Source organism: Rana temporaria, chromosome 10 (assembly GCF_905171775.1).
Source record: "Rana temporaria chromosome 10, aRanTem1.1, whole genome shotgun sequence".
Lineage (NCBI taxonomy): Eukaryota > Metazoa > Chordata > Amphibia > Anura > Ranidae > Rana > Rana temporaria.
In genome coordinates, this window is record NC_053498.1 from 29,367,533 (window position 1) to 29,439,621 (window position 72,089).

Consider the following 72,089-nt stretch of genomic DNA (forward strand, 5'->3'; position numbering starts at 1 on the left):
CGTCCCACGATCTTCTGCCACAAGATCGTGTAACCACTCCCACACTTTGTATAGTTCCAATAAAGTACGCAACTCACGTGCCAAGAATCTTTCAGCCAGACCGGCAACACAGTGAGGTAAATTTGCCAGGAAACGTCCTTCAATTGAATCCCACTGGTTCAGCTTCCTCCCGTAGGTAAGATAGCAAAGGGCGATCCCTGGATCAGTAGGCCCCAGAAACTCCTGGGCCTACTCTCAGTTGCGAGGCCTCGGAGCAGCCAGCCCCGAAGCTACGAAACTGCTCACACATCCCTTAGGCCAGGAGGGCCATCAGGTCAGGATCGGAAGACCCCGCCAAAACGGTGTCTGTCCCTTAAGTACCCCTCCCCAGAATGCACAGCGGGTTGACCACGCCGCCTGAGATGCTTCTGGGAAAGAGATACCCAATGCATCCAGCCTGCTGCCTTTCCAACCTTGACCAGTGGTAACAGCGACACCCACTGTCAAGGGGAAAATTGTGCATCCCAGCCGAACTGAAACAGAACCAACAATTTAGCATAATCCTTCTGAGCTAAACTACAGCTCAGACAACTAAAATTTAACACATAGCGCCTACTCAATGGGAGCATGACGCTATACTGAGTTTTACAGAGGGAGAAACAAAGAGAGAGAAGAGTCACTGTTTTGACTATAACTTGTATGTAAATTTCAGGTTGAGCTATTAAGCTCTTTAACCAACAATAGTCACATGCAATATTTTATATGAAAAATATGTATAAAATAAAAAATTATATATATATATATATATATATATATATATATATATATATATATATATAGTGTTTCATTCCTGATCGTAATACTTCATAATACTGATAAACATAAACAGCCAGCAAGAGAAATCTCTCCTTTCACAGGATGGAAGTCTTCACATGTACATTTGTGAATATCAAAGATACCTTTTCTCATTGAGCTGACCCATTTTGTGAAGATATCAATAAGTACCGTAGTTCATGCCCTAAAGAGCCAAAATGAAACCCACTTTACTGTTTACTATTTGTTGCTTTGGATATGGCATTCCCAGCCATGTACGTAAGTTTCTGAGGTTTATACCATAATAGAGATTCAGGTCATCCACAGTGTTTCCCAAATCAATACATGCAACTATGCCGTAAAATTGCAGGCAATGAAGATAAAGTAAAGAAGCAACCAGAACACCAGTTAGGGGGTAAATAGAATCTCAAAGTTGCCATTAAAAAAGAAAAATGGCTTAGTTAGCAGGTGTAACCCTTGTCCGATGTGGTATTAGTCAACTGCTTTTGGATATATATTAGATGAAGGGTATCAGTAAAAAGAACAGCTAGTGAGCTTCTACAACAGAATGGAAGATACAGATAGGAAGATAGATCGTACACTGGGCAAGGAATATTCACCATCTCTTAAATGAAAAAATGTAGGAAACCACGAGTAAAAGGCAGTGGGTGGGAGTTAAGTCAGTATATGGGGTATGCAGACTAAAGGAGTGAAACTGGCAGGAACAAGCTTGCTCAGAAGGTCTGAAGGGAGATGGATAATATTAAGTAGGAGAGGTTAGCAGAAGGATGAATCTGATCCGAGTCAGACAACCAAGAGAAAATATGAAGCATATCTCAGTGTGCACTGCTGTATCTCTAGCAAGTCTTCGGAAGAGACAGGTAGATAGTATGCAATACCAGTGAGTGACAATCTTATAACCAGATCTGTTGCTGATGGAGGTCTTTTAGGAGAGAGTTAAGATTGTCTTGGTAGAGTGCAATTTGAGGGTCCCCCATAAGTCAAGGATATGCAGCAAGGTCTGAGAATGTCTCACTGACAAGACTAGCATTCCCATTCATACTTAGTCAGTGCCCATGCCAAAAAGGAAAAAGGAGGTACCGGAGGATAGGGTGGTGACGGCTGCTAGTGCCGTAAACCAAAAATAACTATCACCCGGAAAATAATTTAGTATGGACTTTCTCGCTACTGATGACACAGATAGATACAGTAAAAAAAAAATCATTTATTATAGATAAAAAAAATACAGTTTAAAAACAACTATGACAATCAACCTCACAGTAGTTACAGCAATGGAACATAAACAGAAATCTGTAAGGTATCTAAGGTTGTGAGGTGAAGTCAAAGGGAGACCTTGTGAGTCCATCTAGGTCCACCTGGGTGGGCGTGGGTGTATGTGTCTGTATGTATTTATGTCTCTACCATTCCCCATATCCCTGTATATTGTGTTCATCAAGATGCCCATCTAAAAGTTTTTAAATTGTCAACACTTCCCGCTGACACCACCAATTGTGGATAGAGCTCCATATTCTTACCGCTCTAACTGTAAAGAACCCTTTAAGCAATTTAAGGTTAAACCACTTCTCAGCTAATTTAATTAAATGGCCATTTGGGGGGGCGTGACCGGATGCCGACCTGGACGGACGCTCAGCCTGAGAGCTCTCCACCAGTCCGCAGCTATTAGGCCAATTTCGGGGGAAATCTGAGCTAATCCATGAGCGAATTGTCGGCTAGAGGATCATCCCTGCCGCCTCCGGGTGCTTCATCGTCCTTTCGGGACTGCTTTAAGCTGCCCGACATGCTGCCGGGCAGACACAGCAAGATGGCGCCGGACACCAAGGCCTCCCGCCGTCAAGCCCAAACACCGACAATCCTGCAGGACCCTCACCTGCCACAGTCTCCACAAAATCCGCCAACATCCCTGCCAGAGACATCGGACCCCAATGGGTCCCAGAAAGTGGTGAGTGTCCGTCAACACCCCCTCCACGTCCCGCCCACACCACGCGACGAGAAGGCCACAACACAGCCTCCGTTGCAGTATACACAGTGCACGGAGGCTTTCCCCAAGCTGCTGCGCTCCGCACCGGACCCAGACACGCAGGACACTGGCTGTCCCCCTCTCCCCCGGAAACGCTGATTGATTTTCCGGCCCTGCCGAGCCCCATGCTCCCCCCTGCGATGTCGGGGCCCGACACGAGTGGCGGGCCTTGTCCCCCTGCCGAGTGGGCCCCCGGATCCACCACAGGCCCAGAGGGCCTCACGTGTTTTATGTCTGTGCAATGGCGGGGATTGATTGTGAGGATTCTTCTTTGAATATATTTTTGTCACTTCACAAATTGGACGTCAACACGCTATTATGTTTGGACATTAATAATTTAATTAATTTTGAGTGGTATTGGTTGCTATCCCCGGCGAGGGGTATCAACCCTATATTCATTTACGTCAAGTTTGCACGGACTTATTTTGTGTCTAACTCATATTCACATCTACACTTAATTCAAGTAGTGTGGTTCTTAGCGCTACCTACCCCCTTTGTTTTTGTTTGCATGAGTATCACATGTTTTTTTAGGTGTGCAGCTTTTTTCAAAAAAATTCCAAATTTTCTATTTTTCATTTTTTTTTTGTTCTTAGCGCAGTATTTCCTTGTTTATTTAATCTATACCCCACTGGCTGTCCTGACTGAAATGCATGGAGTCCCTGCTCTGCAGCCACACATGGCAGCAGCAACAGTCAGTAACACACAAAGTGTAAAAATTCTGCTACAGCAAGTGTAATAGATCATTAGGCATACACGCACGCATGTTGTGGTACACCGCCAGGCTGGTTTACTGGGCTTGGGATGAAGGCTAACAGATCTATCACCAGGCAGCACACTGAGCACAGTGGGAGCCAGCGGTGCAAGTAGTCCTGTCCACTGCTCTCTACACCATTGGCTTGAAGTGCCACACACACCTTGGGTTTGGGAGAGGAACTTTGCCTGGGCCCTCGATCGCAGAGTGCTTGTACAGTGCTGTGTAGCCGCTGGCCCCCCACATGGATGAACTGCTGCTGTCCTGGGCAGGTATGTCACTCTTTCTCTTCTGGCCTAGTCTCAGAGAGTGTCCTCAGACTTACCAATGCTCAGACTGCTGTACGGCTGCTAGAATTCTGCTGTTCATACTAGGTAACCTGGAGTCAGTGAAAGACTGTCTGCGATTCTGTGTGGTAACTGACAAAGTTACTGATTGAGGCTGGTTGGGCTACATTTTGCATTGCTTGTGTTACTGACAGTTGAGGGAAGCTAAGCTGAGTTTTCTATTGCTTGTGTTACTTACTGACAGTCCAGCCTGGCACTGGCAAGCTTGTTGTGGTGCTCACCGGCTTATTGATTCAGCAGTTGGCACCACAACATGTCTGCCAAAGTCAGAGCCAGGCTGCTGCCCTCAATGGCATACCTTGGCTCTGTTTTACCCCTGGTTCGTACATATGTGGTGCAGGAAACGCTGCGTTCCCTGTGTGTTTCCCGCACTGCATTGCAATCACACTGTGTTTTTGATCTGCTGCAGGTGTCAATTCAAAGTTAACAACTCCCCAAAAGAAGGTTGCAAACCAAATCGCATGGTTGGTTTTCAAAAAAAAGGTGCCTGCACTTCTTTGGTGAGATGTGGTGCGATTCAGCCCATTCAAAATGAATAGGCTCAAATCACACCACTCAGAATCTCATGAGAATTGCTCAGGAATGCAGTGCAGTTCTTGTACGATTCACATACAAACTACAATGTGAAACCAGGCTTACCGGTGCAGACAAACACTGTGTTTTGCAACCTTGGTTTAGGTTGTGTCGTTAAGACGGCACTGACACCCACTGAGGATTGCAATTTGAATGAGGTGCATGACATGTGTGGATTAAGGGTTTCCCACATTGTAGTGTACCTCCATGAATCTCCTAAGCAGCAGTGTGTTTTTCCTCTGCCAGTTGCTACCGGATAATAGCCAACTTTACTGGGCAGAGTTCATAAAAACTGGAAGAAGGAAAACAATGAAATCAGGTTGATTTAATAGAATTAAAGCGGTTGTATACCCGCTGTCATTTTATTTATTTTTTAAACCTGAAAAGCAAAAGCCATAATCAGCTAGTATGCACCGCATACTAGCTGATTATGAAATACTTACCTTGGAACGAGGTGAGAGTAACTTACCTGGTCCACGCCGAGGGAGATGTCATCTTTCCTCGGCGTGTCTTCCGGGTATCACTGCTCTAGTGCTGTGGTTGGCGATGTCGTCACTCCCGCACATGCGCGCGGGAGATTTCTCTCCGGCAAGGTCCAGTGGCTGCCGGCCCTTCAGCCGAAGATCCCCGCTGCGCGGCGCATTGCGGGGAAAATATCTCCTAAAACTGTACGGTTTAGGAGATATACTATACTACCAATTTAAGGATGCAATTGCTTACTAGGGGCAACACATATCGTTTTTCCTTTTTCCAGTCTTCATCATTTTGGCACAATTTATTTTATTTAAAAATTCTTTTACTTAGTACCTGCTGCTGAACCCCCCCCCCAGAACAAAAAATCATCTACGGCCCTGCTGCTCTGCAATGCTTTTGCACAGAGCAGCCCTGATTCTCCTCTTCTGGGGTCCCCCACTAATGATTCTGGCTCCTCCTGCCTTCAGAGTGCCTCAAAAGCCAGCTGCCAAGTATAGTATAAAGTGCCCCTATAGCAAAGTAAAAAAAAATTCTGCCTTTAGAACCACTCACTTCCTGCCCAGGACTACATGTCCCATGAGGCATTGCTCCTCACACATTCACAAGTTCTCAGACACTTACTGACATGTATGGACATGTATGGACAGAGATAATTTAGTATTCATTTTTGAGTATAATATTTTAATAATGTGGATTGTGTATTGGATTTAATTTTAATGCGTTTTATTTTATATATTTTTCATTCCTCTGGAAGATAGTTGTGGGATGACGACATTAACTTATTATTAGTCCTATGTTAGAATTTCTTATACTTAATTATAATTTTAATTACATTTGTTGACTCTGTGTAGAGTGCTTTTTTAATGTGGGTGCATTCCCCTTTAAATTCCTAGACTTCGGTGTCCTTTTATAATTAAATATAATGTATTGAGTGTTGCTGTTTTCTCTCCCTTACATTTATATACAGTATGCCATCATCGATCTGTTTTTTTATAATTGTTTCCTTATTATCATATATTTATCACTGTCTTAGGGCGATCCGTCTCTCAGTGAGCGGCTCTCCTTGTATTGAATAGATTTCAAAGGAATAGGTTTGTGGTTTGTTTCCGCCCTGTCCTAGAGCGCGATTCGCTGATTGATGGTAGCCATGGCAATATAAATGAGATCGTGGGCCGCCGACGTGTAGCCAACCCCACGCTGAAGTAGTCCCCGCCTATAGGACATAACGCGTACGGGGGGAGGATTCACATTGCACGTCGCCTGCGGCCATCTTCTAGGTTGGAAACAACTGTACAACCGGCACTCGTTTGTGAGTGCAAATTTTGTGAGTAGCTTTTATTTATTTTGATCATTAAATCATACCATACAGAGAGCACTAGTTTGTCCCCTTCCTTTCTTTTTTCCTATGTTGAGTGAGATCTACGGCTTCACCGATTTATGACCATCACCCCAGGAGTGGGTTTAAGGCACAGTAACCTGATTCAAGTCGAATCCATGAGGTGAGAGGCTAGAGTATCTGTGGTAGAGGGACCTCACTCACCTGATATTGTTTTGTCTGCAAGATCACTTAGGGAAGATGTTCTTTATCCATTATATGAAGTGTTAATCTTGGATGATTTTATATGGTCTGTCATTATAAGTGACACTCGTGGATTATTTTATGGACTTTTTAGATAGTTATTTTAGATTAATTATTTGCGCTGCACTATTCTCCCTTTTTCTGTTCTTATGAGGTATTATTTGAATTAACCTAAGTGTCAGCTTGCAATCTTGTGGTTTTATATATGTTTATCAGTTTGCGCTAAATACTGATTATTTTACAATGTATGGACGGTGTACTGAACTGTATGCGTGCTGCACTGTATTTCCTGAAATCTAAACAAATAATGCATTCTGCATGCAGGCCAACTAATTGGCTGGCCGATTAATCGATTATGAAAATAGTTGACAAGTGTTTTCATAATCGTTTAGTTGTCGATTAATCTATTTGTTGTTTCCCCCCCTATAGTGTATGTACAAACACTAAGATATCAATAGGGGGATAGGCAGTTGACTGTATATGGATGATGCTATGGCATGTAACCAGTGACCAGTCTTAATGTGTTTCTAATAACATTTATGGATTTTAGAAAAATACTTTGTGAATTCTCTGATATATATATATATATATATATATATATATATATATATATATATATATATATATATATATATATATATATATATATATATATATATATATATATATATATATATATATATATATATATATATATATATATATATATATATATATATATATATATATATATATATATATATATATATATATATATATATATATATATATATATATATATATATATATATATATATATATATATATATATATATATATATATATATATATATATATATATATATATATATATATATATATATATATATATATATATATATATATATATATATATATATATATGAATTTCAAAAGTCCCTATCACTGTTTCCAACAGTAAAATATTGTGTAGTGTCTTTTGCGCTACTAAATCATGAAAAGATATATCTTCCAAAACAAACAGTGGTTAACTTGCAGCAACAACTAGTAGTGTTTACAAAACAACAAAGTAGAAAATATGTGTAGAATAAGGTTATTGTGCACAGTCTATATAACACTTAAATATATGGTCAAAAAATGGAAATAACAAAATAGTCATACCTAATAGTGGAAAAGGCGTGAATTAAATCCAATATCAAAATAAAATAAATGTAAATGTAAATAAGGTCCATAAGTGAAGTGGCAATCAAAACAAATAGCAAAACAAAAAATAAAGTCCATAAATGAAGTGACATTCAATGGCTGCTAGAAGAGAAGAGATGTCCACCAATCCAAAAGAGGAGGGGGGGAGAATAATAGACAGAAATGTCAATCTGGTCTCCCAGAACTCTCACCTCCAAACTGAATATTATAGGCAGTACAATATACGATGTCTCCACCTGCATAAATAATTCCTTCTACACACTCTCCTGGTGCCTCTCCATCTGGATGGCAAAGCAGCCTGAGTCAGTCTCCTCTATGGGTACCTGTATAATCTCCATATCATGGAAACAAGAGGGACAACACAGGGGCCTCCAATATTGTAGTAGTTTAAAACACTGGGAATATTTATTAAGGTGTATGTACCCTTACATCAAGTAAAAACAATGAGTGCATAAAAGTAAACAGTGGCGTCGTCTGCGCCGTCTCACGTCACTCCGGGTGCACGTCTGTCCACGGCCAATCCCTACGCGTTACGACACCGTCACGTGTCTTCATCTGGGGAACCTGATTGGTCGTGTAGCCTGTATTCTTATATAGTCTAAACCGGAAGTCTGCTGGCTGCCATTTTTGTGAAGTCCATCACCACAGGGATGGCGCGGATTAAATATCCATTATTTAATATTGCTAAATACAGCCCAAGTACTTAAACTGTAGCGGCCATTCAACAATATATATAAAATAGATTGTAAATGTACCTAGCCGTTTGTAAAAAACAGAAATCAGACACAGTGACCTGGTATCGTCACTATCATCTTCTTTCATAGCCAGGTATTAGAATCAGAGTGTTCTGTTCAGCTCATAGAAAAATAAAACTGCAAATATATAAAAAACATGTCCAGCAGATATAACTGGGCTCATGTTGGGCTTAAAATTAAGCTCATATTAGCTACATAGGTATCTAACCCCTAACCCAGGAACACATTGCATAGCAATGGGACAACATATATACAAATGTATATATCCACAGTAGGTGGTATACATAGACCAAAATGTATAGAAATAGGAATAAAAATAAAAATGGTGAAAATAAAATATTAAAATTAAAATATTAATAAATTGCCATGGATTCTTGTGAATCTGGCAATTATAGTATAAATACTTAGACCAAATATATTAAATTAATTGTTCTTATGTGGTGATCGCACACCCGGACTGACGTATAACAATAGCATATTAAAATATGCAAAATACAAAACAGTCTCTGGAAACTCGGTAATAAATCATGGTGACTCAGATCTGATCTAGGTTCATAATCAGTATAATAATGTATATGAATGCCTAGATACATGCCATAAATATATCGAATTCGACATTCATACCACTTGGCACTAGAGTCCTCATGGTATGTATCCATTTCGACTCTTTTTGACTAATCGTCCTAACCTTATGGCTGCCTCTCCATGATTTAGTATATTTTTCAATCCCCCAGAATTGTAATTGGGTAGGGTTCCTATTATGTACTGCATCAAAATGTCGGGAGACACTATGTTTTGGAAAGCCCTTAATTATGTTCTGGACATGCTCCTGAATCCTAACTTTTAGTGCCCTTTTTGTTCTCTCTACGTATTGTAGGTTACAGCTACATTGGAGTACATATACAACACCCTCTGTATGGCATCCTATGAACTCCTTAATCTCATAGGACTCTCCTGTACTGTTAGCTATAAACTTGGATCTTTTTTTCTGTGATTTATGTGACTTCTGGCAGGCAAAGCAACTTTTGCATGGGAAAAAAACTTTTTCTGTAAAGAAAGAATATCCCACTTTCGGGGGTGGTTCTACCACTGATTTCACAATTACATCTTTTAATGTTGGTGCTCTTTTGTATGTGATTCGTGGCATCTCTGGGAGAATGGTATGTAGATCTTTATCATTTCTTAAGATGTGCCAATGTCTCTTTATAATCTTGGCCACATCTTTTTGCTGTGAATTATAATTAAGGATCAAACATGGTGCTTGCTGATGTATGGACTTCATTTCTTTATCTTGTAACATCTTAGTCCTATCCATAGTCCCAACATGTATAATTTGCTCATCGATCCATGATTTTTCATACCCTTTGACCACAAATCTTGATTCAATAATTGTAGCTTGCGATCTATAATCCTCTTCTTTAGTGCAATTGCGCTTCATTCTGACCAACTGTCCTCTCGGGATATTGAAGAGCCATGGTTTAAAATGGCAACTGTCCATGGACAGATAACTGTTCGTATCTACATTTTTAAAAAATGTTTTAGTTACGACCTTACTTCCTTCCAGACTAATGTTTAGGTCCAAAAAATCGACAGCCTTTTCGTCTATTTTCCATACCAGTTGTATGTTCTTATTGTTTTTATTTAATCCTTTGAGGAAGACTTCCAGGTTTTCTCTACTCCCGTTCCATACGATGATCAAGTCATCAATATATCTCTTGTAGAGAGAGAGCTCTGCAGGGGTGTTTTCATAAACTGATGACTCCTCCCATTGAGCCATGAAGGCATTAGCAAAACTAGGGGCAAATTTAGCTCACATTGCTATTCCAATGGCCTGCTTGTAATATGATTGCTCATACCAGAAGTAATTGTACTTTAAACAAGTATAAAGGCACTTGATTAAGTACTTCCTTTGTTTACATATTAAATCACTGTAATTCCTCAAGAGCCATTTTGTTGCAAAGCAAGCATCGTGATGTTTCACTATCGTATATAACGATGTGACGTCTGCTGTTGCAAGCAATGTTCTCCCTTCTAGTACTGGTATTGAGTCTAGGAGTTGTAAAATATGTTTTGTATCTTTTAGGTAGGCTGGTGTCTTTTGGACCGCTGGTTGAATGAAGTAGTCTATGTACTGCCCAAGTCTCGAGGTAAGGGAATCAATCCCGTTGAAAATGGGTCTGCCAGGTGGATTTTCTCTAGATTTGGGAATTTTGGGGATGGTATATATCACTGGAATTCGACATGTCTCGGGTATCAGATATTTTGATTCCTTCTGATTCAAGATTTCCTTCTTCACTCCCAGATTAATTACTAGTTGTAACTCCTTCTTGTATTTGATGGTGGGGTTACCTAGTAATTTGATGTCTGTGTTGTCGTCTTGTAATTGTCTATTGAGTTCTTCCTTATACTGTTCCTTAGACTGTACGACAACATCCCCCCCTTTATCCGCCGGACGGATTACGATATCTTTTCTTTGAGTCAGGGGCCCGGATTCAGAAACAAGATACAACGGCATATCTCCTGATACGCTGTCGTATCTCTGAGAGAGGGCCGTCGTGTCTATGCGCCTGATTCAGAGAATCAGTTATGCATAGATATCCCTAAGATCCGACTGGTGTAAGTGTCTTACACCGTCGTATCTTAGGCTGCATTATCACGTTGGCCGCTAGGTGGCGCTTCCGTATAGTTACGCAAGGATTATGCAAATTAGGTATTTACGCCGCTTCTGAAACGTACGTCCCACCCGCGCAGAGGGTATTGATCGTGTTGATTCCTAATAGGATCAAATCTGTTATACGTAGCTATTGGTGTTCTATCATATCCACCATGTTGTTGATATTGTTGTTGTGGTGTAGGGTATGTATTACTTCCTTTACCTCTCGGTTCGTTCCAAATATAGGATACCGTTGGCTCCTGTATCCTAACTTCTCTCTCTGGTGTTGAGTAGGTTGAGTTAGAAGGTACCTGCTCAGTTTTTTGTTGCCATTTGAAAACCTGATCAGACTTATAATCCGCTACATCTCGTTGGTATTTTTTCATCTTACGTAATTGTACTTCCAGATCCTTAGCTATTAGATCTGTATTCAGTTGTGTAGATAGTTTATTAAAATCAACCGAATCTTTATGGGGATCTCATTTTAATCTCAATTATTCTATTTGTTTTTCTAATACCTAAATTTTCCGCTGTTTCCGTTTCAGCAGAAACTTCAGGTCTTCCACACTCCTATTATTGAAAAATTCAAACCACTCATCGACTGACTCTTTATCTGTAAGGCCGTCATTTGGGGGTAATTCCCAACGTAGTCTGCGGGGGACGATATTTTCTCTTATATACCTATCAAAGGTATTAATGTCCCACCACAGACTAACCTTTTTCTCCATATGGTGACCTAGCTTTCTAACCAAGCTCTGGAGGCCCATTTTAAGTGTCTTGTTCTGCGGGTTAAAAACCTCATCAAGGTTGACATTTCTACTCTCCACAAATGTAAAAACATCCATAGTGGCAGCAAAAGTAAATGTGTAAAAATTGTAAAATATTGTGTAGTGTCTTTTGCGCTACGAAATCGTGAAAAGATATATCTTCCAAAACAAACAGTGGTTAACTTGCAGCATCAACTAGTAATGTTTACAAAACAACAAAGTAGAAAATATATGTAGAATATGGCGGCCAGCAGACTTCCGGTTTAGACTATATAAGAATACAAGTTACACGATCAATCAGGTTCCCCAGATGAAGACACGTGACGGTGTCGTAACGCATAGGGATTGGCCGTGGACCCGGAGTGACGTGAGACGGCGCAGACGACGCCACTGTTTACTTTTATGCACTCATTGTTTTTACTTGATGTAAGGGTACATACACCTTAATAAATATTCCCAGTGTTTTAAACTACTACACTATTGGAGGCCCCTGTTTTGTCCCTCTTGTTTCCATGATACAGAGATTATACAGGTACCCATAGAAGAGACTGACTCAGGCTGCTTTGCCATCTGGGTGGAGAGGCACCAGGAGAGTGTGTAGAAGGAATTATTTATGCAGGTGGAGACATCGTATATTGTACTGCCTATAATATTCAGTTTGGAGGTGAGCGTTCTGGGAGACCAGATTGACATTTCTGTCTATTGTTATTCTCCTCCTCCTCCTTTTTTGCATTGGTGGACATCTCTTCTCTTCTAGCAGCCATTGAATGTCACTTCATTTATGGACTTTATTTTTGTTTTGCTATTTGTTTTGATTGCCACTTAACTTATGGACCTTATTTACATTTACATTTATTTTATTTTGATATTGGATTTAATTCACGCCTTTTCCACTATTAGGTATAACTATTTCGTTATTACCATTTTTTGACCATATATTTAAGTGTTATATAGACTGTGCGCAATAACCTTATTCTACACACTGTTTCCAATAGGCTTTTGACGTAAGCCATCATTTTGATATTTACTTGCGTGGGATGTGGTGTGGGGTTATATATAGATGGGGAATTAGCACCTTTAAACATTTAACTTTACTTCATCAAATATTCTTCAAGTTTATATCTAAAAATATACCCCAAATAAATAAGAACCAAATAAGTTGATGACAAATGTACGTAGCTGTCACTGTTTCCTAGGTAGTAGCCGACATTTCTATGCAGATAATGTGGGAAAGGTCAGGTGTCTGGAGGTGAGTCATGGGAACGGACAATCTGCTGACTCTGCAGACCTTTATAAACCTTGTCCGAAGCCGACAACGGTCCATTTAAAATTTCAGCAACTCAAAGAAGAAGAGTTACCATCAGCTCACTATGCTTTATATCTGGATATGCATGTTCCTGGGGCTTGCAGGTAAAACCCAATCATTGTCACACCTGACTTCATATAATTTCTGTTGCAGCTTAAATTAGAAATAATTTGGTCTTAAAGTAAGTATATCCAAATATTTTTATACAGTTTTGGATAGAATGCAGAAGGATTAGAAAAGTAGAATCACCTTCTCTATTTGTCTAGGCACCAATGTCACCAAGATAGTAAATGTTGGGAAACTCAACATTTTAAAGTTGTCATCAGAACAAAAAAGAAAAGGGGACTTTTTCCACAGGGGACAGCCGCCCCAGGGACCACTGCCCAAGAGGATAACTGCCCTCACTTGGAGAGATTTACATTCACTTTCTGTTGCATTCCTGGGACAAGAAGGGAAGGTAAATTTACAGACAAAAAATAAGATGGTAGATATATTAAGATGGTAGATATATTAACAATTTCCTACATTTCTACAGAAAGAAAAATAGCTATACATATATACGTACAGTACAGTATGCATATAGATTGCTATCGGCTTTCAAAATCACTGTAAACATGGTGGTCAAAAGTATGGTGACAAAGTTAATAAAAATAACCTTAAAATGCTTACAGAGGAGATATCCCACCTGCCCAGGGCTTCTGGTTTTCATGCAGGAGGTTGGATGATGCCTACTATAATGCTGCATTCTCAAATATCAGACTCTAGTAAAGTAAATAAAAGCCTGTCTTTTATTTACTTTACATTGGAGTTGAAGTGTGCAGCAGTACTGGCAAGCCATATTTCCCAAAAGTTGGCAGCAAACTTTGGGTTCTGTTTCACCAAGTATGTAAATAAATGCTTTTTGATTCCTTTGCAGCTGCTGCTCCTTCGTATGATGATGATGATAAGATTATTAATGGCTATGAGTGTGCCCGTAATTCCCAGCCATGGCAGGTATATTTCACCGTTCTTGGAGACCAATGGTGTGGTGGATCCCTAATCTCATCACAGTGGATCATATCTGCAGCTCATTGCTATCAGCCGTAAGTTCTGTGATTCTTCTTTGTAGATTGGTAATAGTTGGCAATACAGAACACAGATCAAGACATTGGCCTAGGACTGAAATGGTTTGTGTTTCTGAATAGGATCAAAGAATCCTAGATTAGCCATAAAATCTGTAGTTGTCAGAATATTCATACCAATGGGAGATCCCTCCATTACCTTGTAGGCACACCCACTGTTCAATTCATTTGAGGCAGTCTCTCTACTGTAGTAGTATCCGCCGTAAAATAAAGTTATATTACATGTTGATCCTGCATGTAATTCCAGTATTTTTTTTCATTTTACCAGGTCAAGTGATCCGGCAAAGGTGGAAGCTGGATAGGTTTGGATAATCCCTTTAACACTGTCAGGGCTGGTTACAATGGTCGGCTTCTGTTCCTTTAGTTTAAAATTTCAAATCATTAAAAAATATAATACATCAATTTAGATATAGAACTATGCCCACAAACCAAATGCCATCTTATGTCTATGGTTTATTTAAAATATTGCCTTATATAATATTTATGATGCTATAGTGCAAGTAGCCACAAAGTCACCCAATACCGAAAATAGGACAGAGTATAATGATTAGAAACAAGTCAATATTTAGCTGAAAGAGCAAAGTTGGCTGTGAGATCATGCACACAGGGTAGGGCTGGCAGCCTTAGGCCTGGGGGGCAAGTCCAGTCAAGTGGCCCATTGAACTGCCAAATGAGCTCACCATGCATGGCCCATCTGGTTTTTCAATGCAGCCTCACCAGTGCCCATCAGTGCAGCCAACTCCAGTGCCCATCAATGCAGCCTGATCACTGGGGCAGGTTACATGGAGTGTATGGAGGGGAGATGGGGGTCAGTCAGGCGTGTAAGGGTCTCTCACCTCAGTGATCTCAGCTCAGCAGATCCTTGCACGCCACGGCCTCCTGGGGGTGTAATGCTCCTGGTCCTGGGGTCAAGTTGCAGCCAGCGCCCAGCCCTGCAGCCCTGCGTCCCGACTCCCTGACACGCACTGCCTCTGCCTGCTTCCAAGAATCCGGTCCCAGGGAGTTGTAGTTTCCTGTGCGCTGCTCTGTTTTCCACCCACCGGGAGCTTGAGCATTGGCTACAACTCCCGGAATGCAACAGCTAGTGGTCAGCCCCTGTAGCCGCGCCCCCGGCCCGACTTCCTAGTGCAGAATAAAAAACAAAAATGGCCGGCCATTTTGAACATAAGTTAGAGTGGCCTGGGAGGCAATTGCCACCCTGCCCCCTGGCCCAGCCCTCCCCAGCATGCACATCTTTACTGTAATATCAAAGGAGGAATATTTAGTGGGTGGAGTTGAAAGGGACTTTTTTTATAGCCAAGGCATTGTGGCCTAGTGTAACATGTTTTTTGTGCTACCAGAAAGACTTGGGTAGGTTAAAGTTACACCCTCTACACCTTCACCTTCAGCGGGCTAAAGCTCACTGACGATTAATGTCAAAGAAACTGTCCAGGCTTTGCAGGGATACCAACAATATTGTTGGTATATGCACAGATGTCATACTGGCAATTGTCAACATGCCTGACCCAACCACTCCTGCCCCCAGCCCGGCGCTCCAGTGAGTTCTGGAGGGGCAGAGCACAATGCAGTGACTGACAGAACCCAAGAACTGAGCAAACAGGAGTCTTTGATCACTCAGTTCTTAGTGTTTGAGCTGGTGGGGGACAGCTGCAGCATCAGGTTGATTCTGCAGCCATCTAGGTAAGTATAGATGTTTATTTTCTTTCATTACTGCATTTCTCTATTAAATTGTTTAGCCATGAATGATATTTATAGTAATCCTCTACATTTTGCACAATATCTGTAGACACCCCTTAATTAATGGCGTATACTGCTATCTAAAGTAACTCTTTATTCTTATATCCAACTTATACAGGCCCCAGTACCTAACTGCTCACCTTGGGGAACATGATATTAGTAGACAAGAGGGGACAGAACAGCGTATCCGGGTGGAAAAGGCTATAAAGTACTCCAGCTACAATGGTGACAACTTCGATTATGATTTCATGTTGGTCAAACTAGCTGAGCCTGCCCAGTTCAATCAGTACGTTCAACCCATCCCAGTAGCCACATCCTGTCCAACAGTAGGAAGTCAGTGCCTGGTGTCAGGCTGGGGGAACACAAAAATCATTGGAGGTAAGTTCATTTTTTTGGGCCTTATATATAATTGTTTTAAAGCTGAACTTTATTCCTTAAAAACATCAAATGCAGTTAATCCAAGGACCCAATCATAAATGACCCAAAATAAAATTACCTGTTTTAATATCAGGACTGTATACACTGCATGGCAATAGACCGAGAGAAAAGGCAAGGCTGAGGCTGTGTTGCATTGCACATGCTCTGACTACAAACATGCTGAAAGGAGGAAACAGCAGAATGATGACTTTAGCGTCAACACGTCAGAACATACGCATTGCTGAATGACTGATGTTTATGTGCTGAGCAATCACTGCCAAGAAAATAATTGGCAATGAGTAAATTCAGTCAGTGCACACAAAAAATGCATAACATTCCCATACAACCCCAAATAGCTATAAAGTTATAAATCCTATTGTAAAATTGCATGCACTTATTGATTACTGGACTTGTGGTGCATTTGCCCCATTTAGCGCAGCTGCTGCAACTTTGCTTCCAGAGTTCTGCTCCTCTTTCTTGTTATATGAATTTCCTTTTTTTTTTTTTAATTCTGTGTTCTAAATAAGATCTTTTAGGCCTTATGTTCAATGTTCGTTTCAAAGCTTGCACATCACATGGAGGAAAGATGTATATGTTTAATTTATTAATTGGAACTGGAAGCCTAAGCATTATGTAAGGCAAAATGTTCTGCAATGCCAGGCATGGTAGGAAAGTTCCATCACCAATGGGCACAACACAAAGCTAAATATTGCTCCAAAGCAAACCACCACAACCTATATTGAAAAAGCCTCAACTCTAATAATGTGGTAATTTACAAAATTAATTACACAATAGCCTTGATCAATAAGATCAACTCATGAACCTCATTCCCTGCAAGAATTAGAAGAATGTGTGTCATTCATAATGCTCAAAAAAAGAAAGGAAAACGTTTTAATTGGAGTATGGCATCAATCATTTCCTGGAGGATGAAGGAATTGATACCATTGAATGGCCCCTACGCTGACCAAGATTCAATGGACCTCAGTCTGTTCAGGAGCTCAGTGATGCTCTGGTCCAGATCTGGGAGGAAATACCCCAGGACACATCCATTGTCTCATTAGAAGCATGCCCTGATGTTGTCAGGCACGCATACAAGCATGTGGGGGTCATACAAACTACGTAGTACCATTTTGAGTAGCTACAATGAAATTTCAGCAAAATGGACTAGCCTGCTGCATCATGGTTTTACATTGAATTCCGGGGCGGCTTTAAATTCAGTCCTCTGTAAGTTGATACTTTTTATTTCCATCAAACAATGTGGCATCTTTTTGTTCCTAACACATTACCCAGTCCATATTAGTATATATATCCAGCATATTTTTCCCCCTTGAGATCTGATGCATTCTCAAAGTATTTCTTGAATTTTTTTTAAGCAGTGTAAAATACTGTAGATTTGTAACAACAAATATAACTTCATGAAATGTTAAGATTATTAACCATAAATCAGCACAAGTTGGAAACCCACATCAACATTAGAACTGTCAGGGCTAAATGGATCTTTGAGTTAACATAGGAAGTGTGAAAAAGACACAGGGAAGCTCTTAATTCACTTCAACAAATCAATTTGTTACACTTAAATATAACAAAATGCTTTGTTACTGTATGTATGTTTTATTTTTATAATACCAAAAAAAAGAGAAAAAAAGTTAGAACCTACATACACTTTAAGCAAAGGCTATTGCTGTGCCCTGCAAAGCACGGGTTGACTTCAAAAGGAGTTGGGGCTCTTTAGTCTTTGGTTTGTTGTTCAGGTTTATATTTTTTTAACGCTTTCTCTGCTACCATTTTTTTGAACGATTTTAGTAGAACAGCGAAGAGTAAGACTACTTTCACACTGGGGCATTGGGGGCATCGGCGGTATAGCGCCGCTATTTTTAGTGACGCTTCACCATCTTTTTTGGAGAGCTTTTCGGGTGCTAGCGGGGCACTTTTAACCCCCCGCTAGCAGCCGAAAAAGGGTTAAAATCACCCGCAAAGGGCGCCCTACAGTGGCGCTTTGCCGGCGCTGCCTATCGATTTCTATGGGCAGGGTCAAGTCTTTATTGCTTGTCAATTTCCCTTTGCAAGATTATTTCCACTTTCTGTATTGTCACCAGGACAATAAGTGAGAGGGAAGTCTTCTTAAATACAAAATGAAACAAAATTATTTTAGCTAAAACTCCACTTTAATTAAAACACGTATTTAAAAGAAAAATGGCTCTGGTCATCTCCCAAAAAAACGTAAATAACGAAAAAATGTTGACACGTATAACATCACCTATATTTTAAATTACACTGCATTGTAGTTAATAACAATATATTGTACTTTTTTTCAGTGCAATATGCTACAAAATTACAGTGTCTTGATCTCCCAGTTTTGTCGGACTCCAGCTGTAAAGCTTCTTATCCAAACAAGATCACTACAAATATGTTTTGTGCTGGTTACATAGAAGGTGGCAAAGACTCATGCCAGGTGAGTGTTAAAGATATATGAATATTCATAAATGTATTTTTATTGCATTTTTAGAATGGTAAGTATATCCACAGCAGACTATATGGCTGATATAGGACCGATTGCAGAACTACTGCCTGGGCTATGGGGCCCCTGGGCAGAGAGGGGCCTGGTTAGGAGCAGAAGGGGTAAGTTAAAGCAAAACTAAAAACATCAATTTTACTGTTTCCCAAACAGTTATCATAACTGTCACAGTTGTTTGTGCAATAAAACTGCCAAGCCATCAAATGGCTGGTGTCATACCTAATCTCATGTGCAGCACTGTGGCAACTACAGATCAAACAGAAGCTATGATGGCAGCTTCTTTGGCTATAAAGGATAGGAGGGATTAGTTCAGCTTTAATCTCCGTCTGTTGCTCGCAATTTTTTTACTTGTGCAGTTGCTAGTGTTGCGATGTTACTCCACTCCCTCTTTTCTGTCAATATGAGGCAAGTGCAGGACTCGGAGATGCGGAATAATCTCCTCCCAAGATTAATATAATTATTATCACTACCAAACAATGAAGCTGGGGAAAGTGGATTGTAATTACACTGTGTATTTGTAACCCCCTCTTTCCAAAGCTTTATTGGTGGCAGTGTAATTTAGGCTGCTGCTGGGGAAAGACATATAATCAGGGCTGAACCAAGAAGGGGCAGTAAGAGCTGTGAGCTGGGGGGAGGGGGGTTGGGGGTCGGACGGGGGAAGTTCTCTTTGCCTCCCAACCCTATCCAGACCTCCATCACCACAGTACAGCGTAGGATTTGATGGCTCACCTGTTTGTCACTTGTTTCCCGACATCATTTGTAAACACAGAAGCCAGAAGAGGAATCACCTGTATACTGATTTTATTTGTAAACACAAAAGCCAAGAGAGGAAGGCTTACACTACTTCTACTGTGGCTCCAACTGATGACATGTATTGCAGAACAAGGCAGAGGAAGTGAGTAATGAAAGACTTTCTGCCAGCTTCTGTGTTTACAAATAACAGCAATGCTCTGATGAGATGTCAAATCCTGTATGGGACACATGTCTGAGCAGCACTGAGTTCAAACAGAAAAGGTGGGGATGACATATACACCCATGCAGTCATAACATGATGAAGCCTGACAGGTAAAGCGAATAACATTGATCTTCTTACAATGGCATCTGAAAGTGTGTGGGATGAATTGAGCAGCAAGTGAACATTTCGTCCCTGAAGTTGATGTGTTAAAAGCAGAATTTTTTTTAAAGGATTTAAGCCACTTTGACCCATTTATCTAGCCATTACAATTTAGCCCTTGTCAGAGACACTCCAAAACTGCAGCTCTTGTGGGATGTTCCCTGTTTGCATGGACAGGACCTACTAAAAACGATCCACAGAGAGAAAAGCCTTTGATATTGTGAATATCAAATGATGCCTTTTCTCATTGAGTTGACCTATTTTTTATATATCGATAAGTCTTCATATTTTCAATCTATGTAGCCAAATACGTGTTTACATCTGTATTATACTGTACATACCTATGGGGTAAACCTCTAAGCTCAATTACAGGTAAAGGGAACCAATTTATCTATTTCACTGTCTATTTATCTGTGTTACTAGAGGTTGACTCCAAAACTGACTTCTATTTCAAAGATTTTCCAAAAAAGAGACCAGATCATGGAACAGTATTCAGGTTGTAGACCTAGTTGTCTCCTTACCCCAGTGATTGTGGACTAGGCAGCTTCTTGCTTTGGATATGGCATTCCCAGTAGTGTTCTAAAGTCTACACCATAATAGAGATTGCGGTCATACAAAGCGTTTCTCAATTTGAAAATCAGTGACTATGCAATACAATTACAGCCAATGCAGGTAAATTAGCAATCAAAACATTCGTTGGCTGGTAAATATTAACTGAAAGTCACCCTAAAATAAGAATGGTGTAAATCTTGTGGTATTAGTCAAATGCTTTTGAATATCTATCAGAAGAAAGGTGTTCATAAAAAAGCAGGGAGGGAGCTACAACAGGATAGTGGTATAAAGATGAAGCAATAGGGGTTGCAGGGAATGTTCACTATCTCATTAATAATTTGAACCCAAGTAAAGGGAGGAAGATGGGGGTAAAGGATAGTGGGTGGGGGATATGAAAGGGTGGGGGATATGAAAGGGTGGGGGATATGAAAGGGTAGGGGGTAAGGGGAGTAGAGGAATAAAATGGCTAGGAAAAGGCTTGTTGGCAAAGGGCTCAGAAGGCCAAAAGAAGATAGATGATGTTAAATAGAAGAAGTTAGCAGAGGAATGGATCAGATCCAAGTTAGACATCCAAGAGTTGTTTAAATTCATCTGTAAAGGAAAACTCTATCCAGTAGAACTAAGTAGTTCGAAAACTGGCATCCATGCCCTTGAGGGAACTAGCCAAATCAAGGAGCCCGATACCCTCAACAGAGCAAAGCTAATGTTTTAGGCCCCATACACACGGGAGGATTTATCCGCGGATACGGTCCAGCGGACCGTTTCCACGGATAAATCCGCTCGAGGATTTCTATGCGATGGAGTGTACACACCATCGCATTGAAATCCGCGCCGAAATCCTCTGGCGATGACATGTCGTGCCGTCGCCGCGATTATGACGCGGCGACGTGCGCGACGCTGTCATATAAGGAATTCCACGCATGCGTCGAATCATTACGACGCATGCGGGGGATCCCTTCGGACGGATGGATCCGGTGAGTCTATACAGACCAGCGGATCCATCCAGCAGATGGATTTGTTTGGCATGTCAGCAAATATTCGATCTGCTGGAATCCATCCCAGGGGAGAAATATCCGCGGAAACAGATCCGCTGCAGTGTACACACCATAGGATTCTTCCTGCTGAAACCCATTTGCTGGGATTTTTCAGCGGATGGATTCTATCGTGTGTATGGGGCCTTACTGTCAGAGAGGAAGATTTCCACAGAGCCAGCATGCAGGAACAGGTCCCATTTTCTAAGTATCTTACTACTGATTTATGTTAGGTTTTTAAAGGTAATGTATTATGGTACAGCAGAAACACCAGTGTTTTGGGGGGCAGAATGTTTAGTGAAAATCTGAAAAATGGGACGAATTTGTGCCCAAACATCTGAAGGATTTGGTAGGACCAGGAAATATGAAGCATATCTCCGGGTTGAATTGCCACATCTCCAACGAGACTCTAACTAGGAGAGATGTGTAAAGCATGTAATAAGTTTGGCAATCCTGTTCAAACTGATTCAGTGGGTGTGCGAAAAGGGTGACCACAAGCAAGGATTAGAGATTAGGAGCTATTTGAAGGATCTGTGGGGGACCTAAAGCAGAAAAGTTAGTATCATGCAACAGGCAATAAAGGGAGATGGGAGTGTTCAATTCCAATTTGAATAAAAGCCAGCTTGGAGAGATGGTCAGGTGTTTATGCAAGGTTGGAGTTGGTAGGACCAGGCTCCATGGGAGCATATTTAGTGGAATATGGACCTCTTCCTACTCAATTGATACCCAATATTTTGTAATGGCAGCATCAATCATATATGAACAATTGTGTAATAACACTGTACAAAAATACATAATTACACCACTATAATTTTTCGGAAGAGTATATTCAGCATAATATAAAGCATAGTCACTTTTTTGGAGGGATAATGTCCTGCTTTCTAACCCCGTTTCTTAAAAATAATCAGTTTTGTCTACACGCCATGTGCGTAAGAGGTATTTTGGACCTAAGTGAAGCATTGCATTTAAAATATGGAATTATACAATACAACTTTAATGATTAATTTAATAAATAAAATGTGCCAGCATCTGAAACTTTTTTTGCTTAGCTTTTGAAGTATAATATTGAATATAAACTTTCAGACGCTGGAGGGTGGTTTATCCCACACAAGTAAACACCAAATATTAATTATTAGTGGTCCTATCCTTTAAATACTTTCCTGTAATGATGTACCTCTATTTTAACAGGGGGATTCTGGTGGACCACTGGTCTGCAATGGAGAGCTGTACGGAGTGGTCTCCTGGGGTAAAAACTGTGCAGAACGTGGATTTCCTGGTGTCTACAACAAAGTCTGTATCTATTCTAACTGGATTAAGAACATTATGGAGAGTAACTGAAGCCTATATTACACCAAAGCAAACATAAAATAAAGCATAGTACATGTTGCCAGCATTTCTGAGTGTCTGTATTGCTTTTACTGCCTGTGGTTTTTAGGACTTTTGTGTGCATAACACAATTCAATTAGTCTATAAGCCACCATTTTTTCACACGAGGATATATATGCTATATTTTCACCAAGCCATGAAGCTTTTGTAGGGAAACAGCTAATAATTGAGAATCTATGTAGCACCCTCCAAGGTAGGTGCAAGAAGAGAGTAGTTTTGGTTCTTTCTGCTTAACAGGAGGACCATTAGGTACATTTAGAATGCTCTCTGCCTTCCAGGGAGCAGGATCTAATAGTGAGGTCTGCTCATGGTGCCGCTCAGGTTGTCTGAATGTTTCACACTGATCCAATAGGGAGGCGTATTGGACAGTGGGAGGGAACCTGACAAGTGAGAGCACAAGCATTGTTACAGCCCTGGCTATTGGCAGAGGAAAGTGCCTCGTTGCATGCTGGGTGACTGTATAAATGCCAAGGGCACATGTGCTTGGGTCTACAAAAACATACAGGGGGTAGATGGGCCCCTGCAGAAGGCATTATGGGCAGACCAAGCAGCTTAATTTTAGAAGTTTATTGCCAAAAATATTACAAGCTACTGGGTAACCCGCCACTAACACCAGGACTGTGTTAAAAATGAAAAGGACAACATTGTCAGTGTGAATAGCAGCTGCATCACGCTAAACATCAAGCATACACCATTAAACAACAGTATAGTGGACATCTGGGGTCAAAGGTAAGTAAATTAATTTAATTGAGATCCCGGTGAAAAGCTCCATTTGGAAACATAAAAAAGTTTCTACCACTAGTAACCACCAGAACCCCCCGGACGTGGAGTCTGTGTGTGAACAAGAGGACCTGAGCACCAAGCAGTAGTCTACACCCTAGGCCCTGATGTAATAAGGTAAACAAAGGGAAGGTCGGCCTGCTAATCAAACGTCACTGATGATGTAAATGAAATGTGAACCAAGAAGTATCACTTCCTTAAAGGGGTTGTAAAGGAATTTTTTTTCCTACTAAATAGCTTGCTTTACCTTAGTGCAGTCCTCCTTCACTTACCTCATCCTTCGATTTTGTTTTTAAATGTGCTTATTTCTTCTGAGAAATCCTCACTTCCTGTTCTTCTGTATAACTACACACAGTAATGCGAGGCTTTCTCCTTGGTGTGGAGAAAGCCTCTTGAGGGGGGAGGGGGCGAACAGGCAAGTCAGTACACTCTCTACTTTGCAGATAGAGAAAGGAGCTGTGTGTTAGTGGGCATCCTGACACTCCTGCTCGCACCCACCCCCCTCAAGAGGCTTTCTCCACACCAGGGAGAAAGCCTTGCATTACGGGGTGTAGTTACAGACAGAAGAACAGAAAGAGAGGATTTCTCAGAAGAAATAAGGACATTTAAAAGCAAAATCGAAAGATGAGGTAAGTGAAGGAGGACTGCACTAAGGTAAAGGAAGCTATTTAGGGGATTTTTTTTCCCCTTTACAACCCCTTTAAGTCTGTTGAAAACAGATCAGGCCATTGGATACAGAGTGAGACAGGATAATACATTTGGCAGGTATACCAAATAGTGCATAGGCAGGACATAGATAAAGCACTAAATAGGCTAATAAACAGTCAAGGACCAAGTGGTCCGCTCACCCGACCTTAAACAGGATGATCAAAAGACAAATGGTTTCCTGGATGTCCCAGTTGGAGTCGGTAGACGGCTCGCAGCAAACAAACTTGGTCATACATTTGGCGCATTTTGCTGTTGTAAAAAATATAAAAAGAATATACTGATCTGTGCATAAAAGTGAATACAAATATTGGCTGCCACACAGCTGCAGATAAAAAGCAATAATGGGAATATGAAAAAAAGTGTAGCGCTAATTGTTGTATGTAAGTGTAAAAGCTAAACACATCTGGGTAAATATTACAAAACACATGTGTGTATATATAACAAATATCACCACGTGACTATGTTCAGTGAGGATTCACTAAATGAAATTTACAATCCACAGAAACCATGTAAAAAACATATCAAGAAATAGCTTAACTCGACATCAGCAACCCAAAACTTCAGTGTACACCAAACGTATACCATGTATTCCTTTTTGGGGACCATGCATTTCTTATTCTATCGCTCAAGAAAGGTCTGGAAGCTACACTCTGTATTCAAACCTAAGGGTACAAGTGAATTGAAATGAAATGGAAGGGCTCTCGGGCTATCGGTGTTCTAAACCTAGGGGGCACTGCTGCAGTTACCTGAAATTGGTCCTAACCAAAAGAGAAAGTGAATGAAATAAATAATGGTGACTGCGCTGTGTGGGTGTGGAGGGATAAAAACAAAAACAGTGAATCCCACCAAAATAAGGTGGGGTAATCCCTACAAGCAATATCCAATCTGAACTGTGGGGGTAGGTGATCTGAGAAAGCTTAACAGTGTACAATGAAATAAATTCATAAGAGATATAGAAAATATGGCCATAACACACCCATCTTCCATTTATCACAACAGAAAAACATAAGGTTTACAACAGGCCCCATATACAAACATCCGTATTGCATAAGAAAATTCTAGAAAGAGAAAGAAGTAATAGAAAGAAGAGGGAAGAAGAAAAAAAAAGGGGGAAGAGAGGAGGAAGTAAAAAAAAAAAAAAAGGGGGGGGGGGGAAAGAGGGTCAACCCGTAGATCCCTACGGAGACGAGATATAATCAATCCATGGATCCCATATTTTGTTAAATTTCTTCGTATTATTACAAAGCATATGCAAGAGTTTGTCATTAATCATAATCCAGTTGAGTTTACTTTTAACCTGGTCAAGAGGAATTGTTGACCGCTTCCAATGCCTAGCAAAAGTGATTCTCGCCGCCAGCAATATATAGTTAATCAATTTTACAGAATTCTTGGGCGTGTTATCAGGTAGTTTGTGAAAGAGAGCGGCTTCAGGAGATCTGCAAACATTTACCCCCGTCACTGAATTAATAAGATTGAATATCCTGATCCAAAATCTAAGTACAAGGGGGCATTGCCACCAAATATGGTGCATCGTTCCTAGCTGTCCACAACGTCGAAAGCAATTTGGTGAAGCGGAAGGATGCATCTTAGCTACCCTAGTTGGCACCAGGTACCAACGCAGGAGCGTTTTGTAATTGGCCTCTATAAGAGTAGTATTGATGGAGATTTTGGATAACTGATAAGCAATATCTTGCCACTCGATTAAATCAAAGGTAAGGTTCAAATCCCTCTCCCAGTGATCCATATAGGCAAGTTTTTAATCAATCTCAGTAATAGAGGTATACAACGCAGATATCCGACCCCTCTGGAAGCCTCTACCTTGACAAGATAATTCAAATGTCGTAAGCATAAGGGGTCTCACCATTAAATTAACTTTAGATCTGACAAAGGATGCGATTTGATTGTACCGAAACAATTCGATACGAGGCATAAGAAACTCATCCTTAAAGTGTTGTATAGAATACATCTGATCTCCATTAAGAAAATCACCGATTCTCAGAAGCCCCTTATTGAGCCACCACTGAAACAGTTGTGGGGTCAAACCAGGCGGAAACTCAGGATTACCGAGGATAGGAGCCAATGGAGTGTGAGGGGATGATAAAGAACTGCGGTGGCGTGTCCTATCCCATATTGCTAAGGAATGTGACAGAGTAGGGCATAAAATAGGCAGGCGTAAATGACCAGGAAGCCACATTAAGGATCCAATGGTAAACGGATGGCAGGAAAGTGCTTCAATGGAAACCCAAAGGGGGACCGAGCCTCTAGCTGTGGTGTAGGCCAACTGGGCGATCTGGGCAGCCTGAAAATATGCTTATAAATTGGGAAGACCGAGTCCCCCCATAGATTTAGGTGTATAAAGTGTTCGCTTTTGTATTTGAGGTCTCCTGCCACCCCACACGAAGCGCAGGACCTCGGCTTGCAAGCGTTGCATTTCTCCCCTCTGGGCCGCCACCGGCAGGGTTCTAAAATAATAAAGGAGCCTAGGTAGGAACGTAATTTTTATGGAATTGATCCTGCCAAACCATGAAAGTGAATAATCTGCCCAGCAACGAAGGTCCTCCTTCAGTTTTCTAAATAATGGGGGGTAATTGGCCCTATAAATAGTATCTATGGATGAAGTCAACTGGACCCCTAAATACGGAAGGGAGCAAGGAGCCCACTTAAAACTGTATGTATTTTGAAGAATTTGCACTATGGCAGGGGGCAATGATACATTTAATGCTACTGTTTTTTGAGTGTTCAGGGAGAGGCTCCATGGACGTTTTTACAGCCACTTTGTTTAGCCTTTTTTACAGCTTAAAAACACCTGTCCATGTTTTATTTTAATTTTTTTGAGCTGGAGCGTTTTTGAGCGTTTTTTTAACGTCTGCCGTTTTTACAGCTCTAACGCTGGAGCTTCAGAACGCACTGGTCCTGGGGTTTTTTTTGCAGCTTAAAAACGGCTCAGCCATCTACAGCTCAAAAACGTCATGGTGGGCATGAGGCCATAGACTAACATGGAGAGCCGTTTTTAAGCTGCAAAAAACGCTCAGAAAAGTGGCTGTAAAAACGTCCATGGAAATGAAGCCTAAGCATTATTAAAATCACTGCTACCGAAAAAACGTTAGTTTTTAAAACTTTTTTTTGCATTGATACATGTCCCCTGGGGCAGGACCCGGGTCCCCAAACCCTTTTTAGGACAATAACTTGCATTCTAGCCTTTAAAATTCACACTTTTGATTTCTCACGGTCGAGTCCAATAGACTTTAACGGTGTTCGAATGTTTGCGGCGAACATTTGGTCCGTTCGCATGTTCTGGATGCAAACCGAACCGAGGGTGTTCGGCCCATCCTTACTAACTACACACAGAACAATGATCTTCTATTTCCAGGCACTCATGAAAGAACCCTGGAGGAACTCAACTAGCTTTCTTCCACAGATATATAATTCCCTTGAGGGGCTTCTTTGTACCTCACTAAAAACAAGTCACTGTCAGTTTGACCAAATAACAGTTTAAAGGGGTTGTAAAGGTAAACGTTTCTATGCATTAAGGTGAAAAAACAAACATCTGTGGATTAGTGCCCCCCCCCCCCCGAGCGGCTCATTCATTGGTTGATTGAAGCAGTGCAGCCATTGGCTTACGCTGCTGTCAATCACATCGAATGACGCGGCATGCCGGGGGCGGGGCCGAGTGATACAGTGAGCAGCTATAGGCGCCGGCTGTATCACTGGAGCGCAACCGCAAGGACTAACCCCCATGCAAGCTCTCTCGCATGAAGGTGGTTAGTTCTTGCAGGTAGGGGCCAAGACAGCCACCGAGGAACCCCAGAAGACCAGGTTCGGGGCCACTCAATGCAAAACGAGCTGCACAGTGGAGGTAAATATAACCTGTTTGTTATTTTATTTTTTTTATCTTTAGTGTTCCTTTAAGAAAGCAGGACACCATAGGGTACTTAAAATGATTGTAAAGGCAGAAGGTTTTTCATCTTAATGCATTCTATGCTTTAAGATAAAAATTCTTCTGTGTGCAGAAGCCCCCCTAACACTTAACCAAGGTTTCTCTCTGTCCAGCGATGTCCACGAGTGTCTCAGCCACCTGAGATTCTCCCTCCTGATTGGCTAAGACACAGCAGCGGCACCATTGACTGCCTCGGCTGTCATTCAAGGGGGATAGAGGAGTGGCCAGGTTGGAGCCCCCTTTTTAGAATGAACACAGGGAGCTTTGACTCAGCTCAGGTGCCCCCATAGCAAGCTGCTTGCAGTGGGGGCACTCTACAGGAGGGAAGGGCCAGGATAATAGAAGAGGGACCCGAGAAAAGGAGGATCTGGGCTGCTCCGTGCAAATCCACTGCACAGAGGAGGTAAGTATAACACGTTTGTTATAGTTATAGGAAAAAACAAAAAAAAATAAGACTTTACAATCACTTTAAGTAGATGAAAAAGAAAAAAAAATACAATGGGTAAAAATATGTTTTGAACACGTCACCATTTTTCTAGGTAAATATATTTTTAAAGGTGTTATTGACATGACATTTTCACCACATCAGTAACAACCTATACAATCCATACATACAAAGACACTAAAACAAATAAGTTCAGAAATTAAGTTGTGTGTAATAAAATTGAATGACACAGGAAAACGGTATTGAACACATAAAGAAAGGTTCAAAAAGCCATGGAAAGCCAAGACACCAGCTGAAATCTATCAGTAATTAGAAAACAATCCTGCCCCTTGTCAGTGCAAATTAATATCAGCTGGTTCAGTCTCAACTGATGGCCTATAAAAAGGTGTCCGATTACCAAGGTTTCACACAAGAAACATCTTATGATGGGTAAAAGCAAAAAGCTTTCTCAAGACCTTCGCAACCTTATTGTTGCAAAATGTATCGATGCAATGGTTATAGAAGGATTTCTAAACTTCTGAATGTTCCAGTGAGCACTGTTGGGGCCATAATCCGACAGTGGAAAGAACATAATTTCACCATAAACCGACCATGACCAGGTGCTCCTCCCAAGATTTCTGACAGAGGAGTAAAAATAATTATCAGAAGAGTTTTCCAAGAGCTTCAGAAAGACCTGGAATTAGCAGGTACAATTGTTTCAAAGAAAACAATAAGTAATGCACTCAACCACCGTGGCCTGTATGCACGCTCACCACACAAGACTCCATTGCAAGAAAAAGCATTTGAAACTTGTTTAAAGTTGGCTGCACAACATTTAGATAAGCCTGTGAAATACTAGGAGAATATTGTCTGATCGGATGAGACCAAAATTGAACTCGTTGGACACCATAATACATACCATGTTTGGAGGTCAAATGGCACTGCACATCACTCCAAAAACACCCCCATACCAACAGTGAAGTTTGGAGATGGGTACTGGCAAACTTCATATCATTGAAGGAATGATGTATGGAAAAATGTAGCAATACGTTTTTTGATAAAAATCTGCTGCCATCGACCAGGATGATGTAGCTGAAATGGGGGTGGCACTTCAGCAAGACAATTATTCCAAACATAAAGCCAAGGAAACCCTCAATTGGTTTCAAAGAAAGAAACCCAAGAGAAAATCTATGGAAAGAACTGAATATCAGCGTTTATAGAAGAGGCCCATGAAACCTTCAAGATTTAACGACTGTGTGGAAGAATAGGCCAAAAATCACACCTGAGAAATGCATGTGACTAGTTTGGCCATAAAGGAGGTGTCTTGAAGCTGTCATTACCAACAAGGGATTTTGTACGAAGTATTAAATACATTTCAGTTGGCATGTTCAATCATTGTTTTCCTGTGTCATTCTATTTTATTACACATACAGTGGTGAAAATTATTATTTGAACCCCTGCAGATTTTGTAAGTTTGCCTACTTATAAAGGAATGAAGGGTCTATAATTTTTATCATAGGTGTATTTTAAATGATAGAGACAGAATATCAACCAAAAATCCAGAAAAAAACACAATACAAATGATCCCCTACCAACCAACAATAATTCTTCCTCCCACAGACTGGCTACAGTATATGCGCATGTGGTACACAGATTAGCCCTGTCAATTTAAGATGGTGCACCCAACAACAACTCATTATGTGTATAAAAGACACCTGTCCACAGAATCTCTTCCTTCCAAACCCCTCAATAATGGGCTAGACCAAAAAGCTGTCAAAGGACATAAGGGCCAATATTGTAGACCTTCACAAGGATGGAATGGGCTACAAGACCATCAGCATAAAGCTTGGTGAGAAGGAGACAACTGCTGGAGTGATTATTTGCAAATAGAAGGAATACAAAATAGCCATCAATCACCCTTGGTCTGGAGCTCCATGCAAGATTTTGCCTCATGGGGTAAGGATGATCATGAGAAAAGTGAGGGATCAGCCGAAAACTACACAGGTGGAGCTTGTGAATCATCTCAAGGTAGTTGAGATCACAGTCACCAAACAAACCATTGGTAACACAATACGCCGCCATGGATTGTAATCCTGCAGCACCCACAAGGTCACCCCTCCTCAAGGCAGTACATGTACAGGCCTGTCTGAAGTCTTCCAATGATGAGCTAAATAATTCAGAGAAGGATTGGGAGAAAGTGTTGTGGAACGATGAGTCTAAAATGTAGCTTTTTGGCATTGAGCGAGTGAAAAACTTATATAGCGCAACACATGCGAACTGAATCGCCTCTGGGCGCTGTATCCATTCCATGGGTAAAGACCCTTTGACCTCCTTTGATCCAATCGGATGCTGGTTGGTAGAGCGTTCCACAGTCGAGGTCCCTGGACTGCAAATCTTCGATCTCCTTTGGACTTGTATCTGGCTTTGGGTATCTGGAATAGGTTTTGATTGGAGGATCGCAGAGTGCGATTGAGGTTGTGGGCTTTTATTTTTTTGCATAGATATTGGGGGGCGTTACCTTGAATAAACTTATGCATTAGGCAGAGTGCCTTGAAAGTGATTCTGTCTTTTACTGGCAACCAATGAAGGGCTCTTAGTGAAGGTGAGATTGATTCCCATGTTTTTTTGCCGGTCACTAGTCGAGCAGCCGTATTTTGAACGACTTGCAGACGAGTGATTTGGTATTTGGGGAGTCCGAGATAGAGGGCATTTGCATAGTCAAGTCTGGAATTGATGATTGTTCCCACCACGACTGCAATGTCCTCTTTCGGGATAAATGGGGTGAGTCTGCGTAGTAGGCGCAGCAGATGATGCGATCCGCTGACTACTGACCCTATTTGTGCATCCATTGTCATGTTGGTGTCGAAAATGACTCCGAGACTTTTGACTTTGGTGCTCGGGGTGATAGTTTTGGTGGGAGTGTCCATGTTGTCGCGGGATGATTTTTTCGATTGGCGTGAAACAGGAGAAGTTCTGTTTTCGAACTGTTGAGTTTAAGATAACTCTTTGTCATCCAGTTTTCTATCAGATTAAGAGATTTCTCTAGTCCAAGAGAATGATCCTTTTTGTTGCATATGCGAAAATACAGTTGTGTGTCATCAGCATTAACTCGACTCGCTGTGTTTAGAAGAAGGAAGATGACTGTGACCCTTAAAACACCATCCCTACAGTCAAGCAGGGAGGTGGAAACATTGTGCTTTGGGGCCGTTTATCTGCTAAAGGTACAGGCCGACTTTGCTGCATTGATGGACGGGGCCATATATTGTAAAATCTTGGAAGATAACCTTCTTCCCTCAGCCACTGAAGATGGGTTGTGGATGGGTCTTCCAGCATGAGAATGACAAAATATAACGCCATGGCAACAAAGGATTGGCTCAAGAAGAAGCACATTAAGGTCATAGAGTGGCCTCCAGTCTCTAGACCTTAATCCTATAGAAAATATATGGAGGGAGCTAAAGCTTCGAGTTGCCAAGCGACAGCCAAGAAATCTTGAGGATTTATAGAAGATCTGTAAAGAGTGGACCAAAATCCCTCCAGAGATGTGTGCAAACCTGGTCACTAGAGATGAGCTCCGGCATGTTCGCACACTCCATGTGCAGAGCCTGCCAGGAAGCCGGCGCTGCGCTAATCACAGGCAGTGAGACATTTCACAATCTCTGTAGCCGCGTATCGGGACAATGTCTCACTGCCTGTGATTAGCACAGCGTAGTGCCGACTTTCTGGCAGGCTCTGCACGTAGAGTGTGCAAACACGCCAAAGCTCATCCCTACTGATCACAAACTACAAGAATCGTCTTACCTCTGTGCTTGCCAACAAGGGTTTCTCCACCAAGTACTAAGTCATGTTTTGCTTGGGAATCAAATACTTATTTTACTCACTGACCTGCAACCCAATTTATAACATTTGAATTATGCGTTTCTTCTAGATTTTGGGCTTATAATCTGTCTCTATCATTTAAATTACACGTATGATAAAAATTATAGACCCTTCATTTATTTTTAAGGGGATCAAACATTATTTTCCCTACTGTAACCTAATTTCTGAACTTGCTTGTTTTTTTTTTTTGTATGTATGGATTTCATGGGTTATTACCGACATGTGGTGAAAATTTCATGTCACCAACACCTTTAGAAATATATTTACCTAGAAAAAGGGTGACGTACTCACTACTCCGGCTGTATTCATACAAGCTGCTGCATTCCCATAGAGTAACAGGTGGTTCCAGCAACACAAACAACTCATTCATGCCGTATGAGTAAGAGAACCTGTGTGAATGAGCCTATTTTTTCTATCAATTACAAGTTTATAAAACTTACTATGCACACCACTATTAGTCCCTTTTATGACAGGTTTACTTCAGAGATAACCTGTACTGCGAGAAATTTGGGGCTACCATTGTTGATCTCCTGAAAATGATAGTTCCCCATCTACCTTTGTCTTTTCTGTTTTGCGACATCATTCCAGAGCAAGCATGACAATTTGGAATTTTAGGAATTAAGATCCTTGTTCCCAGCCAATGAGTTGTAATGTGAATGTACTGAAGCTAATGAATAAAGCATGAAGAAAGAAGTAGTAAAAAGTGAATGCCAGTGTTGCCAAATCTACCAAACTGAAATTTACAGACATAACACCCAAAATGTACTGGCACAGCCAAGTTTTTACTGGCATTTCCAAAATTACAGTTTTATGTTTCAATGATTTTTATTTAGGTTTTCCAATACAAACTCGACTTTTCATTGCAGTTTGTTAAAACAGGATTTGGGAATCATATATTTCTTATGTCAAGGCACTTGAGGGTCAAATCTTAACATCTACCATGTCCAGAAGGATTTTTGAATGTGGACTGAATCACATTAACAGGACAATAAACCCTGCCCAGGTCGACCATGTCCAGGACTTCAAGTCCTTCTCCATTCCCAGGCCATCTCAGGTGAACCAAAATCACAGTTTTAAGTGCAAATTATTTAGGCTACAAACATATACAATATGCAATTATCAATATGTTGTTAGGTAGATAATAAGGCAAAAAACATATTTCCCATTTTATTTTCTATATAGTAAGTAGTTCAGGGACAGGCTTTAGGAGGACAAGAAATTAGAATGGGTGGCACAAACACATAAAATTTGCTCTCACAGTGACACTGACAGTGTGCAGTAGCACAGATGATGAAGAGACCTCATTGACACAACACATCCCCTCCTGAGTCACAGTGACAGTCTCTCTCCAAGCCCAGTGATCCCTCCAGTCCACTCCAGTCTAAACTGCACTGACGGTCCCAGCCTGCCTTGCTCCCATACCGCAGACAAGGCTCTGGCCGCTCTGCTTGGTTCCATTGCACCATGACATCACGCGATGTGCCCAGGCACCGCCTCCGTCAGAACCACCCAATCACACTGTAGTAGGCACTCAGATGATCTCAGCTCCGAACCAAGCTGAGCATCACAGCCATTATTTTTTACTGGCAACCCTTTGCATTTACTGGCAGGAGAAAATTGCCTGTTTTTTACTGGCTGCCAGTAAAATTACTGACGGTTGGCAACACTGGTGTATGCTCATGCAGAGGCTACTGGTTAGTAACTCTCCAAGTCCAGCAATTACCTTTACTGCATAGATTCACAAAAGAAAAACATTTTTTGAGTCCATTCAAGGTCCTTTTGTTAACTGAAGGCCCAATTAAGTTTTTTTTTCTGAACTCTGAAACACTTTAGTTTTTTCAGTGTAAGCTAATTATTCAATTTGGACTCAAATTATTTGGTCTGGCACTCGTTCCGTTGGTGCATGTTTTTTTTTTTTTTACTGAATAGATTTTGACAGCAAAGATACTACCATTTTCAGAAGGAAAGGTCAGCTATGTCTCATTTCCTCACAACAGGTTTTCTTTTTAAAAATGGATCTGACCCCAAACCATAATAGTTTCTGTTTATTGCACAATTGAACTTTCGGTTTTAAATCAGCTAAATACATTGCAGATGGATGAAAACAACAGCTGTGGATCGTCTAACAGTTTATGATCCATTATGTAGCGCCCCCTTACTTCCAGTATGGGCACTACGCTAGTTAATGGGGAATGGGAGAGTTATTTTGCTCCCATTCACAATTTGTCAAATTTAGGCTGCTGTCATTCCAGAAATATCCTGTAGGTCAGCCTGCGCTTCAGGGGTGTTGTTTCCACAGCTAGAGGGGTTCTGGCAGAGCATTTTTTTCCCAGCAGCCAATTAGAGGAGTTTTCCCTCACGGGGCATGCTGGGGGAGAGTATATCTGTGGCAGACGCCATCTTTATTGGTTCTTCCCGCGGGTTCCAGGCGCGGCATCCACCTTTAGGGTGTGCGCATCCAACGGACCCCGGCGATGGTCTTCCAGGCCGGGGACAAATGCTACGTGGAGCTCTATGTTGCTGAGAGGGGCCCCAGTGACTTACTGGGTCCCCAGTTCTATTGAGAGGATACCAGGCTGGGTGCCGTTCGATTGGGGGATCGGCTTGAGGAGAACCCGGAGGCAGGTTATCCAACAGGGCTTGAACGAACCAATCGGGGATCTGGTGATCGGAATGCTAACATGTATGCTTTTCTGTTGTCCGGTGACCTATGCTAAAAACCTACTGGGAGGATTCGCTCAATTCATCCATTAGGCTTATTCAAAGTAATAGGCCTGTGGCAGAGGCCCTAGAGCCAGGTCTGTGAGAGAGATCCGTTCCTCCCAGCAATCTAAAGTGACACTTCGGCTGCCAGGCTTGTGACAGGAGTCTGTCCGGGGGCATTTCACCCACTCTGGCTAGAGTGGCGACGAACCGCAATTTGGTACTACTGAGAGCAGGATTGCTCAGTTCTTATCCAGGCCTGATACCGCAAAGTTCTTCCTCTTTCTTCATCAATCTTTTCTTCCTACTTGATTTTGATGTTGGCCGTGTTGGCCTGAAAATAAAGCATTGGAAAACTTATATTCATTGTCTGGACATTCGCTCAATACTCTGTTCTCCAACTGCACCCCTAGACAACACTAAGGTAACTTAATACGCCGATCACAACAACAAATCAGCGGCTCCTTCGGGGGTAGCGCTACAATAAAAAGCCGACAACAGCCTGAGTAGAAAAGCCTATCCCATCAGCAAGCTGAACGGTGGGATTCTTTCTCTCCTGGTGGAAGCAGTTGACTTTGCAGAGGTCTGAAAAACCTTCTGCTGTGTTAGAGCCAAATCCTAACAATCAGAAGGGAGCACATAGGTGTGACTTGGCAGGGGGCATGTTGGACCTCCGTAGAAAGATCACCGCTTCCACACAGATAGAAAAGGTCTTTCTCTGCAGTATGCTACCATGGGTTAGATTGTTCTGCTCCTTGTGGCTACTTTCAAAAGAAAAAACTAAGACTTTGCATTACTTTTGTTTTGATGCTATTGGAATGTATTTAGCTGATTGAAATAGAAAGTTGCATTGCAAATTTTTAATTAATGTAAATTACATGTTTTATTTGGGTTATTTATAGTCAATAGCACACTGGCAAGTCTATCATTGTTTTAGTGCAATGTCATCCTTCAGCAAAACACGAGAACCATGGCTTTCTAAGTGGAAACCTTCAGTTACAGATGTACTAGAAAGTGTTACAAGTTTAAGTTCTGTTCGTTACCCTGGGGCAGTTTTGTGAACACACCTCCACCTAAGCCTCTCGGTGTGCTTTTAGGTTCATGTGGCGAGTCACTGATTCCAGTAACGGCTGGTGCTCCATCAGTCAGGGGGGGGCAGGCATACAGACCTGACTACAGACATTGCCCCCCCCCCCTGTTGCTCCAGCCTGCCAGCCCACCCAAACACTCCCCCTCCTCCAGCCCACCACTGCACACCATATCCACCCCCCCAGTTGCCGGCTCGCTTGCCCTTTGGCCTGCACTTACCCATGCAGGTCATGGCTGCGGCAGTGGCTTCCCCCCTCCGTCTCCTCCATGTCCCAGCCATCGTGTCTCCTCCCAGCCAATTGGGTCTTCGGACTCCCGGCCAATGGGGTCTTAGGACTCCCAGCCAATAAGGTAACAGGTAACAACAAAAACCTGGGGAATGCCCAGGGAAAAACCAAGCCTACTTACCGACCAGCTTGCAGAAAACCAATTAACCTGTCTACAGTATGCGTTAAAAACAGGGGTTTTGTCCGCACGCATTTGCAAACGCATGCGTGAGCCACAGAGCCATCCTGTCTCCTCCCAGGCAATAGGGTCTTAGGACTCCCAGCCAATAAGGTAACAGGACCCGCTTCCTGATTGGCCAGGACGAAAAACAGGAAGACATTACTAATGTCACAAAACTGGGTGGGCACTGCGCACTGAGCCCACCCTTACAAAAAAAATAAAAAAATCCATTAAAATTCATGCGTCGGGCGCCCTGCATGTAGATTAGGGGCCAGATGCATGGATTGTGGTGGGGGTGCATGTGCGCCCCTAATGAGCAGTGGCCACTGACTGATTCCTTATTACACACATCCATGGCTGCTTGATAAAGTACAATCAATCTGTGGAAATTTAGTTATTGCTTGCCATCCTCTCTACTGGAAATTATTATACGTTCAGGGCTTTTTTTTCCTCAGAAAATAGATGCTGGTCTCTGCAAACTTCCCACCCAAGAGCACCAATCCTGTGTACCACCCAAACCCAATACCATCCTTTTTAGAGAGAACTGAACCAAGTATCAAATTGTGATACTAAGTCATTTGTATGGAATCTGTAAATGATGAAAAGAAAAGCAGTAAAGTAGATTCACCCAGCAACAATAGACCCCCTGTAACAAAAGACCACCACAGCAACAATAGATCCACCACAAGAACAATAGATTTCTGCAGCCAGCCACAATGGATCCCTCCCTCAACAGTAGATTCCTCCAAGCAACAATTACTCCAACAGCAACATAACACCCCCTTGGTAATAATAGACTCCTCTCTTAACCATAGATACCCCCACCAACAATACATCCCTCTGCAGCCAGCACCATTAGACCCTCTAGCATACCCCAGCACCCGTTGTCAATATATACATTCACTGCTTGAGGTGCCAGAAGTGCCTTTAATATGTTTACTAAGCTTTCAAGTGATATGTAGAAATGCTAAGTAGAGGGATAGTCAGCTGAATGTATATGGATGATGCTATGACATGTAAGCAATGACAAGTTTCAAGATTGCTTTTAATTCGTTTGTAATAAAATGTATAGATTTTAGAAAAATACATTGTTTGTGAATTCTTTGACCCTCTCATAAATATAAAAGAAGTTCTTATCACGGTTTCCAACAGGCTTCTGACGTAAACCATAGTTGTGATATTTACTTACGTGGGAAGTAGTGCTGAGATATAAATAGATGGGAAATTAGCACCTTTATATATTAAACTTTGCTTCACCAAATATTCTTCCAATTTATGTATAAAAATATACCCCAAATAAATAGGAACCAAACAAGCTGATGACAAATGTATGTGTCTGTCACTGTTTTTTTTCCGAGGCATTCACTGAAATATCTTTGCAGATATGGGAATTGTCAGGTGTCTGGAGGTGAGTCATGGGAACGGACAATCTGCTGACTCTGCAGACCTTTATAAACCTTGTCCGGAGCTGACAACGGTCCATTCAAAATTTCAGCAACTCCAAGAAGAAGAGTTACCATCAGCTCACTATGCTTTATATCTGGATATGCCTGTTCCTGGGGCTTGCAGGTAAAACCTAATCATTTTCACACCTCATTATCATTTCTGTTGTAGCTTGAATTAGAAATTGTTTGGAAGTGTAAGTATATGCCAATTTTATTTTCTGTTTTGGATAGAATGCAGAAGGATTAGAAACTTAATCGTTTTTTTATTTTATTTATTTAAGTAGATTCACCTTCTCTATTTGTCCTAGGCATCAGTGCCACCAAGATAGTAAGTGTTGGGAAACTCAACATTTTAAAGATGTCATCAGAACAAAAAAAAAGGGGGGCCTTTTCCAAAGGGGACAGATGCCCAGTGACCACTGTCCAAGAGGGTAATTGCCCTCACTTAGGGGGGATTTTTACGCTCACTTTCTGTTCCATTCCTGTGACAAGAAGAGAAGATAAATCTCCCTAATGGGATACAGACAAGAAAATAAGATGGCAGATTTATTAACCATGTCATACACTCTACAGAATAAAAAATAGCTATACATACAATCATATACATATACAATATGCATATAGAGTTTATTGTAACATACAGATTTTTTAATTTTAAGGTACATAAAGGAAAAGGCAGAGTTAGCGGATACTGACCAGATACATAGTTAGTCAGGTTGAAAAAAGACAAGACCATGCAGTTCAACCATAAAAAAAAACAAAAAAAACATTGTACAATCCCATATACCCAATTCTATACCCATAGTTGATCTAGAGGAAGGCAAAAACCCCCAGCAGAGCATGATCCAATTTGCTACAGCAGGGAAAAAAATCCTTCCTGATCCCCCGAGAGGCAATCGGATTTTCCCTGGATCAACTTTACCTATAAATGTTAGTACACAGTTATATTATGTACATTTAGGAAAGTATCCAGACCTTTCTTAAAGCAATCTACTGAGCTGGCCAGAACCACCTCTGGAGGGAGTCTGTTCCACATTTTCACAGCTCACAGAAAACTTTCCGCATTTGGAGATGAAATCATTTTTCCTCTAGATGTAAAGAGTGCCCCCTTGTCTTTTGTGTTGACTGTAAAGTGAATAACTCAACACCAAGTTCACTATATGGACCCCTTATATATTTCTACATGTTGATCATATCCCCCCTTATTCTGTTCTTCTCTAGAGTGAATAAATTCACTCTTAAAGTATTAATTTCTTTATAAGATGGTCACTGACGCATATCTAGTCCCTACATGTTTCGCCAACATTGGCTTCCTCAGGGGATTGTATGATCACCAGTGTAATAAATGGCTCAAGGGGAGCCCAATAGTAGGCATACACTCAGGCCAATCCAGTAACCGTAACATAGGGGGGTATTTCTGTCGCCACAGGGAGCACAGAAGAGCCAAGATAAACTCTGCTTTTAAAAATAGTGTGAGTACAGGGGTGCCAGTTGTTCAATTTGCAAGTTGAAAATGTATATCCAGTGCAGGAATGTTCACTTGCACAGAATCCTGCTGGACAACAGGGGTAACCATCATGTGCTGTTATTCTGTGTAAGTCAACAGTCCTGCACTGGATATACATTTTCAACTTGCAAATTGAATTACTGGCGCCCCTGTACTCACACCTTTTTGTAAGCAGAGTTTATCTTGGCTCTTATGTGCCCCCTGTGGCAGCACTTATACCCCCCTCTTTTACGGTTACTGGATTGGCCTGAATGTATGCCTACTATTGGGCTCCCCTGAGGAAGCCAATGTTGGCTAAACATGTAGGGACGAGATATGCATCAGTAACCATCTTATAAAGTAATGAATTCTTTGGCCAGTATCAGCTAATGCCCCGTACACACGATCGGAAATTCCGACAGCAAAAGTCTGATGTGAGCTTTTGAGTGACCATGAGTATGCAAGCCAAGCTTGAGCTGAATTCCGTTGGAAAAACCATCCAAGGTAAATTCGATCGTGTGTATGCGGCATAACTCTGCCTTTTCCTTTATGTACCTTAAAAAAAATTGTATGTTGTAAAGAAATGTATACCTTTTACGAAATATCTGTATTTGTTTATATTGACACCACTATAATCCCTAAATATACTTATTTTCCTTTGCCTTTTAATACAAGGCATGAGGTGCTGGATCATTTAAGGTCACCCTACTCACACCTTTAAAAATATGCATATAGACTTGCCATCAGCTTTCACTGTAAACATGGTGGTCAAAGGTATGGTGACAAAAGTTAAAGCGTAGTTTCACCCAGAAATGGAACTTCCGCTGCATTCTCAAATATCAGACTCTCTCTCTCTCTCAAACAGCAGTCTCAGAGCAAAGCAAAAGGTGAACTTTTACCCCCAACCCGCAGAAGCACATACTGACCATTCCTTCACTCCCTCTTCACATAGTTCAGCTGCTGGGAACAAGAGGAGCTGCCCTGTCAATGGACATAGTCATTCAAGTTGTAGGTGCCGCAAGGTTATGGACTCTGCTGATGTGACAAGTCCAGTGCTTGGTGATTTTCCCAGCACTCTCACATAAAGTCAGTGTGCATAAGCATCCATACCCCAAATACCTGGTTAGTATTTAGTTTGCTCTTGCTGGCTGAACATAGCAGCAGGGAAGCAAAGGGAAGGTAATAATATGCTCTTGGGAAATGGGAGTAAATGATTAACTTTCCCAAAAGTTGCACCTCTACAATTAAGCCCAATGTGAGTATAACTTGTCAGAGAGGCGCAACTGATGGGCTGGGATCTGAGCTGAAGCCTGTCTATCATTTACCTGACATTGGAGTTGAATACAGTGTGCAGGGGTACTTGTATGCCATATTTCCCAACCGTTGGCAGCATACATTGGGTTCTGTTTTACTAAGTATCTGTAAACAAAAATGCTTTTTGATTCCTTTGCAGCCGCTGCTCCTTCGTATGATGATGATGATAAGATTATTAATGGCTATGAGTGTGCCCGTTATTCCCAACCTTGGCAGGTATATTTCACCGTTCTTGGAGACCAATGGTGTGGTGGATCCCTAATCTCATCACGGTGGATCATATCTGCAGCACATTGCTATCAGCCGTAAGTTCCGTGATTCTTCTTTGTAGATTGGTAATAATTGGCAATACAGAACACAGATCAAGCCAGTGGCCTAGGGCTGAAATGGCTTGGGTTTCTGAATAGGATCAAAGAATCCTAGATTAGCCATAAAATGGAAATCTGTAGTTGTCTGAATCTTCATAGCAATGGGATATCCCTCCATTACCTTGAGTCCCTGCAGTAACACAGTGTTATTACCTGTTGATCCTGCATGTAATTCCAGTATTTTTCCACTTTATCGGGCCAAGTGATCCAGCAAAAGTGGAAGCTAGATAGGTTTGGATAATCCATTATCACTAATAGGGCTGGTTACAATGGCCGGCTTCTGTTCCTTTAAAGTTTGAAATCATTAAACAACATAATACATCAATTAAGATAAAGGACTATGCCCACAAACCAAATGCTATCTTATGTCTATGGTTTATTTAAAATATTGCCTTATATTATATTTATGATACTTGTGAGTAGTGCAAGTAGCCACAAAGTCACCCAATACCGAAAATAGGATAGATTATAATGATTAGAAACAAGTTAATATTTAGCTAATAAAGCAAAGTTGCCTGTGAGATCATGCACATCTTTACTGTAATATCAAGAGAGGAATATTTAGTGGGTGGTGTTCAAAGGGACGTTTTTTTTAATGCCAAGGCATGGTGGCCACTGGCCTAGTGTACCATGTTTTTTGTGCTACCAAAAAGACTTGAGGTAGAAAAACACAGTCACATCCTCTACACCTTCACTTTTAATATCCAAAGACCTGCAAAGATCTTTTGGCCATATTACTGCTTTGGGTCAAGAATTTACTTACTACTTTAATTTCAATCGTTTTTATATTGGATTATTCAAAAAAAAGGAGAACACCATTGTTGCATTATGACCTACAATGTAACACTAATAGCTAGATTCACATAGAGTTAGGCTGGCGCATCAGTAGATACGCCGACCTAATTCGGAATCTGCGCCATCCTAAGTTTAAGTGTATTCTCAAACAGAGATACACTTAAACCTATCTAAAATACGACAGCTTGCGCCATCGTATCTTAGGGTGCAATATGTAGGCTGGCCGCTAGGTGGCGCTTCCATTGCGTTTGGCTTAGAATATGTAAATCACTAGATACGCCTATTCACGAACGTACATACGCCCGTCGCAGTAAAGATACGCCATTTACGTAAGGCATTTTCAGCGAACAGGGGTCTTTGATCACTCAGTTCTCACTGTTAGAGCTGGCAGGGGACAGCAGCAGCATTGGATTGATTCTGCAGCCATCAAGGTATGTATGTTTATTTTCATTACTGCTCTATTAAATTGTTTAGCCATGAATGTTATTTATAGAAATCCTCTACATTTTGCACGTTGTAGTCACCCTTTATTTAATAAAGTATATTGATATCTAAAGTTCCTCTTTATTCTTATATCCAACTTATACAGGCCCCAGTACCTAACTGCTCACCTTGGGGAACATGATGTTAGTAAACAAGAGGGGACAGAACAGCGTATCCGGGTGGAAAAGGCTATAAAGTACTCCAGCTACAACTCTAAAACCTTAGATTATGATTTCATGCTGGTCAAACTAGCTGAGCCTGCCCAGTTCAATCAGTATGTTCAACCAATCCCAATAGCCACATCCTGTCCAACGGTGGGAAGTCAGTGCCTGGTGTCAGGCTGGGGGAACACAAGAATCATTGGAGGTAAGTTCATTGCCTGGGTTTTACAAATAGTTGTTTTGAAGCTGAACTTTATTCAGTAAAAACATCAAATGCATTTAATCCAAGAACCTCATCATATATATACCCAAAATAAAATGACCTGTTTTAATCTCAGACCTGTATAACCTGCATGACAGCAGCCTGGGAGAGAAAGGGAAAGTCTGAGGCTTGCACATGCTCTGACTACAAACATGCTGAAAGAAGGAAACAGCAGAATGAGGACTTTAGCCTCCACACAAACACATTGCTGGATGCCCGATGTTTATGTGCTGCGCATGCTCAAGGAAACTAATTGGCAATGAGTAAATTCAATCAGTGCACACAAAAAATGCCTAAAAGCTATAAAATTATAAAGCCACGCTGTAACGGAACCCCCAAATGGGACAGGGGTTAAAGCCGTTTAAGATATTCCATTCCCGAACCCAAGACAGCTACCGACAACCCACAGTCAGGCAGTCAGTCAGGCAAATTAACCCCAATAACGAGACACACAGCTCTGTTTGAGGTTCCACACGAATAGACCCTTTAATGAGAAAATCAGGCTCTTATATACAGTTAGGATCATGCAGTAACCAAAATGAACAATGACTCAACTCCACACACATCATACAATGAGCTCCAATACACATATTTTTGGTAGACATCATGACTCCAAATCTGACCTAATTTGCATGAGCTAATTAACTACAGCTGATGTCACAGACACATGACCTTTAGACTGTCTGTTAACTTGCAATACACATTTATCACAGGACTCCTTCACACAATACAGGGTCCATTAGCACAAACCAAAATGACAGACCCTCAAGAGCCATCCTAGATTCATTTACATCACAACAGACAACATTAACACCTACCAGTATGTGTCCCCACATTGAATGAGTCACTCTTTCAATTAACCTGTTGAGTTCAGAATCAACAACCAGTAATAGTTCAAGATATCCTGGAATCTATTGTGAATTACAGACCCATGTTAAAGCAATCCAAGGTATTTTCTAAAAGTCTTTATATATTTATTTCCTGGCTCATACTTTGTAAGAGCTTCTGGGTCCCACGGCCCTCCGCGACACACGCCTATTGTAATAATGCATGCATGAATGGTTTTACAGGTGGAGACAACTGACTTTTGTTTTACCTACTCAACTTTTCTGACTGTTTTTCACTAGTTTTGCATTTGGCCTAGGGTCAGTGTCACTACTGGTAGCATGAGGTGATATCTGGACCCTATAGAGTTTGCACAGGCAGTCCAACTTCCTCAGGATGGCACATCAATACATGTCATTAACAGAAGGTTTTCTGGGTCTCCCAGCAAAGTCTCAAGGGCATGAAGGAGATTCCAGGAGAAAAGCAGTTACTCTAGGAGAGATGGACAGGGCTGTATAAGGTCTGTAACCCATATTCAGCTCCTTTGTGCAAGGAGGAATAGGATGAGCATTGCCAGAGCCCTACAAAATGACCTCCAGCAGGCCATTGGTGTGAATGTATCTGACCAAACAATCAGAAACAGACTTCATGTGGGTGGCTCGAAGGCCTGAAGTCCTCTAGTGGGCTCTGTGCTCACTGCCTGGCACAGTGGAGCTTGATTGGCATTTGCCATTGAACACCAGAGTTGGCAGGTTCGCCACTGGTGCCCTGTGCTTTTCACAGATGAGAGCAGTTTCACACTGAGCACATGTGACGGACATGAAAGGGTCTGGAGAAGCAGTGGAGAACATTATGCTGCCTGTAACATCGTTCAGCACAATGCATAAGATAGGGGGGGACCACCGGTTCTCTTGTAGGGAGCACGAGCACACATGGTGATGAAAGCTGGTCTCCCCCCTCCGCTCCCCCTCTCCCTGCTGCCAGCTTTTTTCTGCTGAGAAAGACAGTCGTCCCTCAGTAATCTCCCTCTCAGCACTGGCTCTAATGTTAGCTCTGCTCCTAAATTTGTTATATCTGTTTCTCTCTCCCTCTGTCTCTCTGATCCCGGAATCTGTGTATTTTTTTCCATCTCATTTTCATTTTATTAACTCAGTTTTATCTTTTAGATTTAGCAGGAATTATGTGAGTTATGTTGTATTTGTGCCTGCATATAATTTTATTGTATTTTTAGCGAAATATCACTTTAATATTTTCTTGGGGGGGGGGCTGTCAGGTAGTCTGTATAGGGCCCTGCGTTTTCTATCAGCAGCCCTGCAGGAAGTGTGCAAAAGACACAGGAAAGCTCTTAATTCACTTCAACAAATACATTGTTTACACTTATACATAACATTGCAAAGTATTTTGTTATATCCATTTTATTTTTAATACCCCCAAAAAATTATCAAAAAAGGCTAGTTAGAGCTTACATACACTTTAAGCGAAGACTATTGCTGTGCCCTGCAAAGCACAAGTTGACTTCAAAGGAGTTGGGGCTCTTCAGTCTTTGGTTTATTGTTCTGGTTCCTTGAAATTTTTTGACTTTTTCATGCTTTTTCTGCTACCATTTTTTTGACAATTTTTGTATTAAGGAAGGGTTATATATTGTGCCATGTCTTTATTGCTGTCAATTTCCCATTGCAAGATTATTTCCACTTTCTGTATTGTCACCAGGACAAGAAGTCAGGGGAAAACCTCTTTAATACAAAACTGAACAAAATTGTTTTAGCTGGAACTCCACTTTAGTTAAAATACGTATTTAAAAGAAAAATGGCTCTGGTCATCTCCCAAAATAACGTAAAGGATAATGTAAAAATGTTGACATGTATAACATCACCTATATCTTAAATTACACTGCATTGTAGATAATAACACAAATATTTTACTTTTTTTCAGTGCAATATGCTACAAATTTACAATGTCTTGATCTCCCGGTTTTGTCCGACTCCAGCTGTAAAGCTTCCTATCCAAACCAGATCACTACAAATATGTTTTGTGCTGGTTACATGGAAGGTGGCAAAGACTCATGCCAGGTGAGCATTAAATATAAATATTCATAAATGTCTTTATATTGCATTTTTAGGATGGCAAGTATATCCGACTAGACCATATGGCTGCTATAGGACCAATGGCATTACTATTGCCTGGGCTATGGGACCCTTGTAAAGGATAGGAGGATTTAGTTAATCTTTAATGCCTGCATTACGAAAAGAAAAGTTGGGGTTGACATGTACCCCCATTCAGCCATAACATTATGACCACTGACAGGTAAAGTGAATAACATTGATTATCTCGTTACAATGGCATCTGAAAGTGGGTGGGATGAATCGGGCAGCAAGTGAACATTTCGTCCCTAAAGCAGAAAAAATGGGCAAGGATTTAAGCCACTTAGACTAAAATGTAATGTCTAAACGATTGGGTCGGAGAAACTCCAAAACTGCAGCTCCTGTGGGATGTTCCCGGTTTACAAGGACAGGACCTATTAAGTGTGATCCACAGAGGGAAAACCATTTAGCAAGCAACAGGATTGTGGGTGGCCAAGGTTCATGGATGCATGTGGGAGGGAAGGCTGGCCTATGTAGTCCAATAGAAGAGCTACTATTGCTCAATCTGCTAGAAAAGTTATTTCTGATTCTGATAGAAAGGTGTCAGAACACACAGGAATAGGGTTAACATTGTGCTTATTCCTATTCTCATAGATGAAACAAGTGTTATCCTTGAAGTGGAGGGGCACTGCAAGGATGGTTGTTGAATCATGCACTTGGAAGCTTGTTGTATGCAGAGAATACTTAACTTTCATGGAGGATTATCTTTATCATAGCTTTACATCATGTAGATAGAAACAGGAAGAGAACAATAAGGGCACACTTAGATACAGACAATACATCCTGTTATTACATTACTACAGATAATTATAATACTGCAGTGCCACCTGCTGGTATTAATTTGTATAATGCATATATATAGTTCACAATATAGAAAGCTACTTTCTGTTGCTTCTTTCAACATGAGGAAGTCCAATTCAAGGAACTCCAGAAGAAAGTATGGTTTTAAGCCTTAACAGAATGTGTGAAAATTGGAAAGCTTTATATTATTTGATAGGGTGAGAATATACAGGTTCAGATATCTCTCCTTTCAGAGGATGGAAGCCTGTGATATTGTGAATATCAAATGATGCTTTCATTGAGTTGACCTGTTTTTTGTTTTACATCAATAAGTTGTTCACACCTTGAAGACTCAGAATGCAACCCACTTTGATTTTACTGTTTACTATTCATTCTGAGACTTCATATTTTTAATCTACATAGCTGAATATGTGTTTACATCTGTATCATACTGTACAAATTTATGGGGTAGAACTCTAAGCCTAATTGCAGATAAAGGGAACCCATTTACACTAAATTGGAAAAAGTATTGGGACGCTTGCCTTTAAACGCACATGAACTTTATTGGCGTCTTAGTCCGTAGGGTTCAATATTGAGTTGGCCCACCCTTTGCAGCTATAACAGCTTCAACTATTCAGGGAAGGCTGTCCACAAGGTTTAGGAGTGTCTATGGCAGGGGTGGGCAATCTCGCCCCTCCAGCTGTGGTGAAACTGCAAATCCCATCATGCTTCTGCCTCTAGGAGTCATGCCTGTGTTTGTCAGGGTCTTTCAAAGTCTCAAGGGGCTTGTAGTTTCAAAACAGCTGGAGGGCCGAGTTTGCCCAGGCCTGGTCTATGGGAATGTTTTTTTAGAAGCGCATTTGTGAGGTCAGGCATTGATGTTTGACCATTCTTAACAAATGCGCATCTGGAAGAATGGTCAAACATTCCCATAGACACACTCCTAAACCTTGTGGAGCGACTTCCCAGAAGAGTTGAAGCTGCTATAGCTGAAAAAAGTGGGCCAACTCAATATTGAACCCTATGAACTAAGACTGGGATGCCATTAAAGTTCATGTGTGTATAAAGGCAAGCGTCACAATACTTTTGGCAATATAGTGTGTGTGTATATATAATTTATTATGACATAAAACTGCATGCAAGTTTGATACCTAATTATTATATTTAAATATATGGAATTATACAATAAAACTGAAATAAGTAATTTAATAAATAAAATGTGCCAGCAGCTATTACTTTTTTTTTTGCTTAGATTTTGACGTATAATATTAAATATAAACTTTCAGAAGCTGGAGGGAGGTTTATCCCACACAAGTAAACACAAAACTTATTAGTGGTCCTATCCTTTAAGGACTTTCCTGTAATGATGTACCTCTATTTTAACAGGGGGATTCTGGTGGACCACTGGTCTGCAATGGAGAGCTGTACGGAGTGGTCTCCTGGGGTAAAAACTGTGCAGAACGTGGATTTCCTGGTGTCTACAACAAAGTCTGCATCTATTCTAACTGGATTAAGAACATTATGGAGAGTAACTAAAGCCTATATTACACCAAAGCAAACATAAAATAAAGCATAGTACATGTTCACAGCATCTCTGAGTGTCTGTATTGCTTTTACTGCCTGTGGTTTTTAGGACTCTTGTGTGCATGATAAAATACCATCAAACTTTAAGCCACCAAGGTTTTTTACACAAAGATATTATATGTTATATTTCCACCTAGCCATAAAGTTGTTGTAGCGATAGAGCTAATAATACAAAACCTGTACAGACACCTGTTGTTCAGAAAGGTCTAAATATAACATGAAGGTAACCATCTAATGTGCAAGTCTATGCATTTATCTACATATACTGAGACTATGGTTGGTTATTAGCTGGCCTTAGCTGGCATTTCATAGGCTTCACAGGGAATTTAATAAATGCCTGATGGAGCTTAGTTTAATGCTACAGCCAACATTTCCATTAGGAGCTCTATTCTTCATTTTTAGACTAGAACTGATGTGCACATAAAAAAAGAAAAAACTGCCATAAAAAAGCATAGGGCACACGCGCCACTGTCATGGCGGCGCCCAGGAAAATGAGGAAAGGGGGGAGAGATTACTGGGGGCATCATTAGGGACCCCTGTATGCGTTTTTGTGGCAGAGCCTGCAGCGGAAGGAGGTGAGTGGTGTTTAAATTGACCGACTTCACTGAGCTTGTTCCTGGATGGCTATGTAAGAATACACCAGGTATGCACTTACACCCTCCAGTGGCGAAAACCAGGAAAGACATCCTACTCACAGAAGATAAATATAAAATTTAATTATCCTCTTCTTACCTTATCCACCCTGCAAGAAAAGCTACTATAAGGAGTTCCAGCTTCCACCCATCACGGCGGGCAAGTTGTGCCAACCTTCAGGTTTATCAAGGGTTCCTTAGAGAAACCTCATCCCTGGACCTGTAGAAGACTTTGCCAGAATTTTTTCGTGCCACAGTTGTATTAGTACACCAAAGTCTGGATCACAGAGCCCAGACCTCCGCAGAGAGTACCACCCATCTTAGGCTTTGATATCAGCCCGAGGTATGGATCTGGTTATAGCTCCTATGCCTCCACAGACAGACCATCAAAAGAGCATTTTCTTCTTAGCACATGTTGAACGTGACCAACCACCTTAAACACTGGCAAAAAAACGGAGGTACTCTCCATTTGGGAGGGGTCATATAGGGGAGGAACACAATTTTAATTGGGTTTGCCAGTGTCCAATCACCTGTGGTGACTACATAACCCATTAAGTAATTAAGGCTCTGTGTCCTGTGATGTATGATCAAGAAAATGCTATTTAACTGGTTGTCCTGCTTACCGTGTTGCACCAATGATTTAAAAAAACCTATGTAGCACTAACCCCGCAAGGGCTGTTGGTAACTGCACAGCCAGGCAACACACATTTTCCACTCGGACACAAGAAATCAGTCCCTGGGTTTGCTTTTGTGGTTTTTATTAGGGATAACAACTTGGATGGAGTAGAGGGGTTATGGAAAGCCCAACTTGACTAAAAAAACAGGTGGAGATAACTTCCTCCCTATTTACAGAGAAAAGATCCTGGACTGTTCTCCTTCCTGAACATAATCAGTCTTTAAAGCGGTCCACCCATTTCTGTGTTTATTAGATGTTAGTAACTACAAAAAGTGTAGCTGCTGACTTTTAATAAGCATACACCCACCTGTCCCATGGTCCAGCGATGCGGCCCCCTGAAGCCTTGCTTCTCTCCTTCCCCTCTCCACGGCGCCAGCATTGCAAGTGTGGGCACCTGGCTGGGACAGTTTGCGGCTTCACAGCCGGGTACGCACTGTGCATGCGCAAGTCGCGCTGCACATTGTGAATGGCTGGGCAATCTTCTGGGACCTGTGACGTGTCCTTGAAGATTGCAGGGAGGAAGGGGAAAGAGGAGAACTTCCACTCGGCGCTGCGGCACCATGAGCGGAAGTGGGATCTGGGTACCTGTCAAAACTAGGTACCCGCTCCCCCCCAAAAAAATATGACATGCCAAATGTGGCATGTCGGGGGGACAGGAGTCCTTATTTTTTCAACTTTCCATCTATTAAATCTTCTACCCTTGTTTGGATAGTAAAACATTTTTTTTTCTGCCAGTAAAATACCTTATACAGCCCACTTCCTGTTTCTTGTCTCTTGTCTGGTAAAAAGCCTAGGCTTATGACATCATGCACAGCTCTCACTCTTGTGAGAGTTTGCTAGGAAGGCATGGGGGTTAGTCATAGTGGGCCAATGAAAGCTGCAGAGCTGGAGGTGTGTCTCTGTGTAAATCCAGGAAGTGAACAGGCAGCAGTTAAAATGGTTGCAGCAGACTCAGTGGAGGGAGATTTCTGCAGCATAGTACAGAATCACAGTATAAATGCAGTAAAATAATATGCAATGTGGTTAGAGGAAAGTTTCAGAATGGCAAAGATGTTTTAATTATAAAATTGTGAGTGGGCTGCAGTTCCATTTTAAAGCGGAAGTTCCACTTTTTGGGTGAAACTCCGCTTTAAGGATAAGAAGCAAAAATCCCTTGTGGACTAGGATGTCTTAGCATGGGCGTCCTCTGAAATTTTTTGCCCATATAAATATAGCCTAGAGAATGTACAGACCCCCTTTCAGCACAAATGGACCCCCTTCAGCACAGATGGACCCCCCCTTCAGCACAGACCCTCCATTCTGCACAGACCCCTCCATTCAGCACAGATCCCCCCATTCTGCACATACTCCTCCATTCAGCACAGAACGACTTCCCCTTCAGTACAGACCCCCCATTCTGCACAGACCTCTCCATTCAGCACAGATGGACCACCCTTCAGCAAAGACCCCCCATTCTGCACAGACCCCTCTATTCAGCACAGATAACCCCCCCTTCAGCACATACCCCCTTCAGTACAGACCCCCCCTTAAGCACAGATGGACCCCCCCTCCCCCCATCCCATTTAGTACCTCAGATCAGCCATTAGCGTGGCACAGGCAGCAGGTCCCCTTCCTCTGTGTAGACAAACACTGGAGGGGGAGGCGGCTTCACTCTGCTCGCTGTGCCTGTGTAACATCCGGCCCGGGACTGCTCAGACAGCCCGTGGCGGTGAGACTCTTCAACACCTTCTCAATTTTCCAGGTGGGGGGGGGTCAATTGCCCCGCCCCCCTTGCCCTATGGAGCAGACACCCATGTGTCTTAGTCCCTTTGGAAAAACTCCCATGGAAAGGGATAAAAGGGTTAAGCATAGCACTGTAATTTTGAAAGCTTTCTACATGTGGCAGTCTTTCCCCTTTCCGAATCCCTGGGTGTGCTGATGTATTCACTCTGTCCTTCTTGCTTCCTGCTGCTCTTTAGGCAAGATTCCTCTTCAAGCCGTTCTGCTGAAAGGATCTTCCCAAGCCAGCCCGAGCCAAGCCTGGAGACAGTACCCCCCCTCCCCAGACCACCGACAGTACTCTTCCACCCAACTCCCCTGCTAGCATGACTCCACCATATTTAAGGGCTGGCCTAGCCACCCAGCCAGGAAGTTTTGCCTGAAGATTGATCAGACTCCCCCAGGTATGCAGATCAGAACCTCCTGGCCTCCACTCAGTAACTTCCTGAAGCTTCTACTGAAAGCTAGGAGCTTCCTGGAATAAAGAAAGATCACTGCTGCTCTCTCGTATTGTGCATGGTGACTAGTTGTCTCTCCACTTCCTCCCATAGTTTTCTGCTGGCATTTCATAGTGGATGGTGCCTGCTGTGGTTGTGTCCCTCCCACAGGTCTTATCTCTGCACAGGCAATAGGAAGCACACTTATGATATCCCTGTATAATTAACAAGATAATATCTGGGATTCCAAAGGCATTCAGTATACACAGTGAATGTATACCCTACATTTATATGGACGTTTGGCCATGTCTCCTACATGCCTATCCTCCTGGCACCAGTGTTTTGGCAGCGCTTGTAAACAAATGTAACGTGTTTAGGCACGTCTAACACTTAGGCATTAATTCATTTACCTGGGCAGAATAATCATTTATTCTGGCCATAAAGATGAATTAATGTTCAATTGCTAAATGCTCCAAGTGTTAACAAGCTTTTAGACACATTTAGACGTGTGTAGGTGCTTTTTTCTGCCAAAACGCTGCTGCTCCTGGATGCACTAGCAGTGTTTTTGTTCTGCCTCTAAACGCTTGTGTATGCATGGACACATATGATACCATACAGGGGCATTCGTAGGGCAGCCGGGTGACATTTCCTCCATGTTCCCCATTAACTTGTTGGTTGCCAAGTTCACATTGGAGGCCTACCCCATGGTGGGTTATTTGGGCTACCCCAGGTGGGTTATTTGGGCTACCCCAGGAAATGAACTGGGTAACTCATCCTAGCACAGGGATAACACCAATGCTCGGTACCAGGCAGGAGCCACGGTCATGCGAAAGTCCAAGTCCCTCAACTCAGAGATGACCACTTGTGTAGTGTTGTATGCAGTGTTCCTCCAGAAGATGATGTAGCCCCTTGTCCTACACACTTGAACAGGTGTTTGTGTTGCATTAGTAGGGACAAGCAGAGCCTATGCCCACTCCTCCAGTCAGTGTACCTCTGTTACCTTACTCCCTGTAACAGAATGGGGTTCCGGAACTCATGCATGCTCCATTTATCCCTTCTAGTTCCATACCAAGTGACCAGGTATTAAATATCCATAATACTAATGCACTCCGGATGACTGACAGAGACAGACAGGTAGGGAATAAGAAAAACATCAAACCCCCTCACTACCAAAGAGCCTGTCATCTATTCAGGTACCACACCAACAACCAGTTGCTGTTTTTCCTTCTGGTAAACCAAAGCACCTTCTCTGCAAGTTAACCTTTTGTAGTGATGTTTAACAGACTCAAATGTGTAAATTCAGAGGCACTTTCCTGAACTTTTGGCAGAACATATACAACATGCAGTCACTTCCTTTCTCTAACTTAATCTAACTGTGGCTGTGCCAGGTTACCAGTTCAGATGTAGCATCTTTGGGAATGGTCCAAACTAGAGATAACTCAAACAAAGCAAGCTTCTTAGGACATAACTCTGAGTTTCTTTGCATCCAGAGCCATTCTCGGTCCAACCGTGTCCCACCCAGGATCTGGGAGGCTTGACCCCAGAGTAAAATTTGCAAACACAAAATAAAAGGCATCATAAGCATTAACATCTTCCCTCCCCAGCCTGGGCAGCAGGTGCCAACTAAACACATACAGTAGTTAACCTGCCTACACATCCCCCTCCATTGCAATGCCGTCCCGGCTGCGAACATTACATGTACAAAAAGCACAAAAGTGCATTTGTACAAAAATAGACATATACAGTATATAGTACAAAATTAGCAATGTACAAAACTGAACAACATTCAAGTTCAACAAAAGAATAAGTGAGCAAAGTGCAACATGCAGTTCACACATAGAAGTCAGGATCAAACAGATAATTGGGTCGCCTGAAGTTGGGGTGTCTTTCAAGGATGCGACAGTATGATACAAATGACTGGGTTTAATGACCTTCACTCTGTCCATGTGAATATGCTGGCCGATGTTAAGTTTATTTATATAGGTGATGGAACTCTGTCACCTCACTCCCAGCAACAGAATGGGGTCCCGCTGATTACATAGCACGGACCTCATGCATTCTCCACTTCTTGTTCCAAACCAACTGACCAGGTATTAGATCTGCGTAATGCTAATCCAATCCTGATGACCGACCAAAACAGACAGCTAGGGGTGGAGCCGTACATCAAACCTCCTCACTACCACAGGACCTGTATCTATTCAGGTACCACACCAAAGACTGGTCCCTGTTCTTCCTTCCAGTTACCAATAGCAACTTCCTTGCAAGTTAACTTTTTGTTGTAGTGATGTTTCACAGAGCCCAATGTGCTATTCCAGACCCTGGTTCCTTAGAAAGACACCAGGAGCCAACATGCACCCCTTGAGTAACTTCAGATCAGACTTTGAGCAGAGAAAGCAACTGTACTGAAGTTTTAGCAGAACATGTACAACATGCAGTAATGTCCTTTCTCTAACTAAACTTAACTGTGGCTGCCCCAGATTACCTATATGGTCTAGCATCTTTGGAAAGAGTCCAAACTGGAGATAACTTGAACAAAGGAGTTCACGTCCCTGGGAGTATTCCAATGGATTTGCATTACAAGCTGACCAGCAAGCTTCTTCAGGAAGCTCTGAGTTTACATGCATCAAAAGCCATTCTAGGTCTTTCCCTTACTCCTGGGATGAGGAAGGGGGTGCTTTTGGACACCTAAAACTCCTTGGAAATCTTTTGGTTGTTCTTAATTTTTTTTTTGTTAAAGAACTCATGCAGATAGTTGATAAAGGAGACATCAGATAGAATTCACACTAAGTGCCTTGAATATTTTATTTTAGAGGTTTACAACTTTAACTTTTCAGATAGGTGGGTGTGGTGCAATAATTCAACTGCTCACAAAAAGTATAATAAAAGACATTTACTTCGCTTGGATTAAAAGGTATATTACAGATGATAAACTAGCTACACACAGCACAATGATCTTTTATTTACAGACACTCAGGAAAGAACCCTGGAGGAACTCAATCAGCTTTCTTCCAAAGATATGCAATACCCTTGAGGGGTCACTTTGTACCTCACTAAAAACTAGTTACCATCAGGTTGACCAAATAACCGTTCAAGAAAGCAGGACAAGAAACCATAGGGTACATGGTAGCTTAAGAAGATGAAAATAAATAAATTAGGGCTGTTACTGATTAAAAATGTTGCGTTTGATTCATCGTTTTTATTTTTTTTATCGATTAATCGACTAATTTTGTTTAATTATAACGCCCATACAGATACAACTACTTTTAGCTGATCTCCTTGCATTGCAACTCTGCATTAGTCAGTGGTAAATGTGGTATACACTATATACAATCACTCGACACTAGTTGGTTTCCACAATCCATGACTTAACTGTTCACACAAATAAATTCAAACTGTAGCACTGACGTAATATCCACATCTGCCCCCCATACTGCAATATCCACATCTGCCCTCATACTGCAATATCCACATTTGCCGCCATGCTGTAATATACACATCTGCCCCATGCTGTAATATACACATCTGCCCCCATGCTGTAATATACACATCTGCCCCCCATACTGTAATATACACATTTGCCCCCATGCTGTAATATACACATTTCCCCCCATGCTGTAATATACACATCTGCCTCCCATACTGCAAGAGTATACACATCTGCATTACAACATGGGGGCAGATGTGTATATTCTTGCAGTATGGGGGCAGATGTGTATATTAAAGCATGGGGGCAGATGGGTATATTACAGCATCTGGGCCCATGCTTTAATATACACATCTGCCCCCATACTGCAAACATATACACATACACCGGCTCATAAGTATGAATGAAGCAACACATCTGCCCCCATACTCCAGGAATATATACATCTGCCCCCATACTGTAACCACACACAGGATGGTTGTCCTCTCTTACCTGACTATACATCAGGCAGGCAGACCCGTCCGCAGAGTAGCTGATGGACACGTCCGCAGAGTAGATGATAAAAGCAGGCGGGCGGGTGATGATGACGTCAGCGCGCCGCTACTCGGCTGCCGCCGGGTGGACCAGTGCAAATTATTATCAGCTGTTTCAGTCTCGACTGATGGCCTATAAAAATCTCATGATGGGTAAAAGCAAAGAGCTTTCTCAAGACCTTCGCAACCTCATTGTTGCAAAACTTACTGATGGCATTGGTTACAGAAGGATTTCTAAACTTCTGAATGTTACAGTGTGTACTGTTGGGACCATAATCCGGAGGTGGAAAGAACATGATTTCACCATAAACCGGCCACGACCAGGTGCTCCTCCCAAGAGTTGTCCAATAGCCAAGGATCACTTGTGGAGAGATTCAAAAAGACCTGGAATTAGCAGGTACAATTGTTTAAAACAAAACAATAAGCAAAGCACTCAACCACCATGGCATGTATTGCACGCTCACCACGCAAGACTCCATTGCAAGAAAAAGCATTTGAAACTTGTTTAAAGTTGGCTGCACAACATTTAGACAAGCCTGTGAAATACTAGGAGAATATTGTCTGATCGGATGAGACCAAAATTGAACTCTTTGGACACCATAATACACACCATGTTTGGAGGTCTAATGGCACTGCACATCACTCCACCCCCATACCAACAGTGAAGTTTGGAGATGGGTACTGGCAAACTTCATATCATTGAAGGAATGATGTATGGAAAAATTTAACAAGATGTTTTTTGATAAAAATCTGCTGCCATCGACCAGGATGATGTAGCTGAAATGGGGGTGGCACTTCAGCAAGACAATTATTCCAAACATAAAGCCAAGGAAACCCTCAATTGGTTTCAAAGAAAGAAACTACAGATGCTAGAATGGTCCAGCCATTCACCTGTATTAAAACCCAAGATAAAATCTATGGAAAGAACTAAATATCAGCGTTTATAGAAGAGGCCCATGGAACCTTCAAGATTTAAAGACTGTGTGGAAGAATGGGCCAAAATCACACCTGAGCAATGCATGTGACTAGTTTGGCCATAAAGGAGGTGCCTTTGTAGCTGTCATTACCAACAAGGGATTTTGTACGAAGTATTAAATACATTTCAGTTGGCATGTTCAATAATTTTTTCCCTGTGTCATTCTATTTTATTACACATACAGTGGTGAAAATAATTATTTGATCCCCTGCAGATTTTGTAAGTTTGCCTACTTATAAAGAAATGAAGGGTCTATAATTTTTATCATAGGTGTATTTTAAATGATAGAGACAGAATAGGAAAAATAGTTAGACAATCTCCTCTGACTGTGTACTACTGTGATCAAATCCGTAGCAGATCCGATAATAGCCACAACCCCACACAAAGGGTTTTTTCCTTAAATACCCTTTGACCCATGCGGTATTGTATATACTAAGGTAGATCCACTGGTCTGAGCCTACCTGCCGGAGTTGTTTCTTCCCTTGACCCTCCCCCCTCCCTCTTCTTTTTCTAGCTAACTTTTTTTTTTTTTCTTTTTTTTTTTCTTTTCTTTTTTTTTTTTTACTCCTCCCCCACACCTACTCTATAAACATGACTTCAAATACTCAGCAAAACATTCCACTATCCATTAAACTTCTTTCTGTGAATGCAAAAGGCCTCAACATACCTGAAAAACGAACCAAGTTCCTTAACGAGTTTCATAAACAGAAAGCAAACATCATATGCATACAAGAGACACACTTCAAATCAGATAAAATCCCGAAATTTCACGACAAGAGATACCCCACCACTTTTCATGCCTCAAACACAGAAGGGAAAACGAAAGGGGTCTCTATACTAATTTCAAATCGAACCCCCTTCCAGGTACATGATACCATGCTAGACCCTGGGGGTAGATATATATTCATCAAAGGTAAACTTGAAAATCATCCAATGACAATTGCTAATGTTTATGCTCCGAATTCAGGACAGGTAACCTTCTTTCGTAAAATCAAAGATCTGCTGACAACCTTTGCCTCAGGCATTCTAGTTTTGGGGGGAGACTTCAATGTCCCCTTAGACCCCCTCATTGACACCTCGAACGGAGCATCGAGCCTTCCCTACAGGGCTTTAAAACAAATCAAAATACAACTGAAAGAGCTGATGCTTCATGACACTTGGAGAACCCTGTATCCCCAGACCAGAGATTTTACCTACTTTTCCACCATCCATCAAAAAAACTCTAGAATAGACTACTTCTTCCTATCACAACCAGACCTAACCTTCCTAACAAACTCGACAATCGAACCTATGACGCTATCTGACCACCATCCTATAACCCTTTCGCTGACTTTCCCTGAAAAAAAAACAGTGACAAAAACGTGGAGACTAAATACTGCAATACTAAAAGACCCTGCTGACGTATCAGAACTACACGAGAAACTACTCGATTATTTTTCTAGAAACGAAAATGATGAAACCTCTTCTCTAACGCAATGGGAAGCACACAAATGCGTCATCAGGGGTGAATTCATCAAAAAATTTGCGAGGCTAAAAAGGGAAAGCCAACTGAAAATAAAATCCCTCATAGATCAGATCCACAAGCTAGAAATGTCACATAAAAGAGATATTGCCATCTCAACGCTTGATGAGCTAACTAAAATGAGAGCAATTCTTGCAGAGGAACTAAATTTGAAAACAAAAAGACAATACGTACTGAGACATAGGATATACTATGAGCAGGGTAATAAAAGCGGGAAACTACTTGCGAAGGCAGTTCAGAGCAAAAAAATTTCTTCAACGATACATCAAATTAGAGATGATCAAGGGAAATCATATTCCACAAACGAGGAGATCGCCAACCAGTTTGAAGCATATTACCATTCCCTCTACAACCTTCCGTCAGACCCAAAATGCCCCCAAAATTCAGAGAAAAGAGCTAAAATGATCCAGGAATTTCTAGAAAAGTACAGCCCACCTAAGCTTGCCATAAATAAAGCCCAGGAACTAGAAGCCCTTATCTCAGGACCAGAATTTGATAAAGCAATTAAAGAGATGAAAATAGGCAAGGCGCCAGGGCCTGATGGTTTACCCTTACAATACTACAAAACGTTCATCGACATCCTGAAGCCAAGATTCTTGAAGACATTCCAAACTCTTAAATCTGAACGCCAACCTCCCAAACAATTATTAGAAGCCCACATTACAGTCATTCCCAAATAAGGTAAGGATACCTCACAAGTAACTAACTATAGGCCCATATCTCTTATTAATGTAGATGTTAAAATCTACGCCAAGATCTTAGCTAATAGAATAGTGCCCCTACTCAACTCCCTTATAACTTTAGACCAAGTGGGATTCATCCCAGGAAGAGAGGGTCGCGACAACACAATTAAGGCCCTTAATATTAGCCACTGGTTAACTTCCAATAAGAAGCAAGGCTTCTTTCTGTCTTTAGATGCTGCGAAGGCGTTCGATAGAGTGGCCTGGGATTTTATTGACGCAGTATTAGATCACATAGGCATTCTACCCCAAATGAAAGCTTACATCACTGCACTTTACACCAATCCAACAGCCAGAGTACGTGTCAACGGCCACCTATCGGACGCCTTCAAACTAAGAAATGGTACGAGACAGGGATGCCCCTTATCCCCTCTGCTGTTTGTTCTAACTCTTGAGCCACTCCTAAACAAAATCAGATCCAATCAGAACATCAAAGGGGGGCGGCACCCAACCACGCAATTGTACGCTCCAGTACCTTGTCACTTCCTGCATTGCTGGCTCTACACTGCTGCGGCCGTGGAACGCACGCTCCGGGGATCCGGACATCTCGCAGCTCACAGCACCCAGGATCTTCTTTAGCTGATTTCAAATCACTATAGCCTCAGTGCCGGGTCCAAGGCACTCACAAAGTAAGCGGCCACTTGGCTCCCTAAAGTATATGTTTTTATACCATATTAAAACGAATTACACTATGTTTTGCCACCATTTATTTTCCATGCACATATCCGAGAATCCATGACTGTTTCCATCACTGCTGTCAGGACGTATCCCATTCATACACAGGTGATCCTGTCAAAGCCTTAATTGTCCTCCCTTTTTGATACCAAAATTGGGGGCAATTCCATCTGGTAAGGAGCCTGCCTATTCATTCACATTGGGTGTTTTGACAAAATCACGGTGAAGGTGGATCATTCCTATTTTTGATTGTAAACACAATACTTCTTTCAATTAAGAAATCACCTATGGGAATTAAATTTTCCAGCTTTAAAAACGTCATCACTGGACTTTTTTGATTGTGGACTTATATTTGTTTATCACCATTATTGTGGACTCACTTTTGATTATCACTACAATATCAATAATATCCAGGGACTGGATATATTGATTCACTAAGATACTTTGTTTCTTTCTGATGTCTAGTATTCATATCTAGTTTTTAATACTGTTTAATACTATTATTATATTTATTTAGCGCACCCTCTTTTTACACAGAACATCAAAGGAATTGAAATTCATAAAAACACTTATAAAATTGCTGCATTCGCTGACGATATGCTTCTATCCCTCGCAGAACCCCACATATCCATACCTAACCTCTTAAAAGACCTGGATCACTTTAATTTATTGTCCAACTTAAAAATCAATCACTCTAAATCAAATGCCCTAAACATTACACTCCCCTTAAAAGTTGTAGATCTGTGTAAAAAGAATTTCCCGTTTACATGGGCCAAACATAATATAACTTACCTAGGAATAGAAATCCCTTCTAATCTAAATGACCTCTTTAGACTTAACTTTTTACCTATACTAAAAGAAGCGCATGAGGATCTGAAAAGATGGAACACCCTAAACGTCTCTTGGTTTGGTAGAGCCTCCCTAATTAAAATGACAATATTGCCTCGCTTTTTATATGCTATGCAGACAATACCCATCTTTCTACCCTCATCTTTCTTTTCGTCATACCGTAAAGCTTGCACTTCCTTTATTTGGAGAGGCAAATCGCCTCGGATTAAACTTAGCAGATTAAACTTACCAAAGAACAAAGGTGGAATAGCACTACCTGATCTTAAAAAATACCATCAGGCGACTCTCCTCACACGGATAGTAGACTGGAATATTCACCAGGCAGTCAAAGATTGGGTTAAATTAGAGCGTATTCAGTTCCCCCAAGACCTGCATATCTTACCATGGATCCACCCTAAATACCACTCGAAGGCTATAAAAGCTCACCCCATGATAGGTCCTACTTTAAAAATCTTTCACAGCACATTCAAACAATCAAATGCGACCCCCTGGCTCAGCCCCCTGACGTCACTGAGAAATAACCCCGAGTTCCCCCCCGGACTTGAGAAAAACTTTCTAAAGCTCCATTGGCCTCATGAGCGAATCTTATCCATGCATTTCTTTAAAAAAGGGAAAATATTATCTAGAGAAGACCTAAACGATATCATTAAACCCTTCGTAATACCACACTGGAATTACATACAAATCAGACATTACCTGACCAAAGCCGACAGTACACATTTCTGGACAAAACCACTCACAAAACTGGAAGATCTGTGTACCAAAAAAACCCCCCACAGACACATCATCTCGTCTTTATACAGATCTCTGTTTGAGGATATGTCAGACTTCTCCAGTTCGTCATGTCGAAACTGGGAAAGAGATATAGATTTATCTCTAACAGATGAAAACTGGGAAAAAAAAATTACGTACGCACATAAAGGGTCGCGCAACGTAGCCACACAAGAATGCAGTTTTAAAATCATTACCAGATGGTACAGAACACCATCTGTTCTCCACAAATTCTCTCCCCTTATCTCTGACAGATGTTGGAGATGTAAGTCAGAGGAAGGCTCGATGATCCACATTTGGTGGTCTTGCCCATAAATACAAACCTTCTGGAAAGCAGTCCATGAGACCATCACTTTAGTCACTTCAGAGAACCTCTGCTATACTCCTGCACAGTATCTCTTACATTTTAACTCTCTTCCAAGAAAACGATACATGAAATCGCTAGCAATGTTCATGATCAATGCTGCACGACAATGTATTCCCACCCATTGGTGCTCCGATGTTATTCCCTCCAAGACAGAATGGTTCAGGAGAATAAATAACATAGAGAAAATAGAGGAACTCATAAGCATTTCCCAGGAGAAAATAATGAAATTCTCAAGGACTCACAGTCAATTAGCACAAATATTCATTGATACTCAAAAATATCATCAGCAGAACTATAAAAAATTGTACACTGAAGTGGAAGGAATATACTTGTTAAACACCCTAAGTCAAGCAGATCTGTTTTAAACCCTCTACCCCCCCTTTTTTTTTTTTCCTTCTTCTCTTTCCTCTCTTCTCCACTTCTTCTTTCACCTCTTTTCCTTCCCTTTCCCTTCCCCAACCCCCCTCCCTGCCCCTCTTGACCATTAAAGAATTATACTACTACTACTAAAAAAATACTACTAAAAACCCTATATACTGGTCAAGATGGACATAACAAAAATTTCCTAGGATGAACCCTATGGTTCATAATGTATAATGAATGTTGTACAATCTTCTATGTCTTACTTGTATGCCTTTTATATGCCCTCTTCAGATGAGGATTGACCTGCAAGAAAAGATTGTATGCTGAAGTTAAAAAAAAAATGTTTGCAGTAATTTCTGTTCATTGCCAAAACAAGCTATTTTCTCGCTATTTTTTTTTTTTTGGATGTCTCTTTGTACTATCCTGTATGCTTTCATGTTCACCCAATAAAAACTTCTGAAACAAAACAAAAAAAAAAAGAATATCAACCAAAAATCCAGAAAAAACACAATACAAATGATCCCCTACCAACCAACAATAATTCTTCCTCCCACAGACTGGCTACAGTATATGCGCATGTGGTACACAGATTAGCCCTGTCAATTTAAGATGGTGTACCTAACAACAACTCATTATGTGTATAAAAGACACCGGTCTACAGAATCTCTTCCTTCCAAACCCCTCAATAATTGGCTAGACCAAAGAGCTGTCAAAGGACATAAGGGCCAATATTGTAGACCTGCACAAGGATGGAATGGGCTACAAGACCATCAGCATAAAGCTTGGTGAGAAGTAGTGTTGAGCAGAATATGCCATATTCGATTTCGCGATATATCTCGAATATATATTCGAATATTCGAGATATATTCGCTAAATTCGAATATTCGTGATATTTTATCGAAATTAATTGATTGCGATTTTTCGCTATTGCGAATGCGAAAATAATTTCGATTTTTTAATAACTACGGTAGGAGCGCTCTGATTGGCTTAGAATATTCGTGATATTTTATCGAAATATCGCAACATGCGAATGCGATATTTATTGCGGAATTTCGAGATATGCTGGAGGAGCGCTCTGATTGGCTTAGAATATTCGTGATATTTTATCGAAATATCGCAACATGCGAATGCGATATTTATTGCGGAATTTCGAGATATGCTTGAGGAGTTCTCTGATTGGCTCAGAATATTCGTGATATTTTATCGAAATATCGCAACATGCGAATGCGATATTTATTGCGGAATTTCGAGATATGCTTGAGGAGTTCTCTGATTGGCTTAGAATATTCGTGATATTTTATCGAAATATCGCAACATGCGAATGCGATATTTATTGCGCAATTTCGAGATATGCTGGAGGAGCGCTCTGATTGGCTCAGAATATTCCTGATATTTTATCGAAATATCGCAACATGCGAATGCGAAATTGATTGCAGATATTTCGAAAACTGCTGTAGCAGCACTCTGAAATCGAATATGTATGATATTTTAACCGAAATACATATTGCGATTGCGATTTTTCGATCGCGCATGCGCAATTGCGCGAACAACACGCGACCATTTCCTGGAGCCTTGCCAGTTTCCAACTTATGATCGCAGCGCAATATTACAGCAACATGGTTGGAAGCAATTTCACTAAGTCTGAGGAAAAGTTGCTGATTTGTGTAAGTATTTTGACCACTGTTATTTCATCATCTTCAACTGCATTTAAGTCTAGTTTAAAAGTTAGTATATATGATCAGATATTAGTATTTAACCAAAAATGTGTCTCCTGCTTTTACAAAACTACAAGTCCCAGCCCAGCCCAGCATTTTAGTCTAGTTTAAAAGTTAGTATATATGATCATATATTAGTATTTCACAAAAAATGTGTCTCCTGCTTTTACAAAACTACAAGTCCCAGCCCAGCCCAGCATTTTAGTCTAGTTTAAAAGTTAGTATATATGATCATATATTAGTATTTCACAAAAAATGTGTCTCCTGCTTTTACAAAACTACAAGTCCCAGCATGCCTGGACAGCTGCAGACACCCTGGTTGGCAAATGTGTATTTAGGCACTTTTCCTTGTTATTTAGCATAATGAATTTAAAATTTTTTTGGACATAGGACGTATGCGAATGTCCTGACTTCAGTGTCCTCAAGGCCCAAGGACGTTCGAATACATATTGCCCTTTAGATGTTGCAGAACTACAACTTCCAGCATGCCTGGGAATGCTGGCACTTCTAGTATTGTAAGTTCTGCAGGCCCCCATTTTTCAGGCCTTTATGCACGGGTCTCTAAACTGTGGCACCCTAGATGCAGCAAAAGTAAAATTCTTAGCATGCACTGACAGACCGTGGCTGATGGGAGTAGTAGTTTTGCAACAGCTGGAGGTGGACTGGTCTTGAAACCCAGAGTTAGGTAACAAACCCGTAGTGTTTTGCAACCATTCTGCCTCCAGCTGGTTATTTTCTGTTGAAAAGCCTGTGGCGTGCAAAACACAACCCAAAAACTCCACCCGTGTGCAAGGAAAAATTTGCACACACCTAAAGAGTGACATCACAAAAAACTGCGACGGTTGCATACGTCAGTGGTCCTCCGAAAAGGTCCCGTCTCTGACCCCCCGGGGCGTTAGGCTCCTAGGCTCCTGACAGGGAAAAGAGTTACTGTGGTCCATACAGCCGAAGCCATATGGACCCATCTCGGTCCAAGCAGCGCAATCAACACGCGAACAACACGCGACCATTTCCTGGAGCCTTGCCAGTTTCCAACTTATGATCGCAGCGCAATCACACAGCAACATGGTTGGAAGCAATTTCACTAAGTCTGAGGAAAAGTTGCTGATTTGTGTAAGTATTTTGACCACTGTTATTTCATCATCTTCAACTGCATTTAAGTCTAGTTTAAAAGTTAGTATATATGATCAGATATTAGTATTTAACCAAAAATGTGTCTCCTGCTTTTACAAAACTACAAGTCCCAGCCCAGCCCAGCATTTTAGTCTAGTTTAAAAGTTAGTATATATGATCATATATTAGTATTTCACAAAAAATGTGTCTCCTGCTTTTACAAAACTACAAGTCCCAGCATGCCTGGACAGCTGCAGACACCCTGGTTGGCAAATGTGTATTTAGGCACTTTTCCTTGTTATTTAGCATAATGAATTTAAAATTTTTTTGGACATAGGACGTATGCGAACGTCCTGACTTCAGTGTCCTCAAGGCCCAAGGACGTTCGAATACATATTGCCCTTTAGATGTTGCAGAACTACAACTTCCAGCATGCCTGGGAATGCTGGCACTTCTAGTATTGTAAGTTCTGCAGGCCCCCATTTTTCAGGCCTTTATGCACGGGTCTCTAAACTGTGGCACCCTAGATGCAGCAAAAGTAAAATTCTTAGCATGCACTGACAGACCGTGGCTGATGGGAGTAGTAGTTTTGCAACAGCTGGAGGTGGACTGGTCTTGAAACCCAGAGTTAAGTAACAAACACGTAGTGTTTTGCAACCATTCTGCCTCCAGCTGTTTTTTTCCTGTTGAAAAGCCTGTGGCGTGCAAAACACAACCCAAAAACTCCACCCGGATGCAGTGAAAAATGTGCACACACCTAAAGAGTGACATCACAAAAAACTGCGACGGGTACATACGTCAGTGGTCCTCCGAAAAAGGTCCCGTCTCTGACCCCCCGGGGCGTTAGGCTCCTGACAGGGAAAAGAGTTAGCAACGCATATCTCCCCTATACGTGTATCCTGTGTTGTTAATAATATATTCATAATTATGCAAATGATAATGGCTGCTATATTTATGCAAAAAAGGTGGCGACCGAAATGGCAGGATATAAAATCTTTCATGTTACCCCTGTCATTGATTAATAAGGCGAGAATGCTTCCAATTGTTGAATAGCATACATTTACGTCATATATCCATAAGGCTGTCAACAGAAGTATTACAATATACTTTGTTCTTCATCTTGCAGAAGTTCCTGGAAACAGGATACGATGAGCTGCGGAGGCAGCCAGAGAAAAGGGCTGTGGTCAGCGCCCTAATCGCTGACTTTGGCGGCCAACATGACCACAAGGCAATTGTTAAGAAGTGGTCTGACCTGAAGAGGCGCCAAATGGTTCATGTCAGACGTCTTCGGGCTAAATATCATCCAGGTAAGTTATTGTTGACAGTTATGTTTTTTTTTTAAAAAGTGTATTTTGTGCGTGAACTCGAAAGAGAGAGGAGCCGGCCTGCAGGAGTTGGGAGGCCTCCCCCAGAGGCAATCTGCCACCTTTCTCCATGCCCCGGTTGGCAATGGCGGGTGTGAGGGGGTCCTCCCAACCCAACCTCGCATAGCACACCCACCAGGGGCGGGGCTGAGACCACCAAACTCAATTCACAGGTAGCCGAGAGCGGGATCCGAACCCCTAGCTGCAGAGGTGAATCAGTTGTCAGTGCAGTGGCAATCGCGTGGAGCCACCGCAGCTCCTTTGGTGACAGTTATGTAAGGTCATATGTAATTCATGTAAGGTCAGATGTTGTTAACCAAGATGCCATGTTGTGCTAACATATATCACCACCGGCCAAGGTATTCATAGTACTGTTGAAAAAAGACATGGGACAGCAGACAGGAACACAGAAGTTATGTGGGAACATAATTTTCCCATTGCTTTGCATGGGACTTTAAAGAAAAACCCCGACCATGGCAAGTGGGGGTGGGTAAGGTTTAAACCACCTATCCTATGTTTGTGGCTGACATATAAGTAACCTGTGTGCCAAGTTTCATATAAATATCTTTAGCCGTTTGTACGTGATGCTGGAACATACATACATACATACATACATACATACATACATACATTTATGCACACACACACGTTGAGTTTTATATATATAGATTACCACTAAATTCCTGTGTTAGGAGTGGGGTTGTTATAGTAATCCCGTGTGCTCCATCAGGCCCTTTTTTTAACATGAGATGGTCTGAACAAAACAAAGTAGACAAAAACAGCTAATTTTAACATGGTTGCATCCCAGCTCACGCTCAGTCCCCTGTAGTGCCCACAAGACCCTTTAATATAACATTGTCCCATTGGTTAACTGTCTATATAAATCAATTTGTATTCATATACAATACAGCAGAGTACACTGAATTTGCATACGTCATTAGAAAACATTTTTATAATATATGAACATTGTGTTATTATAGGAGCTCCAATGCCAGTTGTCCGCGCCAAGCGCAGAAGGCGCCAGGCCGATGAGGAGGAGGAGGATGCGGCAGAGGAGGATGCGGCAGAGGAGGAGATGCATGAGGAGGAGCAGCCAGGGCCCTCCCACTCCCCAACCCCAGCTCCTGTTGAGGAGCAAGCTGAGGAGCTTCCCCCCCCACCACCCCAACTTCTCAAGCAGAAGAGCAGGAGGAAGAGAGCGGTCCTGTGAGCCTCATTCAGGAAGGTAAATATGTGCACAATGATTAATAACATTTCAACAACAAAATGTAGATATAAAAATGGACAACATATAAAGCGCACCTGTCAGATTGTAGAACCATAATATGGTATTGATGCTAGAAGTATACAGGTAGTGCATAATTATTAGGCAAGTTGTATTTTTTGAGGATTCATTTTATTATTGAACAACAACCATGTTCTCAATGAACCCCAAAAACTCATTAATATCAAAGCTGAATTTTTTTGGAAGTAGTTTTTAGTTTGTTTTTAGTGTTAGTTATTTTCGGGGGATATCTGTGTGTGCAGGTGACTACTATTACTGTGCAGAATTATTAGGCAACTTAACCAAAAAATAAATAGATAGCCATTTCAATGATTTATTTTTAACAGTGAAACCAATATAACATCTCAACATTCACAAATACACATTTCTGACATTTAAAAACAAAACAAAAACAAATCAGTGACCAATATAGCCACCTTTCTTTGCAAGGACACTCAAAAGCCTGACATCCATGGATTCTGTCAGTGTTTTGATCTGTTCACCATCAACATTGCGTGCAGCAGCAACCACAGCCTGCCAGACACTGTTCAGAGAGGTGTACTGTTTTCCCTCCTTGTAAATCCCACATTTGATGATGGACCACAGGTTCTCAATGGGGTTCAGATCAGGTGAACAAGGAGGCCATGTCATTACTTTTTTTTATTTAATACCCTTTCTTGCCAGCCACGCTGTGGAGTACTTTGACACGTGTGATGGAGCATTGTCCTGCATGAAAATCATGTTTTTCTTGAAGGATGGTGACTTTTTCCTGTACCACTGCTTGAAGAAGGTCTCTTCCATAATCTGGCAGTAGGACTGGGAGTTGAGCTTGACTCCATCCTCAATCCGAAAAGGCCCCACAAGCTCATCTTTGATGATACCAGCCCAAACCAGTACTCCACCACCACCTTGCTGGCGTCTGAGTTGGACTGGAGCTCCCTGCCCTTTACCAATCCAGCCACGGGCTCTTCCATCTGGCCCATCAAGACTCACTCTCATTTCAGCAGTCCATAAAACCTTAGAAAAATCTTTCTTGAGATATTTATTGGCACAGTCTTGACGTTGCAGCTTGTGTGTCTTGTTCAGTGGTCATCGTCTTTCAGCCTTTCTTACCTTGGCCATGTCTCTGGGTATTGCACACCTTGTGCTTTTGGGCACCCCAGTGATGTTGCAGCTCTGAAATATGGCCAATCTTGTGGCAAGTGGCATCTTGGCAGCTGCACGCTTAACTTTTCTCAGTTCATGGGCAGTTATTTTGCACCTTTGTTTTTCCACACGCTTCTTTTGTTTGATGATCACGCTTCAGAAGCTTTGCAACTTTAAGAGTGCTGCATCCCTCTGCTAGATATCTCTCTATTTTGGACTTTTCAGAGTCTGTCAAATCCTTCTTTTGGCCAATTTTGCCAAAGAAAAGGAAATTGACTAATAATTATGCACACCTGATATAGAGTGTTGATGTCATTAGACCACACACCTTCTCATTACAGAGATGTACATTACCTAATATGCCTAATCTGTAGTAGGCTTTCGAGCCTATACAGCTTGGAGTAAGACAACATGCATAAAGAGGATGATGTGGTCCAAATACTCATTTGCCTAATAATTCTGCACTCCCGGGATGTGTTAGACACATAACAAGTGTATACACATGATAATGATTGATTAATAAGCAAAAAAAAATATTTATTTATTTGGTAACGTTATTTGAAATCCAAATGTTTTTTTATTATATCCTAAAAGCATCAAGAGATCTGAGGAGGCAAAATATACTCATCGAAAAGACGCACCAGAAGATCCTTCAGAACCAGCGGAAGATGAGCTACCTCACCCAACAAAATGCTCTGCTAGAGCAGCAGCTATCGGGTCAGATTGCGGAAATGCACCGCATTCAGAAACGGATTGAGAGCTATATTTAAATTTATTTTTGTATTAAAAAAACTTATTATTTGGAAATGTTTCATTTCTTTTTGAGATAGAGTTGTAGGTTTTTCAACACATCTAACTTCACATCAAACAAATCAACATCAACACATTTAACTTCATAATAAGCAAAAACATTTTATACTATTATTTTATTTAACATTAACCTAGGACAAACTAAAGCACACGACACAGACACGACGAACACAAAATAAACTGTTGAAAAATGAACATAACAAAAGCAACAATATATATATATATATATACAAAGAGAGAGAGAGGGAGAGCAAGAAAGAGAGAGAATGCAGATGAGCTCTTGCAGTCAGCCCAATGGTTGCAGTATAAATGCCGCAAAACAGGGTTTAACATAAGGTTCATTGTTATAGTTACACTTGCTGTTTAGATCCGGTCTGGTAGTCCGGTCTGGTAGCTTGTAGCGGAGGCTGTTGGTGGATCCGCTGTGCCAGAAAGGTCATGAAGCTTTACTCAGCATGGAGGCAGCAGCAGGAGTATTAAAATATAATATAACTAGACAATGCATTTCCTGAGGAAAATGCGAGTGGGAATGCTGAATAGCTTAATTGGTGAGCCCCTTGCCAAAGACATTCACCATAACCACTACACTATCTTTAGGACACACAGCTTCTTTCTCTATCTGCAAAGTATAGAGTATGCTGACTTCCTGGTCGCCCCTCCCCCCTCAATAGGTTTCCCCTCCCCCCCAGGTCAGTGAGGAGGAATATTGCACTGAGGTCAGGAAAGTTATTTATGGAAAGAAATAACATTACAAACGCTTTTAATTCACAGATCTAATACATGATTTAAGCCTCCAAACAAAGCTTAATAAATCCTCAAACGTACATGCAATTGATACAACGACTACACCGTTTGAAATACACGGCCCTTGTAAACGCATCGATATGAAATTTATGTAGATAAACTTAAAAATGTGGCCATTTCTGCGATTTAGAAAAGAGCGTCTTTGTGAGTTCTGCAGCAACATTTTTTAGATAATTTCACATGAGAGTCTATGAGACATAATTTCTGGCTGTTGCTCCAATAATTAAAACTAAAATACGTATCGCAGAATTGGTCACATTGCCATAAACCAGACAAGCATAGCTACGTTTTGATATAAAAATTGTGTATGAAAAGTAGATCTTGTGGGCGTGAGACCAATTTGTTTCCCCTTTTTGTAAAGATATTTTTAATTACAAAGATCTCCAATGTTAAGGTCACATGACAGACTCTAAATCCCCTCCATAGGATTACATTATAACCTATTGCATTTTTGTGAAAAATTCGCAAAACGTAAATTGCGTTTTCACCAAAAAATTGTAAACGATAACGATCTGAAAAGTCATAGCCGGATAGCTAAATATTTTGTGACCGCTTTAAAGTTTTTTCAGTGTCTGTAAGTGAAAGTATGAAGTAGCTGAAACTTTTGGCATGGAATGTGAATTCAAAGGGGAAAAGGATGTTCTCATTGACTTCAATGTTTAAAAAAAGGGTCTAAAAGCTTAAAATTTATAAAAGTGTAAAAAGTAGAAAAAAACTTGAAGAAGTCCCATCATTAGCTGAACGAGACGAACATTTTTACAGTTGAATGGTCTCAATAGCTGAAAGTATGCCGAAGTTACGCAGAACCAAAAAACTTAAGGAATAATAAGATTACCAAATTTACGGATATCAATACTGGAAATGTTTATTAAAGCATTCACACTAATTAAGATTAATACATTTACGGGTATCCATACTAGGAATGCTTATTAAAGCATTCCCACTAAGTATCACACAGGCATGATTTACAAGCAGTAGTGGTAATAGTAATACATAGCATAAAAACACTTGGGGAATACTTTACAGCATCAGTAGTGGTCATAGTAGTCAATAGTGTACCAAAAAATTGGGACACAGGTGTCTTGACTGAGCTGTAATAGTAGTAGTAGACATTGACAATACAGTGTCAAATCACTCGGGCAAGAGGTGCCATGATGAACAGCAGTCTTAATAAGAGTATATAGGGTGTGAAATAACTACTGACATAGGTGTCTTGACTGGGCAGCAGAAGCAGCAGTAGTAGTATTAACAGTAGTAGTTGATACAGAGTCATATCACATGGGCAGGAGGTGCCATGATGAACAGCAGTAGGAATAGGAGTATATAGAGTGTCAAATAACTGCTGACATAGGTGTCTTGACTGGGCAGCAGCAGCAGAAGCAGCAGTAGTATTAACAGTAGTAGTTGATACAGAGTCATATCACATGGGCAGGAGGTGCCATGATGAACAGC

At 41.3% G+C, this 72,089-nt stretch overlaps 2 protein-coding genes across 2 annotated transcripts; both read left to right on the forward strand.

Annotated features, from left to right (window-relative positions):
• Positions 1-13,215: 13,215 nt before the first annotated feature.
• Positions 13,216-23,097, forward strand: LOC120916483 (cationic trypsin-3-like). Its single transcript, XM_040327469.1, has 5 exons — positions 13,216-13,321; positions 14,134-14,299; positions 16,194-16,453; positions 18,808-18,944; positions 22,893-23,097. Exons 1-5 carry the CDS (start codon positions 13,282-13,284, stop codon positions 23,040-23,042), a joined length of 753 nt encoding a protein of 250 aa, XP_040183403.1. The 5' UTR covers positions 13,216-13,281; the 3' UTR covers positions 23,043-23,097.
• Positions 23,098-38,514: 15,417 nt separating this feature from the next.
• On the forward strand, positions 38,515-48,705 carry LOC120916484 (trypsin-3-like). Its single transcript, XM_040327470.1, has 5 exons — positions 38,515-38,623; positions 41,439-41,604; positions 43,052-43,311; positions 46,126-46,262; positions 48,501-48,705. Exons 1-5 carry the CDS (start codon positions 38,584-38,586, stop codon positions 48,648-48,650), a joined length of 753 nt encoding a protein of 250 aa, XP_040183404.1. The 5' UTR covers positions 38,515-38,583; the 3' UTR covers positions 48,651-48,705.
• The last annotated feature ends 23,384 nt before the right edge of the window (positions 48,706-72,089 follow it).

Coding starts and splice junctions, on each gene's coding strand:
- LOC120916483 (XM_040327469.1), top strand. CDS start 13,282: ATGCTTTATATCTGGATATGCATGTTCCTGGGGCTTGCAG. Junction 13,322..14,133: donor CATGTTCCTGGGGCTTGCAG/GTAAAACCCAAT, acceptor ATTCCTTTGCAG/CTGCTGCTCCTTCGTATGAT. Junction 14,300..16,193: donor GCAGCTCATTGCTATCAGCC/GTAAGTTCTGTG, acceptor CAACTTATACAG/GCCCCAGTACCTAACTGCTC.
- LOC120916484 (XM_040327470.1), top strand. CDS start 38,584: ATGCTTTATATCTGGATATGCCTGTTCCTGGGGCTTGCAG. Junction 38,624..41,438: donor CCTGTTCCTGGGGCTTGCAG/GTAAAACCTAAT, acceptor ATTCCTTTGCAG/CCGCTGCTCCTTCGTATGAT. Junction 43,312..46,125: donor GAACACAAGAATCATTGGAG/GTAAGTTCATTG, acceptor ACTTTTTTTCAG/TGCAATATGCTACAAATTTA.